The sequence below is a fragment of the Melanotaenia boesemani genome, chromosome 14 (genome assembly GCF_017639745.1).
Source record: "Melanotaenia boesemani isolate fMelBoe1 chromosome 14, fMelBoe1.pri, whole genome shotgun sequence".
Taxonomy (NCBI): Eukaryota; Metazoa; Chordata; class Actinopteri; order Atheriniformes; family Melanotaeniidae; genus Melanotaenia; species Melanotaenia boesemani.
The window spans coordinates 23,141,881-23,213,969 of NC_055695.1; the positions used below are offsets into that span (position 1 = coordinate 23,141,881).

Sequence of the window (72,089 nt, forward strand, 5' to 3'; positions counted from 1 at the left end):
TAGTCATTTTTTTAAAAAAATAGAATCATCAGAGGGGTCTGAAAATTTGCTAAAAATTCACCATAATGTACCGGAAATCGAGCGCTGATAAACGTTCCATGTTGTCTGGATTAAATGTGTTAAATTTTTAATTAGTTAATATCTTTTTAATTAATTAATCAAAATTAACACGTTAAAGTCACACCCCCAAATTTTTTTTTTCTCCAGTACAGTCTCTTAGTCCATATTTAACTAGAAATGTCTTTTTTTGTCCCCCACGTGTTTCCGTACAATTCCTGCTTTTCCAGTGGAGTCACCAACAAAGAGTATACCCACTCACTAAAAGCTGAAGTGGGTGGAATTGTTAAGCATAGTGATCATCTGCCATTTTCTCTTACAGGACTTGAATGCAACACAAATCAGTCCGAGAATGGGAGAAAGAGAGAGAGCGAGAGAGAGAGAGAGAGCAGCAGCGCAGATGAGCCCCAATGAACAGCAGCCGGGTCCTCTTTCAAACAAACACACACCACCACGCTCTACATCCCTCACACACAAATGCCAGCATACTCATACACATGCAATCCAATAACCAGAGCACCATCAGCCCGAGCTGCCTGTCGCTGCCGGTGGCAGCTCTCACTGCTTCACCGAAACACAAAGCCGGGAGCCTGTTGGAAGAGGAGTTCCTGCTGCCTTCTTAGCACAAACGAGAGTAGAGGATAGAGCTGGGGACCTCATTTTGGTGGTGGTAGATAATTTATCATCAGTAAAGAGTAGAGTCAGAGGGGGGAAGGTGAGTGAATGCTTTCCAGTCCAGCTGCTGTTGCTGCTGCTGCTGGAGAAAGAGGAAGAGGAGGAGGAAGCTCTGTATCTGGAGAGGCTGGAGGAGCAGCAGCATTTTGCTGTGCAGCCAGAGCCAACGGCCACAAGTGATCAGAGCACCACCAGACTTGTAGATGTAGAAGGGGCACAGAGCAAGTTCTAGTCCTGGGTGAGTCAACTTCCCATCTCTTCCTGCACACACAAACACTCCTGTGTGCTACACTTTATGTGCTGTCTGTAACTGAGATACATGACCACAAAAAAAGAGACCATCATGCACATGCTGTTTACCTGTTGTCATCCCTCTTTTTCTGCTGTGTTTTTTGTTTTGTTTTCCTCTCCCCCAAACAGCCGACCTGATGAGCATGAGATTCAACCTGTGATTGCTGTGACTCTAGTTTATCCCCTCAGTATCTCACACCGTGATGGTGCAGTCCTGGTTGATCGATTTGCTCTCTAACTCAGATGGACATCGGCTCTCATTACCTCACGCTGGCTGTGCTTTTCTATTGTCATCCTTGAGATAGTGTGCTTGTGCAGTCATGCAAGCACAGCCATTCAGTCTCTGAATGTGTGTATGTGCGTGTGTCTTTGGTTACCAGTTCTCAGTTAGGTTTTAATGATCTAAACGGTGGGTAGGAAGGGTAAGGCAGCCGTAGATCGATCCTTGCCATCATCCTGGTGTGAGAGGCTTGATGCCTGTCCTCCACATGGCATATATAAGCCTCTTGTCTGCTCTAATCTCTTTCAGCTCTGTTCATGCTTTTTTGGTGTGCGCTAAATTCTTAGCGGAAGCACTTGAAAATCAAATGGTTTTTTTTGAGGAATGCAGATGTCTGAGCTGTTGTGGACTATGGTGTACCTCTTTCCCAGTGATTCTTCCATACACTTTACTAATGATAAACACAAATAAATAATTGCTCATTCTTGTTTTGAAGGCAATAAAGACATGGAAAAAGACCTGCTGTGTTTTTGATGATGAAAACAACCTTCCGGGGCTTTTCTCAAATATATGTGGACCACTTGTGTCTCTAAAAAAAGTTGACATAGAGATTTCAGCATGGAACAACTTAAATCAACACCTCAAGTCTGTCAGACTCTCCCATCTTTCAGCCGCAGGCAGCTGTTTTAGCGTATTGATTGATGCGATCTGCCACTGGCCCTGTCAAAGGTTTCTATACTGCAGTGTCACTGCATTCTTGCTCTTTAATTGGGCGGAGTTCAATCAATAAAGACAGCATGACGATCCACATGAATGCATTTTTTGAGGGAACTACTACATTTTGCCATCCACAGCAACCTCATTTGATCATCCAGTTAGCCATCTCAGACTTTTATTCTTTTATTTCTTTTTTTGTGAGGTGTAATAGGGACACAAAATTCATGAAGGGAAACTAGAAAATGTGTTTCTGGAGGTACAGCCTGTTGTGTTTCCTGTTGATCACCTGAACCTCAGATTGTTTGCCAGCATCGCTGTCTTTGGTGTGAGAAATTGGGTTTACGAATGGCACATTATAATTGGTCTGTACGCACACAGTGGTCCAAGTTATAAGATGCCCATGCCATCAGGGGAAAAGAAAAATCTCTTAATGGTAAAATCTGGTCATTAAGGAATCAGCTACTTTCATGCATTGGGCGCATAAAGTTTCTGACTTTAGACCTCACCAGTGGAAGCAAACCCAAATCATAACACTGTTGTGATGTGATGGGTGCAGCTCTTCACCTGCTGCTCTTCCTTCCATTCTTTCCAGGGGCCAATCTTTATTCTCTCTTACAAATTGAGTCATTCTAGATTTTCTTCTAATTACATTTCTGTGTTGAACTTGAAGGTACAACACTATCGTCTTAGATTTTAATAATGTTCTGGGCAGTCATTCACTAACTTTAGTTATTTCCTAACAACATAGTTTCCACATACTTTCCAACACGGTTGTTAAAGGAATGAGAGGCTACTCACTGCATCAGCTTGGGTTGAATGACTCACTGCCAGCTGAAACATAATAATCACTGCAGTCCTTTTCTAATAAGAAGCTATTTCCTGTTTTCTTGGTTAAATCTAGGTGGTGATGTTATTTATCCAGGTAGTGTATATAACCTTAATGGCAGAGAACCCTTTTGTGCATCCTCACATGGAATGAGCAAAAGGATAAATCTTTCCAACACCTTTTGGGGACAATGGATGGGAATTAGCCTTGGGCTACAGTCTGGCATGCTTAAATTCATATTTTATGAAATGTTCATTAACTTGGATTGTCCCATCCAAATTGATTGATTTGGATGCAGAAATGAATGAAAACCTGTTCAGTTGTGCACAGGGATAAACTGGGATGCTCTGGGATTGTTCAGTGTTAGAGGAAAGCTTGGATTCTGTTTAATATCAGCAAATTCTAGAAGAAGACACAAGGCAGTGTCTTTAAAAAAAGCAGAAAGTGGTGAAATTTCTTCTCCAACAAGATAACAGTCTAAACATAGAATATCACAGATCTGGAAGCTTTTTGCAGGGAGAGTGTGTGGATTATAACAAAAAGTGAAAACTCTTAGTTGGCTACAAAAAGGATTTACAAGCTGTGATGTTGGGGTGTTACTAATAACAACTGACCACGAGTTCAAAAATTTCTGCTTTAAGCAATTTTCCTTTTTATCATTGATTAAACTAGATGGAGATTTAATTAAAATATTAGGTGTAAGATGAAATAAAATAAAAACAAAACTATAGTCCTCTTAAAAAATATTGAAAATTCACTAAAAGTTTCAGTGTCTAAACCTTTGTAGACCACTTTATGTGTCATGTCCTGCTCCATGTGTCATCTCCTGGGTTCCTTTTGCTTACTGAGAGCAGCTACAGTGTAAAAAACAGCACTGAAGTGAAAGCAATTATGCAACAGCACTTAATGGTACCCAAGGTGCCACTTAGCTTCCTCATTTGACAGATTTATGTGCCAGTAATGAAATGTGTGCTGACAGGTCTGTGTGTCCCTCCGTGTGCATTCTTGAACCAGGCCTGTTAGTCTCGTCCGTTACTACGCCCACACTTACCTTCTCATTTTGATCCTTCCGTTGCACATAAAGCTGTCACCCGTGTTTAGTGGTGACATTACCTTAGTTTAACGCTGCCGATGCCCGGACCAGCTCATTGTTTTCGACTTTGGAGTATTTATGGGAACAATAAAGCAGCGATGCATCGATTGTCAGCAGGATGAGGGCATTGCTGCTCTTGTGGGAAGGATAGTACGGAAGCAGGGGAAAGACCTGGAGGGATACAGTGGTGAAGGAGGGATGAGGAGAGAGGCAGAGGGCTCCTGGTGAATGACTGTCCGCTACCTGCAGGCACTCTGGCATGTCAGCTGTTGCTGTTAAGATGTCCAGCTGGAACGATGGTGGACCTGTGTGTGTGCTGGCCGTCCTCCCACACACAGACTAGTGTAATGCTATTATAGATGGGCATGCAACCCAATGCAGAGCTTAGAGAGCATCTGGGCTTTACAAATTATTCTTTTTTTGTTTTTGTTTTCATTTTTAAATTTCCAAACATGATTGTTTCGTTGGACATTTGTAGTAACGACTGAGACTAACTGACCTTGTTACCTGAAGGAAGAGGTTCACAGCAGAAGTAATACCATAAGTAGTACCAGTGTTTTAGACAATTTATTAGGATAGGATGTTTAAGTGTTTTTTTTTATTTATTTTTTTATTTAATTTTTTTTTTAATAGGGAACTAAAGCTGCCTAAAAAAAACCACAACCATTTTCTTAACTGTTTTAAACATTTCTAAACGGCTTTATATTGCTTCATGTACAGAAACGGCTGCACAGTATGTGAGCAATCCTGGCTGGAAATCAGCCAGGATCACTGAGTCATACATGCTCAAGTATGACTTTATTAAGTGACCGCAGGAAATTTTACCTACAGCACATCTCAAAATGACATTTAGTCAAGTAGGCCTGATGTGTGTTTGGCATTTGAGGCCAATTAAGAATAAAAATTAAGAATAAGAATAAGACTAAATAAAAGTTTAGTTTTTATTTAAAATTCTGCTGTTTGAAACGGTTTAATTATTTTCAACTTTCTACTATAAGCTATTCTAGCAAAGAGGTGCAACTGACTCAGAATTCAATTAACACAATATGTTATCCTGTTAAAGGGAAAGAGGAAGACTGGTGTAAGTGGGAAACCGACTGAATGGAGTCACAAGACGCTGCAGAGCTTTTCCAGTCAGAAATGATGTCAGTTATAAAGTCTGCAATTAAGTCAGTAATAAACTGACAGACAATGCTTTTTTTAAACTAACGTATCCTACAATCTTTTTATTATATTGCTTGTTTAACCTACCAGTTTCCCCTCCAGGAAACTGGTAGGTACTTGCTTTTTAACCTTGTAATTAATAACATAGTTGCTTGCGAACTACGCTTGGTTCTGAAGGATTCCAATATGGGGTACATTAGAGAACTCAGACCAGATAGTTGTCAAATTTGTAGGATATAAACAAAATTATAGTGATTGCGACAATAGAGAAGGTTAGCGTTTGGTTAATTTTAAGATTAATAACTGCAGCAGTATAGTATGTGGTATGTAAGGCCCCTTAACCAAGCATGGCATGTTTACTTTGAATGTTTTTGTCATTTTTACTGCTGTGGACTCTGTGACATAATAGCTGGTCAAATTGGTCTCTACACTGCCCCCTACTGGTTCCTCAAATATTGCTTCTGAACACATTAAGTTACTAAGACATGCACACAGAGGCGCTGCCAAGAGTTTTGGGCCCCATGAAAGACAATGGCATTGCTGCTCCCCATAAATATTTGCTGCCAGATGTAGGGCTGCCATAAAGATGTACTGAAAACCATTATTTTCAGTTTCAATGTCTTTTTTTTCTTGTATGATTCCAATATTGGAAAATTCTCTGAACATTAAAGAAAGTTAAATATACAATATTTACTTACTTTATTGCAAACATTACAGTAGATATATGTTTTTGGTGCAGTTGCTTCCAGCTGCTTATATAAACTGCCTTTCATGGGAATAATGAAGATCTATAGACGCGTTTAATGGCTGTAATTCAATCTCAGTGTACACATCTAACTGAACTATTTAATACAGGCTGCTGGAGGCTATTCAGTGTTTCCAATCAACTGTCCAGTATCCAGTACAAACAGTTACAGGGGTTTTCATATGATAAAGGGGCAAGGACAATTCATTTAATATAAATATCTTGCTAAACATTTACTAGCACTCATGAAATGTTGGTTAATGCTAGAACTCACAGAGCTATGAAAATTTTCACTCTTGATCAGGTGATCAGCATCTCATCTTATGAGAACTTACGTGTTCTCATAAGTGTACCTCACTTATTTCTCTGAACAACAGGTTCATTTCAACAACTCACAAACTATAGAGGCTACACACCTTTCTTGGAGAAAAACTGGGTAACATATGGGCACTCGTTCTTTTGTATCTCATCCGTCTCCTTTCTCTCCATCCTTGTTTGAAAACCAGATTTTCTTTGATGGCTGCGCTGCATTTTTTTAAATAGCTGATAGGTTTTAATAAACGGCTCAGGTTCTTGCAAACCGTTGCTGAGGAGGGAACTAATGCACTAAGTCAGATCCAAACCATGAGGTGCACTCTCATGCACTTTCACCGGGGTGATTTGGGCAAAATCAATATAAAATTTTTGGTTAGCAGTTTAAAAACAAGTGAGAACATAGGTAAATTATTTTGCTGCTATATATATATATATATATATATATATATATATATATATATATATATATATATATATATCAGCTCTAGGATGGACTAGAGTGAGAGAAAGGGTTTTCACACTGTGTTTACTGAATACTTAATTTTAAGGTCTGTTAGATTGCTCCAGTATTACATACATCCTTGAAAGGGAAGGATCTTCCCAATTGCTCTGAGGAGGAATTTGGAGATGAAACATCCTTTCATTGGCTAAGTGTTTTAACTTTTGAACCCTTCACATTATGGCAGCTTAAAGTATAGATGGAAACATCAAACAGCTTACGATTAAAATATTGTAGATTTTTAATACTTTGTCATGTGAATTAAATCTTCTGCTATGTGCCTCCAACATCAGCTGCGCTATGGGATAAAGAGCGGGGTATCAGGGGGAGTTTATATATACTTGTCAAACTCTCTCCTTCATTTAGTTTTATCTATTACTATGGCTGCTGGCAGCTTGAAGTGCAGCAACTGGACAGCCGTGAAGCAATGTTTTTCAATATGGATCAACTATCAAGACAGAGATAGTATATTACTGGAAAAGGTGGAGTTTAGAGCTCTTACCAGGGCCTTTTTCAGGAAAGTAACATCCATATCAGCTTAAGGACAAAATTTATGGAAGTACAAGAACTGCATGCTGCATGACCTTGTTATTGCTGAAACATCTACAATATGAATTAGTTTCTTCCTTAATCAAGAACAGTAATAATATGATCTCATCAGGCTAAGATTCAGATAATATTCATGTGCAAAAGACAAGAAAAACAAAAACAGAGCAGAGGACAATCATATTGCAGTATTTGTCCTATTTTTCTATATCAACCTGCATCTTCCACACCAAAACAAACCAAAAAACCAATACCACAATGGTGCTCAATCCATAACAAAGTTGCTCTCAGTCATAGCAGTGCAGTTGCATTTAAATTGCTGCAGAAGCTATAACTATACCTCCACTCAGTGCGTTTTCTTATTGTAGAGTCCGAGCACTGAAAGGCAGTTGGTTGTTTTTGTCCTCACAATAAAATCCAACCATTCTGAGAATTTATTTGATTCTTCAAATAAAAAAGCCACCTGACTTGACCGTGAGACATGACCTCAGCTGTTTGATCCCAAAATGCATTGATGTTTTGTTCATATTTTATGAACCACTTTCATAGTTTTCAAAATCTATCTACGAAAACTTGTGGAAGAAAAATGTAACTTTACAGTTTCTGCTTCTGCTTTGCCAGATTCCAGAGATCTTATTACTATATGTTTGAAGTGGTATCAGTCCGTTCAGCTTGGTTATTAAGCACATTTGCAGCAGCTGAGCCACGCAGTCATGCCTTACTGTACCGTATCAAGCCAGCTGTGTCCTGTGGGTTTACTCAGATTACACACTTCTTTCATACAATGTGCTCTGCACATGAGAAGGCTTTGTAATCAGCTCTCTTAAATTATGCAACTACAATAAGGGCAAGACAGACTCTTGACATGCATAATGTTTTTGGAGTTAAATTTCTTCCAAGAAAATGCTTAGCAGTCTCACAATGTTCAGTTTTAAATATCATGTTGTTCTTTGTTGCATTTATAAAACGTATAATTGGCTAGATGAAACAAAAAAATCCAGATTCCTGTTTCTCTTTTAGATTTTTAAGTGCTGAAAGATCCCTTTTTTTCTTTTTCTCTGTGCCTCCTTAGTCCTGAACCATTTAATGAATAGCATGTTCTGGTCAGATGTTATCAACACTGTGGAAAGATATTAAGCACTAGATTAATTAATCATTCCTCAAACGGATCCTGTCACCCACAACAGTCAACTGTGTGTTCAGATCATCTGATCCCTGCTCAGCCAGCCGTTTCTGGGTTGATGATAATGCATTAAGATAAAGTTCTGCACATTAGATCTACATCTGCTTAGGTTTGCGGAGCTCTTTTAAACATTTCTTATCCCTTACTTTTCCTCCAGTCCTCCTCATTAGGAAATTGGTCTTTGAACCAACTAAACCTATTAAAATATCCCAGTGAACTGTCTGTATGAATGAAGATTAAAGACCTATGGCTGTCTGCCCCTTCAAACACTTCATAACCCCAAATGCTCCTCTCTGTCTGCTCTGTGGATCACACCATCAGACCTAAAGTCAACTTTTGTCTCCTTTTCAGCTGCTGAAAATAAATCAGATAATCAGTTGATCACATCACTTTCTCAGAGTGGAGAGCAGTAGAGCAGGATGATGAGATTGAACTGTGCAGTCACTTTGCTCTATCTGTTTATCTTAGCTTTAATTGCTATCTGTGCTTTTTTCTATTATTTGTTGCTCCACAACAGACGAGAAATGATTGATCAAACACACATTTATTTGCTGTTTGTGCCAAGATATTTTCTCATTACTATGCTTTACTCCTAGAAAGACAGGAAATAGAAGAATTTAGACTGGGATTTAAGTGTTATCCAGATCAAGAGTCTTGGACCTTCTCTGTTCATTTTGCGGCCCAATTGTACTCAAATACTGTGAGTAGACCGATACAGCTGGTCTGGTTCAATCCAAAAGTAATTCGCTTGTGAAACTTAAATTGATATTTTCATATCAAATCTTTTGACAAGAAACAGAAGCTTTTTTTTTATTCAGATAAAACGGAACTCATTTACAGCATTGCACAGTGATGCAAATTTAACATGATGCCTCTATCGTTTAGATTCCAGCAAGCTTTATCATTACCAGTCTGCTCTAAATTGGGACTGGGTATCAAAATATCATGACAAGCTCATAAAAGAAGCCGAATATATATTTTTGTTGCATGCACAGTGTGAGCAGCAAATCATACAGCACTGGAGAGAAGGAAGGATGAGGGGCACAACATATTTTATAGGCAATAGATTTTTTTTCAGCCTGTCATTTGACAAACCATCAAAGCACATAAGAGCATTTCTCCTTTGTTTTGTTTCTGCCCGATTTTAACCAATAAATCTGCAGCTGTGTGCGACTGTGTGTAACCAGGACAGATGGGCGTAATCAGATTGCACATCCCGGGCTGTGTTTCCTCTTCCTGTTTCACTGTCACCCTCTCGTTTCATTTCCTCTCCTTGTAGGAGCTTACAGATCAGGTTTGGCTGTCAGAAAGATTTGACCAGATGTAGTCTTTGTTATGAAAGTCTGGTGAGTTTTTTTTATGTTGTTTGGGACAGAACTGTATAGATGCATTTCATGTAACAGCTGGAACCAAGCTTGTTTTTGCTACATTTATTTCACAGGTGGTGGAAGATGCTTCATGCTCAGAAGAATATGGTCATGTTTGCTAGTATAGATCCCAACTTTTAGCTCTGTGTGGCTTTAAATATCACTGTTTTCATGCATATGTACACAAACATTTAGCCCCTTCCTCTTACATTTTCTGAATTTGACAGATGCACTTTCTTATCTGTGGTGTTTGCCACACTTTGGGGTGAAGAGGACAAACTGCTTCTGGACATGGGGAGATGTTATGAATTTATAATATGACCTGGAGAAGTCTTACAGAGAGTGTTGCATGAGGCTAATGTTTTAACTAACCTGTCAATGGAAATCTGCTTTTATCTTAAAAACACAAGCAAACAAACAAACAAACAAAAAAAAAGCATTGATCACACACTCTGGGATAAACCAGCCTGGGTGACAGTGCACTGCTATCTTTTTCAAACACAACCCTGCATGCTTTCCTCTCATACTATCTTTTTCCACCCAATACACACATCCAGAAGCTTTCTTTCAAAGAATTTTCTTTTCACCCTCCCTCTGCATCTCGCTTTTGTCTCCCAATGAAACGCCATCATCAGAACCACTTTCAGCAGATCTCTCGGCTGTCTCAGCTTGAAGAAGGCAGCGCCTGCATGTCAGAGTAAACACTTTCAACAGAGCCTGTGAATAATTTGTAAACCAGACCCTTTCTGTGGTTGTGTCTTTTTGTGTGGACGAGGCTTTTTTGTTAGATTTTTTTTTTATTTATTTTTGGTTTAGCTCCATCTCACTTTATCTGACATGCTGTTTCATCCCATCACATCCAATGTTGAGGTCTTGTGTGATGTCAGGACATATCTATGTTTAATACACTGGCATGACACAGTTATTTTGCACCCATAGCTGTACCTAGAAACTTTAAAGAACCAGCAAACGGGCCTTGATGTTATAATTTGACTCAGACTGTGCTGTTGCGATGGCATGGCATAGTGATCCTCTTAAAGGGCTCTGATTTCTCATCCTTCATGCTTGCTTCATGAACATTTGTTTGCTCCTTTGGGCTGAATTTTTTTCCCAGAAGAGTTATCCAAGGTCCCAGTTTTCTTTTACTCAGCCTGAAGATTTGAGATGACTGTCAAGAGCAGGGGAAGCACACGCACCCCTCCTCTTTGTGACTCTTCATCCCTCTTTCAGTCTCTTCCTCCCGGAGGCCTTTAGAAAGAGCAGCTGAGTCACACTCTCCTCCCCCTCTTCATCCTCAATCTGCTCTTGCTCCTCTATCCTCCACCTTCCTTCTGTTTTCTCTCACTAAGCCCTCATAACGGAAGCTGACAACCTGTGTCATTTGCCAAGATTCACCGTTAACTCCCTGCAGGGCTTCAACTCAAAGCAGAGTTTTTCTTCTTTTTTTTTCTCCTACCACATTAAACAAAATTTCTATGTGCATGTTTACGATTTCACTGTCACTGTGCATGTGCTCTTTTAGGCACTCCTGTTAGTCAGGGTTGCTGCAGCACACTCAATGATAGAATCTCTATTGTGTTGAGATTTACGCAGTAGAGATAAGAGTGCGGCTGTCAGCCACTCGGCCGATCTCTTACACGTTACAGTCCGTGTTCCTCTGAAGTGCCTCATTTTAGACAAATCCATTGCTAAAGCTTTACTTTCTTCTTTCACACTGCAGGGCGAATGATGCCTCATCACCTTCCCTCAACCATCTCTCATTACTGCTATCATTCTGTAACTTCCATTCATTTCATTTTGCATACTCTGCTGCTTTCTTGTGACTGAGAACTAGTTGGAGGCATTCCTGTTTTCTATCCTTTAGCTTCTTTGTTCTTTTTAACATGGTCAGCATCTTTATGTGGGCTTTTTTCTTTTCTTTCCCACATTTTCCTGTCTTCAAACACTTGATTGTTGCCTCCTTTTAACAAGATGCTTGCTGTTACATTAGCAAATCTCTCAGAAGACATGGCACAGATACAGATCCTGCTACTTTTCTGCTTCAGCTTGAAGCTATAAACTGGAGCTGCTTTCCAGACAAAACATCTATTTGCTGTTTAAGAATCACAAATGAAGAATAAGGGGTAAATGAATAAATGTATGAATTAAGAAATTAATGATCTCTGCAGATTTTTTGAAGTTGTTTGCGAATGTAGAGCCATGAATGTAGCATTGAAATTTAAACATTTTAATCAACAATTATTTGCTCTGAGACTTTGTGTGTGTGCGTCTGTGCTCTGAGAGAAATAGTTTCAGTGCCAACGTTGCTGCTTGAGATCATATAATTGCCTCTGAAATCTTCCTGTAATTAACACTGTTGAATAATTACAGCACAATCCCAAACATCGCCACTCTCACATTATTAGGCTCAGTGTGTGACTCCAATTGTATGTAGCAAAATTAGCCTTTGTATGTTATTAACAAACAAAGATATTTTTTTAGCTTTTTTTTCTTCTAATTGTTGTTACAACTGTCAGAGCTCGCTGCATGTTGCTGTCTTGGCTGCAGCGAGATTAAAGCTGGGAGAGAGACAGGAAGTGGACCTGCTAGTGTGGCAGCTCCCAAAGGCATGTTTCGAAAAGCACAGGATTAGAGGGTGGGACATTGAAGTAGGCCATTCAAACAGGCTCAGCTGAAGTATGGACAACAGACTATAACATAGACAGAGCCGGATTGCCCAGTACATTTCATCAGCGTGTCATTATGCTGTAATCCCAGGCCAGCCACTATGCTTGCTGCATGTATGTCAGACAGGGATAATTACTTGTCAGGGACACTTGTGGATATTGCTATTTTCAACGTGATGCACAAGAATTGATGTCAGATGTGCCCTATTTTTCTTTTTTTTTTTTTAAATCATTGACTGTGTTTCTGTTCGGATTGTTTTGCTTGCTGTTAAGTGCCTGAGTGTCAGAACGAAGATGGAAAAATCAGCTGCATTTGTAAAAAACAAAAACAAAACAAAAAAACAAACAAACAAACAAGGATTTGGAACATAAATGGTGTGAAACTGTTCTACATCTAAACAGCATCTCTTCATAATTTATTTTTTAAATTGTTGAAATGCTAAAATGGCTGCAGTGAGACATGCATGCTGGTGTGTATTTATTCCAACTTTATAATTATTATTTTTTGTTTAAAAGCACATAAAAGACTGAGGACAGATAGATAGACAGATGATAGAAAAGTCGGAATTAATGCGCACATCCCAAACTTTCTTACTTTGTTCGCATTTGATGGCCGTTTAAAATGAAGGAGACAGGAAAATATTCAGAGCACTACCTCAGTTTCTGCATGCTTGCTTTTTAAATATTCAGGAGATCATCCACAATTTATACTGTGAAAACCTGGCTATAATCAAATTTTCACAAACACAGATTGAAAGCACTTATTTTCAAGTAGATGTTAATTATGAGCAGCTGAGATGAATGTGGCAAGGCTTTCATATGAGGATATAATGAGAGTTACAACACAAAGTGACATGGTATAAAAGAACAATTTTCATTTCCTTTTTGGTGAAAATGAAGAGTCCATGTGGTTCAGAGTCAGCGAGGGGGAGAAGACAATTAGAAGTGAGGAAGAGGTCAAGAATGTCTGCCAGAATTAGAATGCAGTAGAGAGACAAAAACAAGGCATGCCACATGTTTATGCTCATGAAGGTCTTAAATGTCTTATTTTACATAAATTTAATGATCTTGTATCACATATTAGCTTTCTAGTCTTTTGACATAAAATGTAATAAATATATCTGCAAGGAAATAACAAAGCATGGTGTGCACTGTATGTACGGTGTGTATTACATGGCTTAGCACAAACACAAGTAGAAACAACTTGGTTTTATGAAAAATTAACAATGAGTGAATAATATAATAATAGACCTTCCATAATTTTCAAATGTTGTTAGTTTCTTCTTTTACATTTAATAAACATTGAATAGACAACCTTAGACTTAATAGTTAGCTTCAAAGGAGGGGTTATACTAAATATTAAGGGCTTTCCCCAGTTTTTGGTCTGTAAATTTTTCCTTTTTTCTGCCACTGACTACACAAAGCAAATGAAATTATTGCAAATTATTTCGGATGAAGAGTAGCTAAACAAGCTAGATATTATCATACTTTAATTTACATAATTACAGACTCATCATATTGCATTTGCATTCAGCTTTGTGCTAATCATGGTCATCTGTTTGCTCATTCTCTGTCCTCACATATTGCTTATTGATGCAGCTGAATTCCAAAATAAAATACAAAATTAGTCTGAAGTTATGACTGAAAAACATCTTTTTATTACTATTTATTAATTTGCCATCAGTATAAGCACTTTGAGACATAGTGTCTTTTGACCAACTTGAAACCCATGTTCATTGATGTTTTGGAAAGAAAGATGGACACTACTAAATGTCCTCACAGTCCTCAGCTTCCTAATGCATAACAGCAACAACTCTGGACAATTGTGTGCAGCTCACAAGTGCTGGGGTTGTTTTCCAAGAAGTTTTAAAATTTTTGTTTATTTTAAAAGAAAAAAAAATTGTGGGTAAGCCTAAAAATCTGACGACAAAGTCACCAAGAAAATGGAGAATGCTTTGCTTTTATTCTGAAGAACTGTTGGCTCTAAATCAACTTTTTTTGATCACCTCTGTAGTCATTTTGTATTAAATGTCCTCTTTCATTGCCTCCTTTTTTGTTGTTGACATTCTCCCCTGCCTCCCTTTTCTTGTAACCAACCTTGTCCTTTATACCATCCAACTACTGCCACATTTTTTTTTTCACTTCATTTAAACTTTGCTCCTCATTCAGCTGCACTTCGTTCAGGCAGACAGTAGCGTGGTAACAATACTATAAATGCTGAAGTGAACGTACAGCCAGTCGCTGTATGATCACTTGCCAAACTTGCCAGTAAATTTACATTTACACTCATCTGCTAAATGAACTTGTATTGAACGGATCAAACTAAATTTAGCAGCTGGCTGGTGTTAATTCAGGGTTAATTCAGGGATGTGGCTGAAAGCTGTAAGGCATTGCCTTACATTTTTCAAAGTTATATTCAGAAAAAAGGCAGCTGGTAGATGTTTGGGTGTTTATTGGGGTGTTTCTTAAATAGAATGTTTAAAGCATGGGCCTATAATTAGCACCTCATGGCTGTTGGTTCGGCAGCAGCAAACAGAAGAATGGTGCCAGTCTTCTCATGCAGTGACAAAGTAAAGTTTTACCTTCTTCCACTTTGCTCCTCTGCACTTGTACTGTTGGCTCCTCAGCTTTAGGTCAGTTTGGTGTCACAACTCCAAGTGACCAGTCTGTTTCAGGACTAGCCAACACCTCTGACAACCAAAGTCACCTCCATAGTACACAGTGTGGTGTCACGAGACAAGCTGTGCATGCCTCTGCATTAGGACATCCTGTGCCTTCAAGGTGAAGCTGCCATAGACTCACCTTAAATGCCTAAAAAAGGAGGAATATCTTTTTGGGAGGTGATATTTTTCTTCTCTTGTCTTTTTAAACTTTTTTTCTTTTTCAAGTCACTTTTGTCTGTTTCAGTTAAACAGCATCGACTATCAAAAGGTCTGTCAGTGTCAGTCATTTTATATTGTTGCTCTCTCTTAACAATGTCAGTATCAGCCCGCTGAAGGGCTTCTGCTTCATGCATCCTATGAGTGAGTTGCCTTTTATGCTCCAGTTATGCTCACCCTTCTAATTTTGAATATGACGAGCAAACCAATTTGTTTCATAGTGCAGCTCCAGGAGAAATGACATATTTTAGATTTTATTGAGATCGAGTCGATGAAAGCGGTGAAGTGGAGATTGACTTATGTTTTTTTTCAATAATAAGGGACCAAATGATCCATGAAAACGTAAAAAGTGGCCTCTCAGAGAATGAAAGCATTAATCCCTGTGCTGTCTGATCCTGACAAAGTTTCTTATTACAGCACCAAACAACAATTTTACAGTATTGCATTTGAAAATGATAATATCAGTTCAGTGAGTATGAAGCGTGTTTTTAAAGCTTGTGTAGTCTCCAAGAGACCTGAAAGGGTACTCCTCAAAGTTGCCGGACTTCCCTGACAAGTAATGTAATTTTACCTTGAAGAGCATTGTATTATATAATATTGCTTCAACAAATTAAGTTAATAAATGAAAACACTGAAGCTAAACAATGAAACAACCTAACCAGTAGTGGTAGAGGAATACCAACAATTCCCATGTTCTGTGAGGTGAAAATAGTATTTTGTCAGAATTTTCAGAGGAGCCTGATAGCTTTGAAGAAAATGATGCAACTTCTTCTGTTCCTCATGAAAAACGTCTGCCTTATGGCAAGACAGAACAGTGAAAATGTTATCATTTTTAAGGTCTCCACCTAAACTGATTTAATGTTTTTTCCCTCTCTCTTTTGTTGTCCAAAACAACAAGGGCGGACCAGATACCTAAAAATCTGACTATTCTTGGTACAACCCAAGAACAGATCATCAAATTCTAACAAATAATAAGCATAAACTGACCTTTTCCTGGGTTAACCTCAGATGCCCATGTGCATGCATTGTACTTCTATATGTTGTGTTGCATCAACTCTGACATGCTGCATTTATACAGAACCCTCAACTGCGTTAATATTTGTCTGTCCAAACCTTTTACTAAGAAGAGGAAATCATTAAACCATCAGATGTGAATCAGTGAAGTATAAGTGTAGTTTACAGAAGTGATTTTTTTTATTTGCTTTACTTTTTGTATTAGACGACCACTTAGAGTATAATAATCAATTGAATAATTATTTAGTAAAATCTAGAGCTTTTTAAAAAATTTTCTACCTTTTTTCTGCCTGCATAATATCTAAATATTCCTATATTTTGTGCTTGTTCTGTTTTAAAGAAATCTTTAAACTGCAGGACTACTGACCACCATCAGCTGAAAGCAAAAGACTGCATCAAAGAGACAGAGACCAAATCTCCTTGTTAAGTTTAAGTGCTTACTCCTGTCTCTTCCATTTGGTTTCATGCACAAAATCACTAGTTTGACTTTCTTGTAGACATGCCAGTCAAGGCTTAAATGGCTCCAATCGGGGGAAAACTGGTGTCTGGGTTTGAAAAATCTTTGTGAGCGATGCTTGGAAGCTTCCTAATTAAGCTTTTGACAGCTCATGTCAGACTGACCATGGCTCAGTCAGCTAATCTCTCATTGAACGTTTAGTGTGTAAAGTTGTAGGATCTAATATGAGCTATCTTCTTGTTCAGTCTCTGAACTTTTAACAAGTGTCATTCTCACCTTGGACCTTGAGCAGCACAGCAGCTGATTTGCCTGTTTCCATCTGACGTCTCTTCTTGTTTTATTACACAGACAGAACTTTCTCTATCTCACTGCTGTTGAGTGATGAATTATGAATATATGTGAATTCAACAGCAGTGCCGGCCAGGGATGAGGATTACTTTCAATTTGCACAGTGCTCCAATAGCTCCCTCGCTGATTTGCACTGCTTGTCAGACTTGTTTCTCAAGGGACTTCTATGGCAGTATTAGATTTCCACCTGAAACTCTAACCATTCCAGCCATGTAAAAAGTTTAAGAAATGAGGCCCCTATGGATGCCCAGCATGCTACATAGCAGTAGTTACCCAATGTGCACTCTTTCTTCGACATTAATTGTATTGCCTCCTATACATGGATACCATTTCTCACTTTTCCTCTTGAAATAAAGGACTGCAGAGTGCATGTGACCCCTGCTCTTGTTGACTCCTGATAACTGCTTGTAATTGGCCCAGCAAGTAGCAGGCAGAGAAATGGAAGTTGAAGGACAGGAATGTTCTTAATGAAGCCGATGAGACACACATCGGAGCCTGCAGGCTTTAAGAAGGATTACATCAGACTTCCACAAGTCTCCTAAACTGGAGCCCTTTTTTTTCTACAAATCAGAGGAGAAAATGACAGGTTACATCTTTTATAATATTTTATAGCGTTAGATATTTTCACATCTCTGCTCATTAGTTTCTATTCAGATGCAGTAAAAAGAAGGATTTTTCTAAAGGTCAGTGTCCCCAAGATATTCACACAGATATCCCCTTCAGACTGAAGACAGCATATCAATTTGTGTGGCTGTCTGGGTCTTTATTTCCATGTATTTGTCAATTTTCATGAGTGAATTGGAACACATAAATCTTTTTATGTGCATGTTTTTTTATGTAACGACGTGAAGTGCAAAGTGCTATAAGGGTGTGATGTGAGATACAGTACTAGCCTCTTATGCCCCCTCTCTGCCTCTTCCCTCTGGATGTGGCAGGGAGTGTGAGAGCGACAAAGAGGCGAGCCAACTGGCACGGAAAAGAGCCTGGATTGAAGTGATGGCTGGTGACAGGGCAGACAGGCCAGCCAGGCAGGACATGGATGCCAGAGATGCAGATCACACTCACCTCCTCTTCTTGATGACTTCGTCTTTCTGGCCCCAGTCTGTTTGCTTTCTGTTCAGGTGTAAATAGCAAAGAAATATGCAGCTTTAATTGTGAATTTAGAGGAGAAATTACTGACAGGTCAAAGACAGAGGTAACCTTGTGTTACATGGGGTTTTTAGTCATATATCTCACTTTACCCTCACATACATGGATTCCTCCTTAAATTTCTCGTTACTTGTTTGTTTAACTGAAAACAATGAGGCCAGCTGATAAATTATCATAGTTTTTGCAAAGATTAAACCACAACAGTCTGCTTCGATTAGGATGGAAAACAGCAATGGAGTCCAGAGTTTTTTTGTTTTTTTTTGTCCCAGCTCTCTATTACACCGTATAATGGAAATAGAAGAGAGCGTTGTACAGTAATAAGTTGAACAGGTGCCATGCATACTGTCAAAGTGGAGGAAATGGCAACCAGCCATTGTGCTGAGGGAGGTATAAAGAATCATAAAGTAATGGATGTTTCTAAGTCATTATATTTGGATTTAATCAGGGGTTTCAAGAGCATGAATCTTATGGTTAAACAGCCTTTTAACATCTTCATTCTTTATTGTCTTATTCTATCAGACGACTAGTTCATGCTGAACAGAGTTGTGGATGAACAAAGGGTATTATTTTCCTTTTTTAAATAAATTGCTATGAAAGAAGTTGGCAGAAAAAGTTCTTCTTATTTTTTTTAACCTCAGTAAACAGTTCCCCAATTATGTTTTCTCTTTCTGAGTGGTCTGTCGGTCACATTTCATCCCTCCAGAAGTTATACAAGTAGCCTGAGAAGAGGCTCAAGGAAAGAGAATGCTGTTACATTCTGAGGGTGGGGCTTACAAAGATGGTGGTCATTTAATGGACAAGCTGCCAGTAGCAGCCAATCCTCGTGGCAAGCTGGCTGAATGACGGATGGGGGATTGAGGAATATACAGACATGTTTAAAATGGGCCACAAGTAGAGAAAGCTGTTCTTTAAAGGAACATAATTTAAGGATTAGTTGGACTTACTGAACAATGCACTCATTGGTGCTTGCTTGATACTACACTGACGCCCATTTGATGAGTATAAAGCTGATTAAATGTGGAACATATATCTGTCAGGCTACTTATGGAAAACCAAAAAAGTTACAATAAGAAAGAAATAATAACTGAACTTAAAAATAATTAAATCATAGTCATGCATTGTTTTCACAATTATTTATTTTTACACTTATTTTTGTGTTTCTTTGCCATTTGGTAATAAGGTAGGAGAGCTGCAGTCACCAGATTGCCAACCTGATTACCATACAGCACAAAAATGAATAAATGTGGAAATGAGTGAATGAATGAGTGAATGAATGAATGAATGAATGATTAATGTGGAAATAAATGTAGAGCTACGTAAATAAATGTTGAAAAAAAATTGGAATAGAATTTTTTATTTGAATTAATTAATTCAAAACATATTTATTACATTTTTACAACATTTTTAGTCCTCCATAATTTCTTATCTTTTCAATCAGTATAGAAAGATTTTATACTGACATATCCGGTGAAATTGTAGCTGGATCTGTTGTCATTATGAATCCATTCACTGCAAGCTTTCAAGTCTCATAAGGCCATGAAATAAACAGGCAAATGATAAATAAGTCTGCCACCCTTATTATAGGCTGAACCTAATGGAGCATGGTAATGAATTACTGTTACAGAACATTGCTAATGAAAGTGTGTTGATAAAGTAACACTGTTGATTGTTCTACAAGCCTCAGCAGCCACAGAGTGTGTATGTGATCTTGGGAGGACGTTTCACCCTCCATTACAGAGACGGCCTGTGGCCCCTCAGACTGTGGCATCAAATTCAATATTCTTGGGAGCCACAGATCACTTTGTGTTAACTCAAACTGAGTACGCTTCAAGGGCTCAGATTGCGTGGGAGTGTTTGTGTAGGAACCACAACGGTTTTTTTTTGTTTGTTTTAACCTTCAGCAGTGAACATGCCGCAGTGCAAATTGGTAAAAACAAAAACCAGGTCAGACTTTGTCACAATACTTGGTTATTAAGGAATTGCAGCTCCACCCACTTGCCTGTACAAGATGAATTCAAGGAGCAGAAGCTCAGTGAGCACAATGAAGTTAGTTATTATAAGACCAAATAAAGAGAGCAGTCATATGCGCCCACCGTAGTTATTTTCATTTGCAAAGCGAAGAGCTAAAAATAGGACAGTATTTCTGTGTATGTGTGTTTACTATATCCATATGAGTCATCTTATTGATCTTTTTAGCTACCTGAAAAGGGAAAACATATCAAAGATACACTATGGTCTTTTTTGATCTCCTCAACAACTGGAACTTAAAACTCAGTTTAGAATTTAGTGGAGCAAATCTAATGCTTCCAATGTCAAATCAAATCTTTCTCAAGCAGATGGTGTAAATACAGTTTTTGTAATGGTGTTAAATTTCACTCAGCAGTCAACAACACAGCAAATTTCTCTGAGCATCCTCACTTATCATGAAAGAGCAGTGCAGACGTCTTTAGGGAGGGTGCACAGGCTTAATTGCTCTAATTGGTGTAATTGGCTGCACCTGTGAAGGTATGAATAAAGCATGCCAGGTGTATCTTGCAGGCAGATTACTGCTCTTTCTGTTCCTGAATGTATTGTTGCCATAGTTTGTCTGTTTTTTCTTCCCTCCCTATTTTTCCTTCCTAAATGATAAACCTCATTATTCTTGTAAACCTTTGAATTCAGTTTCCATTTTAGGTTGCCGCTCAATGAGCCAGATTAAAATAAACTACATCTGAGTGTATGTAAACATGCTCATGTTATGAGTTGTTTTCTTCCCACTTTTCCATTTTTTGCCCTATACAGAAAAGAAAATCTAACTTAATACATTATAATAATATTTTTTCCAGATTTCATACTTAAGGTTTATTTATAGTATTTAAAATTTAAAGCAGAGCCGCATTTGTGTGATTAAATAGTAGTGTAATGAGGCTTTTACCAGAGAGCACAAATGTTCTCCGCCTGCATTCACTGCATATTATCTGCACTTGTGCTCTTGTGTTATGATGTGAGCATGCTCAGTTGTCTCTGTGTTAATGTAGTATTGACAAGCTGTGCATATATATGAACAAATCTGACATAGCATTTGTAATATCATCAGCCCTCTACCTTCATGATGTGGCTTAAAGGCTGAAAGACGAATAATATTTAAGATTAGCACCAGAACTCCAATGATAATGGAAAAGAAGCATCCTGAGTATTTTAGCTGGCATCAGTACTATTAGAACCATGCAGGAGACTTGTTGACCACAAGGACACAAATATGAGATGTTGGTGGCCTGGGTCCACGGCCTTTCTCTGTTCTTGGCAAATGGACAAAGTATCCTCTGGATACTGAACGTTGTCCATCTATGATGAAAGGTTGGTGACCTTAACTGAGCAGGAGCTCTGTGCCATCTCTGTTTAAGATCTTGGCTCTGTCAGATGTTGAGGACAGCAATGCTTTCTGCCCTTTAGCTGCAAATGCACCTCTGTGAGGATGTTGTTCTATATTTAGTTAATTACATTAACTCTTCTTTACAGTAACTAACATCATATAGTAGATTATATCTCCTATTATTTGTTAGTAGAGCTGGAGAACTCTGTCTTACCTCCATCTGCCATAGAAATCCTGGGAACAAGGTCTGGACTGTATTTTTAAAACTGAATCTTTATTTCTTTTGATTTTATCAATAATTCAATATTAATGTCAGTCACAACTTTGCTAGAACAATTCATCTCCAAGAAGTAAAGCTTAAACCAATAGGAACCAGTGAGCAGTCACATTGCCAGTGGTGCTGCAGGTGGGTGGAGAGTTGCAATAAAAACCAAATAAATAAATAAATAAAAAAAAAAAAAAAAAAAAAAAAAAAATATATATATATATATATATATATATATATATATATATTATTTTTTTCTTTTTTTTTTAGACTGAAGCTCCTGTTAAGGTCAAACTCTTCAAGTCAGTGGGTCATGACCATGTAGCAAAACGTCATCAATTATTTAGTTTATGTTCGTTGAAGCCTTTAGGTCCATAAGCCCTGAAACAGTTCTCTTTCATTAAAGATTCATTTCACATGGCAAGACACATTCTTAATCACCCCTTTGTGTCCTTTGGTTTCACTGTTCATGCTCCACATAGGACACAAATGCTAAATTCCATTATTATAATGAGAATCCCACTTGACGCCTTTTAAACTGGTGTTTCATAGCAATCTGCATGTCATAGAATGGAAATTTCTGATGTATATGATCAGTTAACTGCAGCAGCTTTATTAAGCAGCGGCTAAGGATGAAATCATTTTAAATGACTGGACTGTTTTGCAGATTATGTTCCTCATCCATCTTGTCCTGACTTCTGCTGTCACTGTGCGGTCAAACAGCTATGCTTTAGCATACACTCATGGAAAGCCTTGTTACCTTGTAACTGCTCATATTCGCATATGCACACTACATAGGGGTGGGATTCTCTGGACACACAATCAAAAATTGATGTGGTGCCATCTTAAATATTTATTGATTCTTTTTATGCGTCTTTTATTTATGTTTACATATTTTTGTTTTTGTCTTTTGCTCACTGTGTGATTATTTTCTAACACTTCATAGTCTATTCATGTAACAATATGTATACTAATGATAACCATCGTCCTGTTAAAGAGCAATAATCACTTATTTGCTCCTATTAATTGGAGATCTCACCAATCATCTGTTATAAAAGTTGTGATCATTTGCTTACTTGCAGCACCTGGATGTTTTTCATTTTTAATCTGCTTCTCCTTTTGTCATGTTTCCAAAAGATTTTAGTTGAAGTTGAAGCACTTCCACATTCTAGCTTTTGATGAAAACGGACCAATTTTCCCTCAGTTATCTTGAATGAATGCTTCTGCTTTTCAAATTTCTCTTTTTGCATTTTACCAATGTAATTTCCTCAATTAACACATGGAAAAATAATTTTCGATATTTGTGAATCAATTCCGAATCTTCCACATCTGCATCTCAATGGATGTTTTTTTTTTTTTTTTTTTTGCTTGACAAGGTGCCAAGTCAAACTATCCAGTTTGGTTAAACTTGGCACAGCTCCTCCATGCTTTATTTCCCATTACAGGCAGTATCCCCTCACAGTGGGTGGGATCAGCTGTTTATCAACAGTGCGTGAGCCTGCAGCGACAGAGATGAGACACAACATCACTTTGTTACATTACATTGTTTTAGCAGACACTTTTATCCAAAGCAAATTACAAATGAGGCAAATAGAAAAGTTAAAAAGCAGTTATTGTACTGAATGAATGTCTCAGAGGCTTTTGGTTCTGTAAGGGTTCATATCATCATTACAAAATGATCATGATAACTGAGTGGAGCTCAGCTCTTGTCTTCAGATAAGCAAAGATCAATCTGTGAATCAGTGCTTGCAGTGAATAATGCAATCTGTGCGCACAAATGAAATATTATGTAATTTACAATGTTAATTGTCTTCCAGACTGTCAAACCACTTCATACAACTAGAAAATGTGATGATGTGCATACTGCTGTAGAGAATTGTTTGCCCGAATAAGTTATTATTGTTTTGGCCAAATTAGCTTTTTCCAGTTTCCAGGACTAGCTTAGATCTTTTGGAATGCCAAGCTAACGTAGCATCAGTAGCATAAAAAGATCAGATAGCTTCAGTTACTTGGTAACAACCTAAAGCTAAAACAAATGTTTTTGTGAAAAAACGAGCTATAAAGTGCAGAATGATTAGGCACTACGTCATAGAAAAACACCACGAGATGCAATCATCTTCCCCACCGCTACAACATAGGGGGTTGTTTTCCACCCTTCCACCTCTAACTTTCTCCTCTTCATCCAGTAAATGAGTGTCCTTGCCTGTGGTGGGTGGCATGACCCTGCCAGAAACAATGATCCATCACAACACTGCAAGGTGGAAGGGACATAAAAGGGAACAAGCAACTCACTTTTACCCGTGGGTACTCTCTCTCTCTTGCGCTCTCTCTCTCTTTCTCTCACCCTCACCCTCACCCTCGCCCTCACCAAGTGAGTGTGAGTTTGTGTAATTGGCTGTGTGTATGTTTTTTGCTGCCTGGAACATGCACTGCCATGGGCTTCAAGGTTTCCCTGTGGACACCGACAATGGCTTCCCTCAGTGTAAATGACTAATTTGCTTTCTCAGGGGGACACTTCAACACACCGCAAACACACACCCACACACCAACAGGTACGAGCGCACGCGTGCACACACACAGAGTTATGCTTATATAAAGTATAATGAGTGGGCAGGGTAGAAATCAGTGAGTGCAGCCTTTTGATGGGCTTTGTAGATGTTGTACCTCAGCAATGTGTAATTTTGTGTCTACACCTACACACTTTCCAATAACCTCCCTGCTCATTTGTCACTTGTGTCCTACACCTGCAGCATGATTATCAGTCTGGCAGTCTCATTTTTTCCCCACTGCTGCAGATTCTTATTTAGGTCCCTGCTATAGGCAACACAAACACAAATAGAATGAAATATATAGTTTATTTATAATCAATTCCATAATAGCTTCCAGAAACACTACTAAGCCGGAGCGGAAACTAGTCCCTGACAAATCCAGCCTTTATATCAGTAATCCTACAGCAACAAATCTTCTTTTCTCAGCTATTGTACAATGAAAACTATTCATTATTTGTTTTTAAGGTTTTATATTTTCAGTAGAAGTGCTTAACTCTCTGGTATCTCCACTTACTTACACAGATGTTATATTTTGCATTTTAACAGGAGATTTGGAGATGAACTAATTTTAAATGAGTAGTAGTGTCTGAAATTTTGACTATGTCTGTACAAAATGTCTCTCTCATTAGGTTACTTTAATAATAACGTCTATGAATGTGAATATGTCTTTACACAACCACACACGCACACACACACACACTTTTTTAGATCATTAAAGAAGCTCTATGTGGGCTGTGTGCATATTTAATAAGATCCAGATTTCCAGTGCCCTCTGTTTGATCTCTTCTTGATGTCTTGATGTTGAAACATTTGACGGTCATGTAATCTGCTACTTTGAGCTCACAAAAGGACATCGTGTTTACATGTGACTTTAATTTGGTGTTGTTCGAGCTCTAGTTGCTTTCGTTTCAGCAAAAAGAGGTTAGGGAAGAGGCAGTCAGTGAAGGTAGTCACAGAAATAAAGGGGATAACATCTCACTGAACCCCCTGCTGCTGCAGCTTCACAGCCATCACCACTTTCTAAATCTGGCTCTCTTGCTATCTAACCTTCATTTGGCTTTTATAGCTTAAAAGCCACTCTACTCCAACACCATCCCTTTCTCAATGGGTATCTGCTGTGTTTGGATGGTAATTGGGCTGTAGTCAATAAGCACAAGAATACCAGCTCACCTACTCCACCATCTGTACTTAAGGGACTGAGGAGGACCCACACTTACTTTAGCTGCACAAAGGGGATGCCAGAGAGAGCTTTACATACTTATACCATAATTGATTATGCAGCACAAACATCATGAATAAATTCAAAGCATAAACTGTTAAAATCAGCCAGATAAACAAGACTGATGCATCATTTTAACATAGATTGGTCTGGGAAACAAGCAGCAGTTCATCCGCTCCTGTGTTAATCCCCATGACGTATGTGTGGGTAAAACTGACCCTTCCACTTCCACTTTTATAGTGCAGAAATAAACTCAAGCATGTTGATTGTCTTTTTTGTTCTTTTACTTTTTTAGCTTATTGTGATGAAAGCCAAACCAATTACAACCTGCATTTTTAAATAACAGGTTCACAAGCTATTTTGTAAGTTTATTTGAATTGACAATAAGTAATAGTGCAGGTATAGTTATGCATTATTAGTCCTGTTTTTGTGTGGAAGTGCTCCATGCACAAATTCAGTAAAACTGAACATGATAATGGCTGGGTTAATGCTTCCAAATCTATCCGCTGGGGGGGAAAAAAACATAAAATATGGTTGCTACAGCTGAATAGAGATGCAATTTGTATAATACATACTAAGCTGTGTGAAATGAGGTGCCATCATGTAAATCGTTTTGTTATATTCAGTATGTAAAAGATTATTATAACTCTGGACTGAGATGTAAGTCAATGAGGAAGTGCTTTAAAATCCAGTAATTTTCTTAATGTGGACCTTACTCTGGATGAGACACTTACATGTAAATAGCATTCTAGATAACTTTAACCCAAACAAGGTTATACTTGGAGTAAACAATAATTAAATCAAACTATTTGTTGTATGTCCATCGCTGTATGTAGACGTGTATACAGTAGGATAATGTTTAAACCTTGTTTTAATGGATGTGAATTTGTGCAGACACTGCAGTTGCTTGGGAGGGTTAATGTGGACAGCTGTCTGTGCTTAATTTTCAAGATTGATCGAAAAAGTGGACCCAGAGGGTTCATTTATCTACACTGCCTCATGTTAGCTGCATGTGTACTCTGAGGTGAACACTGAAATCTTGTGCTTTATTTAGAAATTAGTGAATATGTTGTAGGTTGTAGGTTGGGGCCATGATCTGCCCTCACGAGAGAAATGACCTTGTGAAAGATATGAAGTACCAAAGAGGAAACAATGCTCAGTACGGAGGACTGAAACAAAGAGAAGATTTCATACGATCCGCTGATTTCCTTAGCTGGCTACTTGTACTGTATGTATTGATGTAATAAATTAATTGGACTAATGGAAATTTCAGTTAATTTAGTCTCATTGGATTATAATTGGATGAAAGTGAATTGGATTGAAATAAATTATAACTGGACTGAATTGGACTGTATCTTTAAAGCTGTCTTGAGACTAAATCAATTGAACTGAATTAAACAGACTTGAAGTCTGCCTTTCACTCCCATGGCACCCCATTCTGGCTCATCCACTCTCCTCCCCTCTCATCCAGTGCAGAATCAGAGCCCTGCAATATAAAGTATCACAAGTTATCAATGTAATTAAAAAAGAACAAAATCACTAATTAATCTTGCACTTAATCACTTTTTATTTGACTGTATGAGCTCAGGAAATGTATTAGTTGACTTAGACACAATAAAAAGTACAGCTGTGGGGAATATTTGCTCATAGGCAAAATCAAAGTACAATAATTTAATGTGCCACAATAGACTAAAGAGAGAGAGAATGAAAATGAAAAGACCTTAACTGCTCCAGTTTGTTGCATGTGGAGTCACTGTTGCACTTGAATTCAAGAGAGCCATTTTTGTCCTCCGTAGAAGCCACTGCTAGGAAAAATGGCTAATGGAAAATACGTCTACAGCTCACATCTTAGTAACATCTAATTCTGCTGTTGAAGAAAAAAAGTTTTATTTCCATGCTATTGAAGGCCAAAACAAAAATTTTAATGTCATCTTGCATATATATATAGATATATAAATATATCTATTAATATATATATTTATATACTTTTTTTTAAAAAATTTTGCAGTCTGTTAGTAGTTTAACATGCTGATGACTAACAGCATAACAAAGAGGAACTGAAGCACCTCCAGAATAGAACATCACTTCAGGCAGTAAAGAAGAAAAAAGCATGTTCCAGATGAGTACACGTTGCCTGGCAACAGAAAATAGTGAAATAACTGACCGCTACTCTAATATTGTTTGATATTTTTACAGGATGTATTTACAATACTTTCATGGATGGTTAAACTCTTTGACAGTGACTGGCGACTACCATCTGTCTTTTGTCAGTATGTAACAGGAAGTAGGACTTATATTCTGTCACAAAGCTCTGAATATATAAGCGATGAGAGAAAGGAAATTCTACACATGCAAGGGGCAGAGAGAATGTCTAATACCGCCACAAGTAGGCAATATGCTTTATCAGTTATAAGTAAATGAGGAGCCTCTGTACAGGAGCTGACTAGAGTCGAAATTGATGCATCTCAGCTTGTTATTAGAAATAAGAGATTAGAAAGCATTTGAATCATGAGCTGAGGGGTCAAAGAAGATGGCACAGGTATATGTAACCATGACAACTTGAAAAACCTTCAATTTTTTCCAATCACAGCTTTGCAGTTCATATCAGAATTAGGAAGTCTATTCTGTTTGTGAGGCAGTAGTTAATTTTTTTCTGACTTCACAGTTGAGTTTTACATGGTATCTAAACTTATTGCATTAATTTAATTCTTGCAACCTCATTAAAACATCCGTGCAAGCCAGTTTAGAGCCTTTGCTCAAGATCATTATGCAATTATTATTATTTTCTTTGGTTGTGTTTTCCTCAAAGGTTTTTTTTAATCTTCTCACTGGTATCCACAGGTTACCACCAGTATGATACATATTATGATGCCTTTTTGACTAGGTGTGAAACCATAAAAATTTAATGCTTTAGGAAAAAGAAAAGAGTGCAAATGAAATATAAGCACCAATAGTAGTTGTCAGTCAGGAGGTTGGGAGGTCAGTTTTACCCTTCAGTGGTGTCTCAGCATTGGCCTCCATCAGCAAAAATTCAGTGGGGCACTGTTGTACTGTAACTGGGAAGTCAAACACATTCCCTCACACACATACATTAATTAGTTATTTTTGACTTCTGCCCCCTACCTGGTGAGCAGCTCAGTGTGGCTCTGTCTGGTGCTTACTTGTTGATCATGCACACTATCCATCTGCTGTTGACCTGCAGTGCATTCACTGGCTGGTCTTATTACTGACTCACTGCTATCAGATATGGGTTTGGAAAGCCATGTGGCTGACAGGAAATTAGAGACATTGTAAAAATGGCTACGGGCAGTGGGTTGGTCGAGAGGACGCTTGTGGTTAATGCTCTTTCAGATACTACATATCCTGAACTTCTCCAGGTATAGGTGAGTTGCTGCTGTTTTAAATGGAGGTTGCATGCCCCAAAGTCATGCTGATGAGGACAAGAAGTCAGACCAACAAAGAAACTTTGAAAACAACAAACATGCCAAGGTAAACGATTAAAGCTTTAGAAATGATACAGACAGCAATTTAACTAGTATTAAAAATTAATGATCTACCTTTCAGATTTGACCTAATATTGGTATTCTTAGCAAATTTATCATTGTAGGTCAAGCTCAAGATAAAAAAAAATATAATAAGTATCTGAGACCTCGTCACCTCCCACATAATCATTGCTTGAACATCATTATGCAATTTTAGTGCAACTTTAAAACAAGAGATCATCTGAGGGCACATTGCACAAAGAAGAGCTTAACATTTCCCTCCTAAGCAGGCACTTGATGTCCATGTGAAGAATAAAACAACTTATTATAGTACTTCTCAAAGGTTTGGAGATACAAATGTGTCATCATTGGGAAGGAGTGGACATATATTGGTGGGATACTATTGAATCTCTCCCAAAGTGTCAGAAAAATCAACCTGATGTGAAATGCTACTAGTAGACCAACAGAAAAGAGAACAAAAGCAAACTGAACGGTGCAAAAATCACTTTATTTGCACAAGCACCTGTTTGCAATATTACCAAATGAAGTGGAAATTACTCGCCTTCTGGTAACTATAAAAAAATGAAAAAGGGAAGTAGTAAACATTTGCAGAGAATGCTACTAAACCTATAAACAAATTATCCTGTGAGCACAATTTCCACAAAGGGCTACTGGTTTTAAAAGTTTACTGTTTATATTTGGAAGCTGGAGCTGTGCTTGAAGTAAACAGATTGTTGTACTGAGCAATGCTGTATTATTTCTGGTTGGACTCATGAACAAGTAAGATATGGAAGCAGGTCACCATGTTCTACCCAGCGAAGTTTATTCCCACTAAGATCCAGGATCTTGGTGTCCAATAATATCTGTACAGGTGAGTTATTGAATCATTTGTAATAGTAGAGGGTGACACTTTAAAGTAAATATATATATATACACTACCGTTCAAAAGTTTGGGGTCACTTCCCTATTAAATCCCATGGCAAAGTGACCCCAAACTTTTGAACGGTAGTGTGTATATATATATATATATATATATATATATATTAGTGGTAATCAAGAGTGTCTTTGAGGCTAATTTATAAGTGATGACTTCTAGCTGTAAAGGGATTCTATTTCTGGAGGGTTTTTTTTATTTAATAAATCCATTAATGAGCCTAATGTGAGAGAAGAAAGATGTGATTATTCATTATCTTTAAACACTGTCACCATTCAGTTAACCAATTATAGTATGTTTCTGGTTGTTCCTCTTTATTTCATTAGTGGGCATTTGATTATAGGTTTATGAGGAGATTATGGGAAAGAGGAATTGTGCATTTGTGTATATGACCATGTGTGTCATATGAAACCCATTGGCAGGTCAGACCAAGCATGTCCTCTCACGATAAGCCTTATGCCTCAGAGACTCATTTACATGATGCAATGGACTGAATTATCGTGCTTTGTAGCCCTATGCTGTGGTGAGTGACCTTGCAATAATGTGATAGTGGCTGGATGTTCTGCGCTGTAAGTCTCTTGATTGTTGAGTATCACTCTGACGTGCTTTTTTTTAAGTCTGTTTACACCACCAGTCAAAAGTCTGGACACATTTCCCCAATGGATTAAATGGGAAAATGTGTCAGAACATTTGACTGGTACTGTACATGCTAGTATTCTTTTCCACTGGGCACTGTGCACATACAAGTCTGTTTGTAATATGTTCTCCACAGTACTGTATATAAATGGGCCAATTTAGTACATGTTCAGGGCTATTTGCTGTTTAAGACCCCACAACTGTTTTAGTTTTTCATGCATTTTAAGCTGTGTTACATGAGGTCCTATAAATGCAACTGGTTCTCAGATTTTCTGGTTCCATTTACAGTACATGAGCTAGAGGGAGATCAGCAAAAGAGCAGTGCTTCCATTAGATAAAAAAACTGACTCATAGCTGTTAAGGATGTCAGTCCATAGCTATTAGAATTTGTGTGTAACTGGCAAATTACTTTTAATGCATAGCATCTTGCAGTGAGGCATAGTCCACCACTAACCAAACCATTTCATCTGTACACACCCTTTGAGGATTATCTATGAGCTCTAGCTTTAATTTCACTGCTTTGTCGGGTCTATTAGAGATTGAATTTGTTAATCTGCCCATTCACAGTGTTTGATTACCACTGTTTAAGTGAAATTGAGTTTAATTAATTTGTCTTGCTTTTCTTTTTGTCTCCCCCTCTTTTCTTTCTCTCCTTCTCCCTTCTTTTTTAATTTGCAACCCTTTCTCTCTGTCCCTCTTACTCTTTTCTCAGGTGTCTGGCCCAGTGATTTAACCCCAGACAGGAGACAGAGAAAGAGGCAAAAAAAAAAAAGAAAAGAAAAAAGCCATGGGGGTTAGCTTCTACCAGAATTCAGGCTGGCTCCTGCCTTTCCTGTTCTTGCTGCTGATGATCACAGTGTCGTCCACCCAAAGCCAAGGATGCCCCCAGCGTTGTGATTGCATTGCCAAGCCGAAGACAGTGTCCTGCTTCGGTAAACGTCTGTCCACACTGCCAGATGGAATTCCATTGGACACCAAGATCCTGGATCTTAGTGGGAATAAACTTCGCTGGGTAGAACATGGTGACCTGCTTCCATATCTACGCCTTGAGAAGCTGGATCTGAGTGATAACATGATAAGTGTCCTGGAACCTAATTCTTTCTCTAGTCTCCAAAACTTGCAGTCACTTTCACTGAAGGGTAACCAGTTGAAACTTGTTCCCATGGGGGCTTTCTCACGTCTCTCCAATTTAACTTCATTGGACCTTAGCGGAAATAAGATCGTAATTCTTCTGGATTTCACTTTTCAAGACTTAAAAAGCTTGAAGAATCTTGATGTTGGAGACAATGATCTGGTTTACATATCAAATAAAGCCTTTCTGGGTCTAGTAGGACTGAGGGAGCTGACGATTGAGAGATGCAACCTGACTTCGGTTTCCAGCCAATCTTTGTCTTACCTGCATAACCTAGTGACTCTACGGCTTCGCTACCTCAGTATCACTGCCTTAGAGGACCAAAACTTCCGAAAGCTGGGAAACCTAAGAGGCTTAGAGATCGACCACTGGCCCTTTCTGGAATACATTTCCCCCCACAGCCTGCAGGGTCTTAATTTGTCTTGGCTGTCTATCACTCACACTAACATCACCTCTGTGCCCACCTCTGCCCTTCGCAGTCTGGCTCACCTCACCAACCTCAACCTCTCCTACAACCCAATCTCTGTGCTGGAGTCCTGGGCTCTCCGTGATCTTGTCAGGCTGAAAGAGCTTCATCTAGTCAACACTAACCTGGCAGTAGTGCAGCCTTATGCACTAGGTGGTCTGCGGCAAATCCGCCTTCTTAACTTTTCCACTAACAACTTGGTGACCCTGGAAGATGGAGCCTTTCAGTCTGTTAACACTCTGGACACACTGCGTTTGGATGGAAACCCTCTGGCCTGCGACTGCCGCTTGCTCTGGATCCTTCAGCGCAGGAAGACCTTAAATTTTGATGGTGCCTCTCCTGTATGTATGACACCTGTTGAGGTGCAAGGACGGGCTCTCAACGCTTTCTCTGACTCAGCTCTATTTGACCATTTTACCTGTCAGAAGCCCAAAATCCGCAACAGGAAACTGCAGCAGGTATCGGCCCGTGAAGGGCAGGTAGTGTCATTCATTTGCAGGGCAGAAGGTGAGCCGACTCCCGTGATATTCTGGATTTCTCCTCAGCGCCGCCGCATAACCACAAAGAGCAGCGGCCGTCTAACTGTGTTGCCAGAGGGCACACTAGAAATACGGTATGCCCAGGTAACAGACAGTGGAACATACATTTGCATCGCTAGCAACGCTGGTGGGAATGACACCTATTTTGCCACACTTACAGTAAATGGGCTCCCACTAGATACAGCCCTCCTGGCCAACCGTACCTATTATGCTGGGGACCTTAATGACACAAACTTGAACGATACCAGAGTCTTCCTGAAATTCACCCTTGACCTCAAGACCATCCTCATATCAACAGCTATGGGCTGTATCATGTTTCTGGGAGTGGTTCTGTTCTGTTTCATTCTTCTGTTTGTGTGGAGTCGAGGGAGAGGACAGCACAAGAACAATTTCTCAGTAGAATATTCTTTCAGAAAAGTGGATGGACCCGCAGCCAGTGGAGGACAGGGTGGAGCACGCAAGTTCAACATGAAAATGATTTGATTGTTCAGACCTCATCACCTTCCTAGTATTCTTTCTGGAATACTGTTTAGAAGCAGTCACATACTAAGACTGAGAAAGAAAGGAACACAGCAGACATTTAAATGAACCTTTCTGTCAGGAAATCTTCTTATTCGATCATTTACAACACATTTTATTGAGGCAAGATTTATTATTGGAAAAATACTGTATGCATGCAAAAAAACAAACAAAAAAAAAAACAAAAACAAAAAACACACACACCATGTGACGCTTTGATATCGAGTATTTTTACTGCTATTTTGTTGTGTGTTCATATCTTAATTATTCTTAAGTGTGTATCAGAATCTTGAACAGACTGTTCAAAGACCAAGTAACAGAAGTACCCAGAATCCCATCAGTCTGTAAAATCTCCATTAACTCATGCCAACTCCATCTTTCTTCCTGGAGGAGCTCTGTCCTCCTCAGCTTCAGAAGACGTCACCTCTCAGCTCCATATGAGGTGATTCCAGTTCTCTGTGTCATTACTGATGGATACCTAATTACTGGGTGGTGCTCAGATTGCCAAGGACTTGCCAATATATATTTGGACAGTTCCAGCTATTTACTGCATATTTAGATTAATCTACTGTCACAACAGTCCTTCTTGAAGGTACTTTACTGACTGGGGGTCCCAACAATAGATCGCGTCCGGAGACCTCAATCTGCAACACTGCCAATTTGACTATAAAGCACTATGTAATATCACTGTCTATCCAACTGTGTGATTGAGAGAGAAGTTACTTCTCACTGGAAAGCACTAAAATTTGCTTAGATATGTTTAAAGCAACCATAATAAGTTTACATATTAAGATAAAGGGGACCCAACTGCAAAGCTGTGCAGTGACAAATCGCAAAGACACATATTTTCTAGTTTGATTTCCACTATTATTGTCTTACCCTCTTAAACAGAAAAATCTCTTAAAATGAATGCATGTACAGACTTTGCTTACTTTAAATAATGATTTGTAAATTCAACAGCTGTAAGGGTGCATTTATCCCAAATGTATTATATATTTTGTATTTACTGACCATGAAATCCTTGTTGTTGTTTATAGTACTGTTGACTGATAATTGGATTTTACTGATATACTGTAATTACATTGCTCAAAAGTCTCTTGTTTTTTTAACATCGGTGATATTCAGTTTGGCTGTAAACAGAATTTTAATGATGTCACTTATGTCAACACATACTTATAGCTATGAAATATGTGTGTGCTCTCTCCAAGACCACACAACAAGTCATGAAGGACATGTACTGTACAGCAGATTTTCAGTCCACTCGCCTATTTTTGGCTGTGTAAGTGTCAGTGGGGAGGCTCGGCTGTGCAGCGGGTGAAGGGCATAAGTGGGATCTCATCAGGACCTCAACAGAGACATGCAAGGGAAATGCAAATTTATTAAAGACCTTCCACAGAAGGTCATTATGAAACTGAGCTAGAAAGGAGGAGGAGGAGGAGAAAGAGTTCAGATGCACTCAGAAGACGGAAACAGCTAACTATGAATAGCATTAGTCTTAAAATAGGTGTTACTAGTGTATCGGTCTAAGCAGAAGTGATTCTGAAGGGGATTTCAGTCTTCAACATTAAGTTGTAAACAGTCATTTTTAAGACACATATAACATCGATTAAAATCTGTTGTTTGGCTTAAACCACTGTATTTTCAACAATGTTGTTCTACTGCCCTCTGTTGGCTTAAAACGGTGCTGAATTTTCCACAATTATTAAGAGTTAAAAAGTATTTTGACCTCCACAACCTACAGACCCAACCTATACAAACTATTTACTAAAAGAAAAGGAGAAATGTAAAATTCATAGATAGTTATCATGGATCTAGTATAACAGGAAATAAATATTTAATTTTCCTGGTACATAAAACACCTCATTTTCTCCAGCTAAGTTAAAACTATAGATTGTACAGAGTGTCTTCTGTTGCCTCATTTTGCATATCCACACACAATAGTTTTCACTAACAAAATCATGAACAATAAACTGTGATTATGTTCCTGGGCCGATTTAACATCAGCTAATTTTCCTATTTGTATTTTAAATATGTAAGCAAATCATTTTCAGTTATTTCTTCTCTCTTCTGCTAAATTAATCTTGAATCTACTGAAAGCACTGTGTCTGCAAATTGTGTAATACTATTTTGTATTGTATTATTTTATATTTAAAAAAAGAAAAAAAAAAAGAAGTACACAGTTTTTAAAGCACGTTGTATTATCTGCTATGATATAAAGTAATGTCCCTGCTTTCATGGTTTCAGTAGTTATCTGGTCTAGTTTTTATGGTGGCAATCTAAGGAGTAGATTGGTCACTGCATCTGCAAAAGACCTACGATCTGCCCACCCTCACTGTAAAACCAAATTCTGTTTTCATTTTTACATGTCTCCCCATAGGATTGTAGTATTGAAAACCTAAACATGAATTAGATTAGAAGGATGGATGTGCTGTCTGAACTACACACATATGCTGCAAAGAAGAAAACATCTGCATCATGTGACCTTAAAAATAGTTATACAAGTATGATATACAATATGAGGAGGGTTACTATGGTTATATTTCTATGCATTCATCAAAAGTTACAAAAAAATAAAAATATAAAGAAGCCTTGTAAGCAGATAAAAGCAGCAGCATTCACACTTCAGTCTGTTGTTTGTTTATATTTGGCTTTCTAGATATTAAATATTGAGCCCAAGTAAATTATTAAATCCTATTATTGTTCCCGGTATAAGATTATTGATTCCTCAAAGATATCAGCGACCAATACATACAGCATACAGCTTTACTGTCCTTAAAACCACCAAACACTAAAGAAGAATTGCTTTGATAAATTGAGCTTTAGATTTTAAATCAAGAAAATAGTTGTTACATTCATCTTCTGAGGAGTAAAATTCAGTCTGTCCTTAAATGCGACATCAACACTTGAACATACACTGATTATTTTAAAAATGTAGAAGATTTAGTGACCTGTAGCAGCATTTGCACATTTCAACCAAATGAGTAACCTTCACTTCACTCCCACTTGCAAATATATAAAGCATTGGTGGCTAAAAAGCAAAAGGCCTCCACTAAAAACAACACTGGTTTGACCTTTGGCCAGCTGAAGTTAAATGGCACTGCAACTGGGTGAAGAGGTCATCAGGAGGACTTGCAGTATTTTTATATAAAAATGACTCCTGTGTAAAACTCAGCAGTTTGCGTATATATTGTTATAAGTTATACATGCCATTTCTATAAACAGATCAACTTATTTTTACCACCATTTGGGGCAGACATTACTACATCTTTCACCTGTTTGAAATAGTTTTAACATTACTGAAACTTTCTAAATTCAGTGATAGAAGTAATTAAATTAAACAGATTTATTTATTACAGTAAACTCTCTGCAATTCACTGCTGACTGCAGTGTTGTTTACCTCAGGATATAAATAAAAACTAACAAATAACTTACATTTTTCATTAACCATAGCTTCAGTTGCTATGAGGAGGATGTTCAGATGCTGTGGGGTTCATAACTAACAAGAGTCAAGACAATGTTCCATCTGTAACTCAGGGAGTCATGCACCTTTTTCTGCTATAAAACCTTTTGCAGCTCTTCGTTTTTGTTTTTTTTGTTTTTTTAAATAATTTCTTTAATTCCTGATTGTTTTGTTTTAATGGACATACCCTAAATTCTGTAGCTGGGTTGTGATCATACATTATTTCACTGCCATTGTCCTTGATTTCAGGGGAAAATGGCATCACCAAAAGGCCCAGGAGGCTGTGATTCACCAGCAGGTTTCTGGTCACATACCTTAATTTTCTGGAATGATACCTGTTCACAATATCCCAGTGAGATTTTAAATTCACCTTGGGAGTGAGTGTAATTGTAGGTGGTTGTTTGTCTCTCTGTGTTGGCCCTGCGATGGATTGGCAACCTGTCCAGGGTGTACCCTGCTTCTCGACTGATAACATTGGATGGATGGATGGATGGATGGATGGATGGATGGATGGATGGATGGATGGATGGATGGATGGATGGATGGATGGATGGATGGAAAGTGTGCTAATGCTTTTCATTAATGCAACATAATGAAAAGCATTAGCAACAACAAAAACAGCACCACCTTTATTTTCACATTTGCTCATAGATTCTAATCTATCTCATAATCTGAGGTGATCTCAAAAGATAATCGTGAAAAACTGCTTTTAAACAGTTGTTGCATATCTGAGGTGAAAACAGCTTCAGTGCCTGTTGGTTAATACGACTAATGTTACCAGGAAGCAGATAGTCATTCTCTCATTTATCATTCTTCTAATATATGAAATAGAATCAGTTCCTTTTAAAAGAACTGCTTTAAACAAAAACAAACTAAAAATCATATTTTCTAAAAATATTGGCCCATATCTCCCATAATGTTCATTTGATCAGTTAGCACAATTAAACAAGGTTAGCTTATGACATGTGTTGATGCTGTTATGATTTAATTTGTAGGTCAGTTTAAAGTAACCCTAACATGCATGTTTTGTGACTGTAAGTGTTACAGTCACTCAGCCACTCCTCCAGCACTCCCCTGTCCTGCCACTCCTCCAGCACTCCCCTGATTCTTCACACCAGTTCCTGATCCACTCATCAGTGTTAACCCAACCTGTCACACTCCTGTCATACTCCACCATTTCAGTTACTCCTTGTCGGACCTTAAACCTCACACCTAATGGACTCACTCCCTCGCCGTTCCCAGATTCCCCACCCTGTATCGGTAACTGCATGTTTCTCTTCAGAATACCAGTCACTGAATAAACCTTGTTAACGTTCCCTTGTCTCCCCGGAGTTCTTGTGTAACAGTAGGAAGTGACTGAACAGGATGCATATACATTGGGAGAAAATGTAAACACAGAAAAGGTCCCCAGCCAAGGTTCAGACTGGGAGCCTCCTCCTGGAGAGGCCATCGTACTGATCACAACACCACCAGTCACCAAAAGATAATCTCAGACCATCTCACAGACTGATACTGAGTGGTTATTTTCTATCAAGACAGCTCTAGATCCAAATAAGGAAAAAAAAAAAGAAAGAACTCATGTGTGTAAAATGGAAACCGACCCCCCTCACTATGGGATCAAACTTTAACACATACACACACACCCTTCCCACCTCAAGAATATGGTAAAGACTGACTCATCTCATAATATATTCACACCAATCACACTTGAGCAGAATGTGTGAACGACTTTTACACCTTTAAAAACTCAAAAATAAGTTTGACTTTTTGATGTGTGGTGTACATCTTTGCTTCTTGTTGCAGTGATCCAAAGCCACCTGGACCATCTCAACATTTTTATGAAAATGATGAGCTTCATAATTTTGCTATAAACTAAATTATCTGTTATGATTCTCAAGTATCACATCTGTATCGCCATTGTTATCCATACCAAAGACAGTGGCTATTTGTTTGGCACCTTCATTCTGAAAGCAGGGGGACGATCTGAGAAAACAATAGTGGCTTCAGCAAAATTTTCAGTGGAAGACTTGACAAATATTTTTAGTCAGTTAACCAGAATTAAATTGCCCACAGATTATCCTGTCACGATCTGCAATGATTCAACTTTTCTGGTTATACTGGCAGTGCATGGGCTTTGTGTGAGGCAATAAATGAGTTTCAGATAAAAAACAATTTGTAATCATGCCGTTTATAATGCACAATACACATTAAACTGTTACATAATGTACATTTTACCATTACTACCATGCAAATTCAACTTAACTGTGACACAAATGTCTTTTTTTTTGTTAAAAATATAACTTTTTTTCATTAGTATCTTCAAAGTATCTGAAACTCCCTCCCCCTTTGGTAAATGTTGACTGTGGTTACCGCTGCAGAGGAGGGGATCTCTGAGTGAAGAGGGAGCCAACAACATTTCATTCGTGCAACGGAAAGATGTGTCACCAGGAAAGCGGTCAACAACATCGATATGTGAAATTATGTCATTGGCCAACTAAGTCTCATACAAATTAGGTTCCTTTATTAATGAATTCACTCAGACAAGCTAATTTATGGAAAAATTTATAATGTGCTGCAACCTTTTCAGGTGCCTCTCTTATCTGGTTAAGAGAGGGAATTATGTTTGAATGCACTCTGACACAGAAACGTTCAACTTCTGCTTTACCAGTTATTTTCTGCTCTATGCTGAGAACATTGATTGGGTGATATAATCCTGTGTGTGTGTACATGTACAGGTGCGTATGTCTGTGTGGGTAGTAATCACACTTTTTGTGTTACCATTGTGTTGAAATGCGGTGGCCTAAATTGGATTGTTGTGGTTAGCAGCTGTGGAACAAACAACTCACCTGCAGCGTCTGAGTTCCTTTTATGTGATTGCAAGATAGTTGAAAAGCTTAATTCTTATGAAAATTCAATAATTTAGGCAAAGATAAATAGTCAAAGTTCTGTGAAAAGTTGTTTTTATGCATGATTTACAAAGATGAACTTTTTATTAATATTCAACCCCTACAGCTCAACAAACATTAAGTTCAATGTTACATCATATAAGACCTGATAACCCTGCAGCCCAGATCTGACTCAGTCTCATTTTGACTTGAGTTTCATTCAGTGCATCACTTGTATTTGCAGTTTAAACCCACAATCTGAATATTAGTTCTGATTTCTTACTTTGTGAGCAATTTCAGACGAGGAGGCTGAAAAGCAGTGCATCACATTAGCTTGTTGTTGATGGAAATGTTACATAAGATTAGATTAAATATTGTACCATGTATGTAGGTAATAAATCCAGAACAAAGTGAAGTGTAAGTATGGGAAGGACAAGAGATTATGGTGGCATAATGGAGCAGAAAACTACATTCTGTACATCAAACTTTGCAACAGAGATGTTCTTTCCTCAGTGCAAACAAAGCCTTGTGCTTGGCAGTGTTCATTTAAGTAAGAGATTGGCCTATTAGCATAGACTTATTGACAAAGTTAGTGACAAAAATATGTGATTACATTATATATTTCGATAGATTTTTGAGCTTACAGATGAACTTTCAGACACAATATTCCAAAATAACAATGTATTTGTTTATTTCTCTGTGTTTTTTATTACCTTTAATCTAATCACATTCATTATCTAATCAAAGCTGAAAAGTTACCTACTCCTATCCTATAAAGGAACTACTTTAAAGGCAGGCTTACCTTAGTAGCACAAGACAGCCTCAACAAGAGCAAGAGTGAATTTTTATACTTTAAAATTTAATTAACAAAAAAAGTTTCAAGACTAAGATTAAACTGCAGCTAAAAAGGGAACTGTGTTTCAAGACTGAGTTTGCTCCCTTTCTTTAAAGCTAGAAAATCCTGGAGCTTTTAAACTAATGAATTTGTTTATGCTCTAGGCCGCCAGGGTTATCACACACAAAAGTTGGCTTATTGTAAATTTTGAGGATAGTATCTGCTTGTCAAAATGTCCTCTAATTTCTCTCATGCTTTTAATCCTATTCAGACTGCACCTTTATGCCAGAAGTTTAATAAAATAGATATGGATGTCTTCGCAATGGCCTTGTTTATTGACTACCTGACTAACAGACCACAAATTATGAAACTGAGGTGTTATGTTTCTGAGAAGGTGTTCAGTAGAGCAAGATATCCACAGGTGATCATACATCTTTTTCTCTTCACTCTGTTCTCTTCAGACTTCCAGTACAACACTGAGTCATCTTCAGAAATACTTAGATGACTTTCAGTTGCAGGGTGCATCAGTGATTGACCACCACTTTATCAACCTGTGATCACGGTCAAAGGTAAATGTATTTATATAGCATATTTTCCACAAGTCATGTGACCAAAGTGCTTTCCAATCTAATATATATATATATATAATATTGTGGTTTTTTTATATAAAAAAATCAAATACATGACAGTCATGCAATAAACCAATTAAAACAATATAATAATACATATTAAAAAACTGGACTAGAAACAATAAAACAAATTAACACAAATGCATGTTTCAGTCAACTTGTGCTAAACGCCAGTCCATAAAAGTGCTTCTTCAGCAGATTTAAAATGATCCAGTGTTTGTGCCAATCTGATATTTATTGATTTATTTTATGTTTTTACTTATTTGATAAAAAACAAATCGGATATTTAGGTGCGGATTATTCCAGAGTCTGAGAGCATAAATATGCAGCAGTTCAGAAAGATAAGGAGCTAGGCTACTGAGTGACTTGAAAACAAAAAGTTAAATTTTAAATCGGGCCCTGTATGTAACAGGAAGCCAGTGAAGAGATGTTAAAGCTGAAGTTATATGCTCCTTCTATTTAGCACCAGTCAGCAGACGAGCAGCTGCATTTTCACCAACTGGAGCAGACGAACAGAGGACTGGTCCAAACCAAAGCACAGAGTGTTGCAGTAGTCCAATCTGCAGGTGAATAATGTTTTCAGATGCATTAGCAGGAAGGTATAGCTTTACCTTAGCTAACTGTCTGAGATGGAAGTAGCTAAATTTGGGAGCTAAATAAAGTTTGGGAACCACTGAATAAGTAGATAAAGGGCTCAGAGCACTGTCAATATTTGGAATGACAGAATACCAAAAATGTCCCTTTTTCGATTTTATTTTCCCTTAAAAAACCTTTTAGAGACATCTACTGTTTAATGTCACTGTGATGATGTGAAAACAATGAACGCATCTTGAATATAAACAAGACAAAGGAAATTATTGTGGAATTTAGGAAGACCAGGAACAAGAATAACTGTTTAGGTCCAGGGAGAAGAGGGGGACAACAGATTCAGGGTTCACCTGGACAACAGATTGAACTGGAAATGCAGACGTCCATGGCATCCACTGCAACCATGATACTTATGGAGCCAGTTAAGCATTAAGTCTCTTCTAGTCACATTTGTTTCAAAGGTTCTTGCTGGTTAAATAAACGTTTTCCACAGTTTCAGTCTGTTCTGATTTAAACTAACACACAATCAAAATCATGTTGTTTTGATGATTATAAACCCACATGTCAGCAAAGTGAATATGACATCACAAGGAAGCCCATCAGTTATTACATACTGACTGCAACAAAACTCTGTGTTTCTGTCATTGTCTTCTTCTCCAAAATCTGATCTAATATTTTTTCTTGTTATTTGTTTTTCTCCATTGTCTTGGTCTCTTCACCCCATTCTGCTTAACACCTGTGGTGCTCTTCTTTTTCTGTTCATCCTTTCTTCCTTTATTAGAAACTTTAAGCCTGGTATGAAAACCAAAGCTGAAACTATGATATCTCACCTCTTGGGTCCTCCAGGGCAGTTTCAGACCTGGATGAATATCAAAGGTTGGTGTACTTGACAATGAGTCAGAAGTATAAATTTTTAAAGCCTACACACTCAAACAGAAGTTGCATTAAGAAAAGTTTATCTAAAGACTGTTCAAAGTCTTGCTGAGATGCAAATAAATGATTAATTCCTTCAGATAACTCAGAGCCCTCTTAGCTAGTTGTCAAATTTTTAAAAATTATTTCAATTGTTGATTTTCTCTAATTAAATAAAGCTGTAGCTTTTTACCAACTTCACATAAAACGTAAAAAGCTTCTCAGGACAATCCTGAACAGTTTCGCTTAGATCCATTAATGGGCTAAGTACCTACTGTTAACTGCCTCATAAATCATGTTTATGCAACCGTAACCACTTGAATTTCTGTGCATATACAAAAATAGGGTGGTGTTACACAGATATGTTAGTCAGTGGTAAGCTGTGCTTCTTGTTGGCACTGACTTTCATTGTAAATGAGCCAGTGGGACTCACTGCTCGGGCCAGCAACAATGCTTTTCTCAGCACTGTTAGGCTCTGAGCCAGAAACCTGCCGCTATGACTCAAAAATACACAGAAACAACTGAGGCCAACTAGAGAAGATTTTACAGCTACTGTAGCAGTTTTACTTGTGGTCTCTGTGAGGTTAGACTGATATTATTTTTAAGCCCGCAATCCTCAAGTCTCTTTAAGACAGCATTGTGATTGTGGCCAATGTTATTACGTCCCTTGTTGGCAGAAATGAATGATTATTTAAATATAAAATTATTGGACAAACTAAAAGTAGAACAGATTTGTTTAAAAAAATATACTCAATACTCCTAGTATTCAACAGTTTAAGTATTCCTTTATTATTTGAATGTGGAAAAATTCAAACACAGGATGGCCCAACAATATGCTAACAAAGCAAACAAACAAATAAAAAAAACAAAAAAACAAAACAAAAAAGAAAAAACCCAAAGCAATCAATCATCATGCTGAAATTTTTTAAGCTGTTTGAAGCAGGAATATAGCTTAAAGATAATTTTGTCAAACCCTGATTGCAGGACAAACAAACTTGATTCTACATTAAGTCAAGACAATAACTAGCTGCAGGTAAACCACTTACACAGTCACTTATTTAAAAGAATAAATAACTGTGGTTTTCTGCTCTGTGCTATTCAGCAGTGTTTCCCTTAAAACAATGTGCACTGTGTCATTAATTCACAGAAGTAGAGCTCTGATTCTTCTTAGAAATATTTGTCAGAATTGAAACTGAAATGAAAAAAAACTGGCTTCTTGGTATCGCAGTCGAACAGCTGCACTGTAAATTCACCCCTCAATTAATTAGTCAGATATATATTGTTTTTGTGAAGAGCGGTTTTTGCCTTCTCTTGTTGTGACTTTGTGAGATGGAGCAGAGCAGGACAGTATTCCTGGTACCTGCTGCTCCTCTTCCTCATCTGAAGCAGATCTAGTGGGAATGGGCTTCGGAATGGGATCTCCAGGACGCAATGAATAGGTTGGCAGGAAGTTTTGAGGAAGGACAAGTGGAGTAAAGACACCAGACCCAGTTGTGGAAGATGAATTTAGGTATGAATAACCTCTTGTGGAATGGAAGGCATATGCAGGAATTAGATATGGCTGAGTAGATTGGTGACTAGGTATGATGGAAGAATCTCTGCCACCCCAGTAGTAGTTCCTCGGAAGGTATTGGTGGTTGGCGCTGGTGGTTGTCAAAGTTTGGGTTCTACCGTGGGAATGATGTTGCAGTTGGTTGCTTTGGTGTCCTGTATAGGCTGCAGGGTGGACCAGGCCAAAGCGAAGCTTGATGGCCATTAATTCAGTGCTAAGCCTGGCATTTTCTTCTTTCAGAGCTGTGAGATGAGTTTCAAGCACATAATCATTTATCCTTCTCTTCTCCCGTGACCGTTTGGCTGCCTCGTTGTTCTTACGACGTTTCTCCCAATAGTGGGCATCCTTTCTCTCTTCAGGTATGAACTCCCTTTTGCGACGAGGTCCTTTGTGTACCAGATCATTTTCCCTATGTAAAATATTGCTGTCTTGGTCTCTACACAAAGGTAATGACAGGGACTCCATGCTAAATGGAAAGAAAAAAAAAGTTAAATCATATTTATCGTATATCTCTTTATATAAGAGTAACTTTGTATTTTACCTCACGTGGCTGTTGGTTTGCCTTAGTTGAAGAATTTCTGGATGCACTAATAATTAGTCTGAAGCTATCCAAAGACCAGTCCTGCAAACTGTGATAAAAAAAAGACAGAAAGTCAACAATGAGTCATTTTAATGTCCATAGGATTATTACTGTTTAATTTCTTTGAAAATGTACTAAAGAGGTGTTCTGTTTATTAAAGTCAATGGTTGTTTACGCCAGTAAGTTTAGTAATTATATCTTCTATTATCTGTGTTAACCCTGTAAACCAGCACTCTTGTGCAAACTGAACACAAAGTTAGAGAGTTCTGAAAACCTGCAGAGGTTACCACAATGCATTCAGTGTAAATAAACTCATGTCTACTGCCTGTTCACTACCTAATCTCACCTCCTACCTGTCTTGACCACATGACAGATGTGATGGGAAACTGTCAGTTATCTCTCTCTCTCATGCACACAAAGAGTGTGAACAGATGTGTGTCATTTATTTGTATAATTATTTTCAAGTTTCATATTGTAGACTGCTGATACTTTCAGGTTCATGTGTTCATTTGCTGGCAGGCAGGCAGGCGGGTTTAGATAGTTTGTACTAGAAACCTTACATAAAAGTATTTTCTAAATTGAATGTACATAGAAAACCAAGGATAACCTGAACTAGGGCCTGTTTACATGACATTTCCACACAAAGTGCAAAACTTTATTCTTTGCATTTTTGGAAAAAAAAAAAAGCATTTACACAATAGCTGAACGAAAACTATGCAGAAGAAAACGCAGATAGGACCAGAAGCAATGTAATGCGCATGCCAGGCCTCTACTGGGAAGTGAAACTTTTGCAGCAACACACCCAGATGTGTGCCACATCCTTATAAAGCTGGATTTATACTTGCGCTGCATCTGCATACAGTAGGGCCGGTGTTTTGTCAGTTTAGCATACATTGTTAGATCAGCATACGCATAGTGCAAACTGACAACAGCACCTAACCCTAACCCTAACCTTAACCCGCATGCGCATTAACGTAATGTATGCTACTCTGATGCGTATGCTAGACTGACAGAATACAGGCACAGCTGGTGAAATGTAGGCGTACAGCGTAGGGTTGTGGCGTCATGTTACAGTTACAGTTTCTCTTCTGTGTTAGCCTCACAAATTCAGCAAGAATCTCCAGAAATCCTGTAACATGTAATCACAAACCAACCAATCATAAGGGAGTACTTCTGCATAACTGAGGGGCAAGCAGAGGTGCATGTGGGGTCTGGAAGAGGTGGGTGTCAAGCCTCTGCGGACTTTCAAAGAGCATACAGCGCTGATGCCGTTACCGACTTTAAGCTGGAGTTATAGAACAGATTTATACTCGTGCTGTATCTGCGTGCAGTTGGTTACAGCTTAGCTGACGCTGGTGAGTTTGCTCTCACACTCGAGCATGGAGGGTGCTCGTTGTATTGGTGTCATGTTGCAGTTTCTCCTCCTAATCTAAAGGTGGCAGCAGGGGTGGTATCGACCAGTAAAATCACCAGGTTGAAGTTCTTTAGATGGTTTACTTAAGTTTTAGTGCTATTTTCTGTTTTAAAACAACAATGGCATCCAGTACAGTTCAGTGTCTTTATGAGCTTGTGGAAGAAAACAAAGAAATAATTCGATCAGCCTCTCATCAACTTGATCCATTGGGTGTTGTTTTTAAAAATGGCGGTCACTACACAAATTCAACGAGAAGATCCAGCAATCCGGAAACTCGTAATCCCAAACTGACCATCATAAGGGAGTTCTTCTGTGTAACCGTCTGTGTAGCAGGGGTGTACGTCAGGCCTTGAAGAGGTGCACATCGGGCTTCCAGAGCTACAAAGCGCCTACGGCGGTGATGCAGACACCACTTGAGTATAAATCTGCCTATACTCGTGCAGTGTCTGCGTCAGATCATGTTCGCATAGCTGATGCAGATGAAATATGCGTATATACTCGAACACAGGGTAACTGCATCATGTTGCAGTTTCTTTTCTGGATCTGTAGGTGGCAGTAGGGCTGGTATCAGCTGGTAAATCCACAGTTAGCTTCAGTTCTGGCAAGTATTTCCTGTTTTAAAACAGCAATGACGGCCAACATGGTGCAGTGTCTTCAAGAAAACGTGGAGCGGACGACAAAATTATCCATCTGTTGAACAATTTACAGCACTAACAAATGAGAAGAAGGAGGGGATGTTGTTCTGCAGTCGTTTAGCGAGAAGATCCAAAAATCCAGAAACACGCAATCATTATTAGTATTACTTCCACATCGCTGTGATCGCCAAGTCAGACTGCATGTCTGATTGGGAGAGAACCTCTGCTGACCTACACAGAGCCTATGGCAGTGAATGCGAAAGCGACCTGATTCATACACCACGCAAGCATAAGTGAGCCTATGCGCAAGTATAAATCCAGTATAAGACTGGAAAACACAACACATCAACAGAAGGATGCCGGTTGTATGCCAACCTCCATGCCGGCTAGTCAACAATGCCATTCTTGAAGTTGTTCCACTAGCACAGTGTTTCCCAATCCAGGTCCTCAGGACCCCCTGCCCTGTATGTTTTAGATGTAACCCTACTTTAACAACTGAATTAAATGAATGGCTCGTTAACAGGCTGCTTGATGAGGAATCAGGTGTGTTGGAGTAGGAACACGTCTAAGACATGCAGGGCAGGGGGTCCCGAGGACCTGGATTGGGAAACACTACACTAGCAACATGTCCTCACAGTTCTTAATTAGAGGCATCTTTTAGTAACCCTCAATGTTGACAGAGGTGCACTGATTATAAGGCACATGTAACCTATGCATCTTCGGCATAAATACTCTAACAGAAGCAGGTTTTGGTCTCAACAGACCAAATAAATTAAAAAGAAGCCATAGCACAAACATGACACAGAGTTCTGTTTGTGCTACTGCTTGTGCAGAGTTCCCAAGTGCAAGGTGACGTGAAAGACGTCATCATCGCCAAAAGATTCCAGCTCCAGTTTATACTGATATGACTCGCCTTGTATTGTTATCAAATCTTTTTTTTGTTTTTGCTTTTTCATCCACCCAAAACTCTGTTACTGTGGCCAGAACCCAACAAGACCTTTGCATTTTACTGTCTCAGCATCGTGGTGTAAACAGGGCCTAAAAGTGATGTTTCCTGCCCCTATTTTTTTTCTTTTACAGTGAATTCAAACATATTTGTGGAACTGAATAAAGCCTTGCTTGTTGCTGTATAGCTGCATTTTAATGATGGTTTTTGTGGCTGCAAAGTTGCAGTTGTAACCAGAATAGGATCATTTAAGCTTGTCATATACACATATACAGGCTACTTTTAACCATCAGAGTTGACACCGTTCAGATTTTCAAAAGAGCTTGCTCTTTGAGCTGACAATGTTTTGTGTTTCTCACCCCATCTCCCCCAACTTCCTCTGAAGGCTTTGTCCACCATCTCTACTTTATAAACCTACTTGCCTCACCTCATTACAGAGACAAAGAGCTAGTGAGGGTTTAGCCTGTGTTTTCTTTTTTTCCTTGCATAAAGACAGTTTTATTATTCAGTCTGGAAGGATTGATGGTATCTTTTAATAATTTTCTTTCATTTGCATGGGTTTGTGGGTAGTTTTATGGGAAGCTCTGCAAGTTGAGTGAACACAAACCACAGCCAGCCTCCGCTATGAGTGATCATACATAAAAATGTACACAGGCTCTTGTGCACAATAAGCTTACACTTGTGTCTTTTCACTCACTGATGTGGCCTTCACACTTCAATCTTTCACCTACCAACTCATGAGCCCATTTTCAATTAGACTTCACGTTGTACTTTATTCTCTTTGCCAAATGTGGCATCTGTAAATATCACTCAGGATATCTCACAAATAGCATTCCCTTTAGCACAAACTTTAAGTTCACAGTTTTTAACTTCGAATATTAAAATGAAGGATCTCATTTATATGTAAACTTTTTTTAAAATCTTTGTTGAAGGCCCTTCTTAGTCTATTTGGCCCTCTAGCTATGTGCAAGTATCATCAAAAGAGAAGGTATAGAGGTTATGTGCCCTGTGTGCAGAGGTGAAACTACAGATCAGATTAAAAATATTCAAACCCATACCCAGCAAGTATGTGTATGTATGTGTGAGATCATGCACACCTGCGTGCTAGTATGAGATGTGAAGAGTAAGTGTTGTGAATTCAAAAAAAGCAACAGCAGGAAGGCAGAGAGAGAACAATAATCTCTAAGGGAGACACAGATGAAGAGATCATAAAAAAAAAAGACGGGGTTCCTGAGTGAAATCTCTCTTGAGGCCAAGCCTGCTCACAACTCTGCTGCACATTTGCACCTGTTTCTTTTGGACTAATTATAGACAGCCTGCTTTTTAGTAAGGAGCTCTTTAACTTCTTCTTTTGGCATTTATCCGTTTTCTCACGCTACCATCTGTTGTTGTGTTGCTGTGTGCCCTGCCAGTCTTTGTTAAAATAACTATACCAAAGGCAGGAATTGTTCAATATTCTGTGGCTTATTTTCATCTCAATATATTGTATTCACAAATGTCATAAACTGCCATTGGGGAAATTAGAATGAGTAATATTCCCATTTGGGAGAATACAGAATTTACCTCCACTCTTGGCTGAATTGTTCATTTAAGTATTTCTTGAGGAGCTTATCTGGGTCTCAGTTCTGTAAGTGATCCTTGATGTCTACCTGTACATAACTAAGTTAAATAAAAATGTACTGTATGAAGGACAGACTATTATATACTTTATATGAACTCATGGTTCATGGGTAATTTCAGAATAAAAAACAAGTTGAGACAAATGTCAACAGACATCACGTAAAGGCACAGGTCTGGACATGATCAGAGGAAAACCTCTGCAGTTTTCTGCACCATTAAGATGTGAGGAAAAGCACCCAGAAGTGGAAGAAAAGACAGTAAGTGTAATCTTATTGTACAAAAAAAACCAAAAAAAAAAAACACTATATCCATCAATCTCAAACTGTCAAGAAACTTAGCAGTGGCTACAGAAAAACTCTGGAAAGTCCTGGTGATGAACCCTAAACCCAGCAGACTCCATCCAACCTTGTTGAGTTGAAAAAGTTTGTCAAAAAGAATGTGCAAACCTGCCCAAAAAAACGCTCAGTGAGGACTGCGCTCAAGAAGACATGAATTTACTTTTTGTGCAAAATGTTCCTTAAAAGGATTTGTTTTTCAAACGGGGCTGTGTGTTCAGAGTTTTGCGGAGGACAGTGATGAGATTGGTCTAAGTTTAGAGACTCAAACAATCGCTGGTATGCAAACAGTTACCAAGAGTTTAGCAACAGAGAAGGAAGTTTTTTGCCACAAAAACCAACTCGAACCCTGAAAAGTTCAAAGTAGTTCAAACAAATTGTGATTTTTTTTTTTTTTTTAACACCAGTGTCACTTTTGCGTCAGTCAGTTGTTGTCCAACACTCTTTTCTCAGCCAGAGGACATTGTGTTGCTCTGCATCATTGAATGTGTGATAGCTGAGCGATGTCCTGCTGGTGATTGGTTCCTACTAAGAATTTGGTTGGTTTCCTCTTAAAACACCAACAGAGACAATAAAATGGAAATGCCTGCATACTTAATATCTTTCACATCTTTGCAAAAGTAATAGTAAGCTTTCCAATAAGTCAATTTTAGGACACTCAACAAAATGTAGTTCCGGCCTTGCATCAAACCACATCTGACTCCCGAATCGCAGCCACGTGGTGCATCGCAGACAGCGGTGTGCACTGGATATGCATATGTTAATTTTTCTGTGAACGCTGAACTGAACGCACATTTATAAATAAAGAAGATGAAGATGAACTCTCACTGCCTACATTTTCACCTGTGCTACACTGACTTCACACTACATTACCCACCATGCATTGTGCACTCTAGCTTAACAAACTGGGTGCAGTCCTGCTCTGAAATGGGAAGTGGAGGTAAAAGGAGAGGAGTGTGTGCATGACATGCTTCGTGTGATTGCTGAGGGGAATCTTTTTCTGGAGAAGACTCAATAAAAATCTAACATTTCTATGCACGTTATGTCTAAGCAAGTTAGAACATCAGCTTCTTCGACTTCTAATTTGAAGAAACGTGACGTTGAAGCATCCATCCACTTTAAGAGGATATCTGCAAGTCCTTGCCATTAAAATACAAACAAACAAACAAACAAAAACCATTCAAAAAGGACAAGACCCCCTGCCAACAGCCCCAAACAACCCAGATCACACTGCCTGCAGCCTTTAGAGGTTTGACTTCCCAGCAACAGCCAGTCTTACGTTAAACAACTGAAATAAACCATGTTTTTAATTAAAATGGTGAACCATGAGCGTGAACTATTTATTTTTAACTAAATGAACTGAACTTTGAACTAGTTCATAAGAAGCATGAACTTGCACAACAGACATGTAGGAGACAGTCTGTGGAGCAACTGAACCGCCCACCCGGCAAACAGGTGATGCTCTACCACTCAAAGTTGAAGTTAAATTAATTGTTTAATGAACAGAACGTCTGCTGAAGGCGACGGATGGTCAAGGTTTGATACGTCCGTTAATCGTGTGCTATCACTCACGTGTGATTTGTTGGAACTTATTTCCCTAGTTAGTTAGTTTTGATTCTAGTAAACAGGAGAGCAGTTCATGAAGAACTTAAATATGAAAGAAAGTTTGGAGAGTCAGGGGCTAAAGCTTCAGAGAGACAGCAGTGAGACTGATTTATTAAACTAGATTACATCCTCTCTGTGAGATGGGAAAATAATAATAATAACAACAACAACAACAACAACAACAATAATAATAATAATAATAATAAAATAATAATAATAATAATAATAAACAGGCTTTGCTAAAAGTAGTCTAAATAGATCCGTCCTTATTCCAGCTGAACCACAAAAGTGAAGCTTTACTAATGTAGAAAATTTATCTACAGTGATTCTAATAAAACTGAATATGATGCAAGTCCTACACATAGAAACACTGTTAAACTCTATTAGATAATTCTGATTGTCACTATATTTTTTAGATATCAAACAACAATTACTATCATCTGAGCAGTCTTTCCTCAGTGTTGCAGAAGCTCTAAATTTGGATGTTTGTGAGATGTTTTGCTGCACAGCACCATAACTGTTCAGTTCTCCTAAAAGAGACTTCTGATATTCATCCTGTATTTTAATTGCTTTTTCTGGACTTATTTGAGGCATCTTTTGTAAATGTAAGTCTGAATATTGTCTTTGTTTACTTAGAAGGACAACAATAAAGTTAATTATTTTTCTGTTTTTGTGAATCTTGCTTCAATTCCATTTACATATAGGAGATTTTCCCATACTGCACTGGGGACGATCAGTAACTAAGTATATATGGACTAAATTTCTTCTATCCAGCTGAAATCAATCTGTTCAGACATTCTAGGCGACATGTTTACATGGATCAGTTGTGTGTTAACATGATGGAAATATTTAATACACTTTAAACTCTCCCCATATGTACTGATTTGGAAGAAGAAAAGGACAACAAAAAGATTTGATCAAATATCTGTTCGAACAACTCACTGTTTTGAGTCTCTCTGCCATTAAGATGCTTAATAAGCTGTTAATCTTTCAGAGTTTCCAACTTAAATGTGTTTCCTCATGTCATCCAAGCCTCACATGGTTCAAGCATGAGCAGAAACAACATACATTACAGAAACTATAAGAAAGAGTGTAGACATGCTTATTTTTTCCTGTTTTAATCAGATCATGGAAAGGTTCTCTTGAACCAATAAATATTAATTCTGATGGAGAATATTAATTCTGATTGGATAAACTGATTAGTTTAAATGACACATTTTATGCTGATTGGATCAAAGCTGCAACTAATGCCACCCTGTCTAAACCTCATGTGCATCCTTTGCTGCTCTATGTAAAATTTTCTACATCTGTCACTGTTTTTTAAGCATTACAAAAGAGGTACACAGTTTGCAAATACAAGGAGCCTGTATGATCATATGATCATCGGGGTATTCAAAAATGTTAATTTTAAAATGTAAGTTTAAGATTTAAGAAATTTGAAATTTTGTTTCACCTAAAATCCAACAGCCAGCATCAAACTAAAGAAGAACAACGCTGTCTTCTTTTTAATCAAATATAAGAAGCAAGTGGGAAAACCTCTCTAGAGTTAAATCCGTTCATTTATATTATTAAAATATAAATTAATTAAAATGTTGGGGTAATTATTTCAGATTTAGCCAACTTATAAAAAGATATCATTATTTTACAGGTGATTTGTTTACAACTGGATAAACACCATGCTCCAAAGTAATTGTAGTGACATATGTTTTCAAAGTTGAAACACTTCCTCTTCCTTAAACACCTATCTCCAATTAATAAAGTAGTGTTTTTTTTATATAATTCATTCTAAATAAATTAATTGTTTTTAATGAGGACATGTAAAATTAAGAAAAACATGACAAACTGGTCTTATTTGTGCTAACATACAAAGAAGAATTTCAGCTCAAATGTTAGCTGAGCTCAATCTCACAGCATGCATATTCATATCATGTAGTGTTCAGCAAAAGAAAATGGTCACGAATGAATAAAAAGCGACTCTTTGATCACTAATACCTCTACCTTTTTGTTCACTGACTCCAACTTATGTTAGCATGTGAGGTTCAGACCACTTTAAAGTGAGAAAAAAGAAAGGGGGTCTCACCGTTAACTGACGTGCATACAAAATCCAGTGATGCCGCACAGCCGAGGAGCTCTTTCAGAGAATTGTGCTCTCATACAGCGCTAATGTCCAATTCAAAGCTCTAAACTTCCCTTCTAGACTGTGGCAGGTAATCTATGCCCATACGAGCTGAGGAGGGGAATCAGAGTAGCTTGCTGCTCTTCATCTTACCCGCTCATCTCTATCTTTCTTTGCTTTCTTTTACTCTTTATGTGTTGTTTTCCTGTGTTTGACTCTGACTGTCCACCTCGGTTGTCGAATGAAAAGTGTCTTCCTGCCCCCACTGATCACGATCATGATAACACTGTGGTGTCAGTGGGTTGCCAATGCAGGGGCCTTTCTTTTATGACACTGTTACTAAATTCTGTCACATTTTTTTTGTGTTGCATGGTAAAACTGCATGAGTTCAACAAGTAACAGGCTTATATAACTCTTGAAATAAATGCCTTTAAATTGTCTTTGCAGTATTTGCTTTTAAGTAGTTAGCTTTAATGATGTTTTATCTTTTGTAAAGCACTTTGGTCACTTGAGAGTTGTTGGAAAGGGCTTTACAAATAAAGCATTATTATTAAGCATAATTATTTTGCTTTATTGTTTAAAATACTCTAGCTGCATTATGATGTCTTGTTTAGTTTTCATTTGTCTAACTGAACAGACAAGTATAAAGAAACTTAGCCTGAGGAGTCACAGTGTTATTGCAAGTAGCAACACTGGCAGTGTTGTAGGCAACAGCACCCATGCAAAGATGTGACCAAGTAAAGCACATGTGAGAAAAGTAAAGTGAAGTGATATTTCTGAGTGTGTTATAAATAGCTCTTGGTTACTTCAGATTTAAAGAAAATACAAATTTGTTTGGCACTTATTACTGTAGATGACAAAGTTGCACTACATGTCAACACATTTGTTACTTTTTTTGGTACAACCTTGCTTCAACTACAAAAATATAATTACAAGTGGAAATAAAACTTATTCTTATGTCATGCCATGACTTCAAATTTATTTCGTCTATTGGAGTCTTGTTTCTAACTGCTGGATTAAACTGCTTTTCAGTCTGTCTCTCTGTGTATGTAAGTGTTAAAGATGGATGTGAAAGAGTCAACAAAACCAGGAGGAATGTACATAAATATTCAAATATGATATCATCTGACAGTAAAGCAAGTGCAGTGTATGTGTGAGGTTTATGAGTGGTGAGGATCATATTTGGCATCAGTTACTTCAAACATTGCAAATATTGTTTTACTTCTTGAGTCCCTGTTCAACTTTTTTTTTAAAAAAAAAAACAGGATTGTGTGCAGAAAATAAATAAACAAAATGTGCACAAATTAAACTTTATAGGAAAATTTCTGTCTTTAAAGTCTAAAGGTGTGAGCTCCTTATTTTAGAAAGGGAAAAAAGTATTTTTTCAACTGGTTTGCTGTTTTCTTATTCAAAATCTAAGCTTTATTAATTTTAAAGTGAATATATTTATTCTTTCATACTTACATGTATGTCAGATATATACTAAGGGGCCGTTAATGATTTAACACTACTCTTGTTGGTAACTTGTTTGACCCAGATCGCCATTTTTTATGTCGTTGCGCCCTCTGCTGGTGTATTCAGGAATTTGCGGTTTTGATGCCACTACAGACTTGTCGAATGATATAATGACCAGTAACGAACCAGCTCGCTATAAATTAATATATTTAGGAGTTTATATAATTTATGCAAATTATAATAATTTATTTAATCCATATGTTTTTATTATAAGAACCAAATGAATTTGAAAAACATGGATTCTCCGTGCACTGGATTACAATGTTTTTTTTTTTACCTTCGCTAAAAGTTGGTAAATGTACGTCTATGTGAAAACAAGTCTTAATCAACTCAATCTTAAAAAATGACTAATAAATATGTTGTAGTTTATTTAAATGTGTCCCGCATTCACCGATGAAACAGAAAAGTTTAGAAATGTTTTTTGTTTGATGCGATTTTCTTAATTATTTCCTAACAAAAAAACATTTTGGGAACTAATTAATAGACTTCAGACATGTTTGGTGGTTGAAAGTAAACCCCTTTTGTTGTTTTTATTCTAATTATTAGAATTCAGAACAAATTGCCTACTACAGTCCCGTATTCTTTTTGTTATTTTTTTTTAATGATTATTTATTTAGAATACAATTTAAACCATGTACAAAATGGTGTTATGATATAACCAGATGTAGTGGAAATAATTAGGCCTACTAATAAACGGTACGGCCTTTGATTTTTCCATTGAATCGAAAAGTGTGTTAGGAAATAACGCAGTAGGGGATAAAAGGGGATTACCAACCAACAGTCAACAAATAACTTGTTTCGTTGGCGGAGTCGCTGATGTTTCACAAAGGGAAAAAATGCATCCTCACAGCGTCGCAAGCCCAGAATTTAACAAAATCATGACCAAGAAAATCCTAAATTATGTAGTTTCTTATGTTTTACTACATTGTAGAATAATTATGGCATAGCAAAACAATAGCAGGCGAGTTTATCAATTCAGTTGTATAAAAATATTTATTGGATTGCACCAGACGTGCGCAGTGTTAATAGAATTACAGTCTAGCAAAAACACAAAACCACAGAAAGACAGTGTGTTGGCTGCAGTAAATGATATTTAATTAAATGTTATGTTAAATGCATAGCATAGCCCACTTAAAGTTTGAAAATATTCAGATCACAGAGCAAATGTTGATATGTTTCATTTAAACAATTCCATGTACTAATGTACTTTATATAGCACATGTAAAGGGGGCCTGCAGCTAAGCACTGATTGTCGTTTTGTTTTCTTCTTGTAGTAATAACCTTCAGTCAAACTTTTATCGTCCATCAGGACTGCATTTTTTTTTCTCTGGTAGAGACGGTCCTCAGGGTGCACTGCTGAACCGGTTCTTGAATCCTCTCTGAATGAGCTCCTCCACACCCACTCCCTGGTTTTGCCTGCCCTGTATGTGTAAAGGTATCCCGGGATAGACGGCTGGTGTATCCAGGTAGGAAGACCGCCAAGGTAGCAGATTATTATACACAGCCGAGTGATTCAGATGGGGTACCACCCAGTTATGAGCTGGGTATGAGACGGTGGGAACATGACGGATGGTGTCAAGTATTGGCAAAAATGTTGGGGGGGGGAAAAGTGGCTTGGAGGGTCCATCTGCTCGGATGGGGATGTCATCGCTGGAGGACACCTGTCGCTGGGAATCCACATCTGCATCCGGTGACCTTCCGCCACCAAGCTCTCCTCTGTGAGTGTGGACGCAAGTCCCGGTCAGGGGAACGGTGCCTTGCTGTGTTATACAGCTGTGGTGAGCTAGGGGGTTAAAAACTCCTCTAGTTGAGCTCAAACATGGGGTCTTAGGGTGCACGGTTGTTTCTTGTTGTCTCATATTAACAACCGCAGCTGAGCTGCTCCCTCTTGTACCCCAAAGCCCCGCCTGGAAGAAAGCAGGGGTATGAGACGGTATAGATGATAAGGACAAAGTAGAGGCCAGAACAGATGCAGGTGTTGCCAAGCTGGGAGAAGCAACTTTGCTTTTTTCTGTGTTCAGGCTGGCATGAAAGTGCAGGTTCAGCACCTGAGCTCGCAGCTGGGCGTTCTCATCGCTTAGAGCCATCAGCTGGCCCTCCAGAAGCAGGTCGTTGAACTTTCTTTTCTCCCGGGATCGCTTAGCTGCCTCGTTGTTCTTGCGCCGTTTATCCCAGTATGTGGCATCTTTCTTGTCAGCGGGGATCATTTCCCTCTTGCGGCGTGTAACGGAGTTTAAGTGTCTGTTGCAGGCTCTTAAACGCACAAAACGTCGTGCCAGCACGGAGGACCGTGTCACGGGGTGGAGTTCTCGGTCTGGACTCCGCTCCCTGTATCCTCTGCTCTCCACAGAGGAGGAGGATGGTTGGCATGGAGTGACCGACCCTTTACCGCCGGGGCTTCTCATGACTGACATGACCTTAAAGTGGAGGGAAGACAAGTGTTAATCAAACATATTTAGATATGACTAACCGTGATAACAGTTCCAGTGCTTAACTCATTGGGATGGTTATTTGATGAAAACTTTGAGCCATTTGACAGCTGTGGGTTCAAATGGTGACATACAATGATGTTTATACGATTAGAAAAGACAAAACAAGTGACCAGCGATTAACTACAATAGTAAAATGCTTCACACATTTAATCAGTCTGTTACAAATAAATTATTATGCAAATCAAATGAGTGCTTCTGCTTAAATGACACCCCTTAAAACATGTAGGCTACTTTTGCAAACTGGAAGTGCATGTAAATTTTAAAGAAGGCTAAATTGATTTTGGGGTTGGATTTTTACACGCAGTCTTTAGGCCAATTTAATGCATTGTGCATTGAGGTGGGCTATTTCACTTATTCCCTCAAGGAAAAATACGTTATTTTAGCAAACCAGCAAAGACTACCTGAGCCTGACTAGACAGTATGTTGAACACGTTGCACTGACCTGAGTGGAAGACGATGGCACTTGTTGGATGATTTGGATGAAAATTCAGTAACACGAATAGCTACACTCAACGGTATCCACATATGCTTGCTTAGACAAATGACTCAATTGTATTCACAAGTCTGTGGGTGCGTGCCCCGAATGGGTTGTACCTACCTTTGCAGAGAAGACAAAAGCGGGCGGTGCGCACCAAGTGTAAATGCAGCCAATCGGGGTTTTGATGCTGTCTGTTCTTTCCTGTGTGGAAATTCATCCGGTAACTTCACTTGGAGATCAAGGGTGCAGCCACAATTAAACAAGAGGTGATACTGAAATTAGTCAATTTGGACTCACTGTTGTACTTATTGTGTTGTTTAACTTACTGTAATAGCCGGCTTTTTCTGCGCAACTGTGACTTGCGCATATTTAAACGTCTTTAGACGCTTATGATAGGCATAAATGATCGTATATTCACTTACAAATTAAAAAATTGAGCAAAACCAGAAATTGTGTATGTATTATAATAAATGTGAACATTAAAATTACATAAATTCAAGCTTGTTGTGATTTTGTTGCTCAAACATTACACCTCTAACATTGTTTTTTTTTTTTTTTACCAAATTTGTTGTTGTTGTTAGATTTGTAGTTATTGATCTCGGCTGGGTAACAAAATTTAAGAAACAGTTTGCATACATGTTGCCATCTCTCAGATTAGATTAAAGAAAATATTTTTAGTTTGGAAAATAGATAATTTATGTGAAAACTACAACAGAAAGCTAATCTTTTAATTTGTGCTACAGTAGTTTTATAGACTGTAGTTATGTGCAGAGTTACATAAGGTATTTTCCCAGGCTAACTTAAAGTGAATTTTAAAAAATTCTAAGCGTTGCACAGGTTGTGAAAAATAATACACTTCCTGCCCTTCAATTGACCCATCCATAAATTTTTCTAGGTCACATCTTGAAACCAATGATAGTGACATCCATATCGATTTTTAAAGTGACAGACACACACATAATTATAATATGCCAGAGTACTAGCTTTGTTGACATATACCCTTTAAAGGGTACAGTAAGCTTTTGCATGAGTCCTGCAGTGATTTCTAGCCATTTTCTCAAAGTCACAAAAGCTACAAAGCTTAGCACAGTCATAAACTAAAAAGCTAATATAATCTCCCAAATAAACTCAACCAACATGCTTAAATTTGAGTTCTGCTTCACCTCCGCCACAAAGGTAACCCCCCCCCCCCCCCCCCCCCCCTGTTCATAGAGGGGGCTGTCCACATTAGTGGGTGTCCTATCAGGTCTGTGTTTGTAGAAAACTCCAGGAGATTTTTCTGTCTGACTCATTGTAACCACACAAGCCACACTCAGCCATGTTCCAACAGTCGTTCTTTTGCGAAGAAAATGGTCCCCAGATTAAGAGATAATCACATAGCAGTTTTTTTTTTTGTTGTTTTTTGTTTTTTTTTTCTGGAATCGTTATGATGAGTTTGTAGTCTTATAGAAAAGGCAAACAAGTGAATGAATAAACACATACTCACAGAGAAATTCTACTGAGTCAAAACAAACTTAAAACAGAAATGTGAGTTTTATGAATTCTGACATCCAAAAAATAGTTTGGCTTTGAAATGCAGGGCTGATATATTTAGGGATAAAAGTTGTTCAAACGTCTGATTGTATTACACAATGATGACTGAATCTGCAGTTTTAAATGATATTTTAACAACAGTGTTCATTATAGAAAGCCTTGTGGTATCATCGTGGGCCTGCATAAAACAAGACACTGCCACTTTCTCATTATGTGGCATCACCCACATCCTGACTGCATGTTGCAGATGATTTTTCATGTGGATGACTTATCTCCAGCAGTATCTGTTCAGGTAGATTTATAAAGATACAGCTTAGATGGAGAAGAATATACACTTGCTTTTATTTAGAAGGTTTTCTTTATCAGTACAATACTGTAGAAAACAACCAATCCTTTCCAGGCCCTAAATAAGATAAATACAATCTCAGATGAACAGTGTATGCTACTGTTCATCTGATGGGGCCTTTCTGTGTAGAATTAACATGTTTTCCTTGTGCATGTGTGTGTTCTCCAGATGCTCTGGCTTCTTCAGTCCCAAGCATGTATGCCAGATTAACTGACATAGGGATAAGTGTGAGGAACAGGGTCACGATAGTATGGAAAATCAATTAACCCTCTAATGGCAAAGTTTTTTAAAAAAAATGTTAAATTTTGATATCAAGAATTCAAAAGGCTGTAGCTTGGACATTGTTTAAAATCAAGGCATACTATAAACCAGAAAAATGTTGAATATGAGCCAGAGTTTATGATGGGAGTAAATCTATTAATCTAATTTGCATATTAAATTGGAGTCAGCAATTAGCTAAAAATGAGTTTTGACATGTTGCGTGCTTTCTCTGTAATCTGGGCGTTTTGAGCTCTTCCTCATCAGCTTATCACCATCAAACTCGATTTCTTCAAATACTGGAAATAGATTTGTTTTTAATTAACGCTTTAAGGATAAACCAAATTTTAATTAAATTCAACTCTGGTTGCAATACTGTATGTTGACACTGAAACAAAAGTTAATTGGAGCTTTTTATTGACTTTTGTTTCCTCCCAGTTGTTTTAATTAATTTTATTAAAAGATGTTAAAGATGTGCATAGAATAGGGGGTTAATGGCAGTATCCAATACCGAGGAGAGTAGTTATTTCGCTTAGTGAGGTCACAAAGGGAAAGATATCAGACTTACCCGTTTAAGCACACATTTGCTAAAAAGTGGAGCAAGCAAGTGAGAGAGTTGACAGAATTTTCTCATTTTTGGGCCTCATATACAGGCTATGAGGACACATGTGACTGTTAGAAAACCTTTAGAAATTAAATTTAGAAATTATGTATAATATGGGACCTTTAAATATGGGACCTTTAATACAAATGTGACATTCAAGTAGGAAAGTGCTTTGGTTCTGGCAAGTCCCATTCAGGAAGATTTGACACAAACAGCTCCAGTTATAGTAAAAGAAATAATAATAATAATAAAAAAAAACTAAAAAGAAAGTGTCATAACATTGTCTACAGTACATCTTTTTTAATTCTGCCCACAGGGTTAAGTACTTGTAACAACACCCTCATGACCACACTTGACTCATTACAAACACGTTTCTGTACTCCCACACATTTCACTGAAGACAGTTACACCGCCAGGTGACTCATCACAGGGATCTGATCATTTTTTTTTTTCCTTTAAACTTTTGTGTTGTTGACTTTAACATTCAGGTAGATGTTGGAGATAAAAACCAACATTTTATTTTTTATTAGACTTTTCTTTCTTTTCTTTTCTTAAAATGTACACAGACCTACTTATTCCCCTAATCATCATTTTAGTATGTGTCTATCGGTGAACACTGTCACCGCATTTAAAAGTTAAATTATTATTTTTCACAATGCCATGTGCCACCACAAATAGAGGCGAGCTACCTGATCATCATATTTACAGAATAACAGCTTCAGTGTGTACAATAATAAATAATATTACTCCTTTGAAAAAGCAGATAATCAGCCAACAGGTTTGAGTCACAGCTGTGTGCTTTAAAACAGACTTCAAAGAAGGATTTAATTTAGTCTGGATAGAAGGTTTAATAGCATATCAGACAGCCCCTCACAGAGTTAGGAGAGCATATTATTCATCATTAATACTGGAGAACAAGAACAAAGTTTCTTTCAGTTCTGTAGCCAGGCTGAGTCATAGTTCTACTGAACCATCGTTTCCTTTAACTAACAACTGTGATGACTTCATGAGGTTTTTAAAAAACAAAAGTTTCTATTAGAGATTAAATCTATGACATCTGTTTCACTACTGAAATATCTCATCAAGGGCAGCAGCTTTAGAGTCACCTGATTTATGTTTGGACTGATTCTGTCCCGTTGCACTCTCTGAGCTAACAAGAGCTACACTTAATCTAAACCATCAACTTGTGTTTTAGAACCCTCCACCCTATGTATACATAGCCTGTTATAACAGTCTGTTATAACACACACCGATAAGGTTGCTGTAATTAAACTTTTACTTATAAAACCTAATTTTAATCAAGGACTTAGAGGATGACAGACCTTTAGCCAATCTCTACTTTCATTCTACAGTTCTTGAAACTTAACTGTGTGCCCATTTGCAGACAAATAATCTGAAGGGTACGTCACATCACAACTTGTGAAAGTTACCAATGATCTTCTCATGGTCTCAGATGAAGGATCAACAGCACTGAGATCCACAGGACCTCAGTGCTGTTGATCCCAACAATCTATTAGAGAGACTTAAATATGTAAGTGGGATAAAATAATATGCATTAGGCTGGTTTAAGTCATATTAATCTGATAGACTCTAGTGTGTTTTTGTAATCGACGTGTAATCGTAAGTCACAGAGTTCCTCAGGGTTTAGTGCTTGGGACGATACTTTTCATGTCCATCCATCGTCTTTACCCGCTTGCTCTAATGGCCTGGACCCTATCCCAGTAGTTACTAGATAACAGGCAGGGTACACCTTGAACAGGTTGCCAGTCTGTCACAGGGCCAACACAGATAGGCACACAATCACTCATGTGCACATTCAGAATTTAGACACCAATTTGTAGGACTGTGGGAGGAAGCCAGAGTATCCCAAGAGGCACCATGCATCCATGAAGAGAATATACAAACTCCACACAGAAATGCCCTAGCCTAGAGGAATCTTCTTGTTGCAAGGTTACAGTGCTAACCACCAAATAATTGTGCATGCCCCCACATGTTTCTATGAAGTGCTATTACTGGACAGCATGGCATGAATTTCTATTGCTGCTTAGGTGATACTCAGCTATGATGAAACCACTCAGTTGCTCAAATTAAAAGGATGTCAAGACAAAAAGGACTGGATGACTGTGAATTTTCTGTTTCTGCTGTCTCTGTACCTGAGCACCTCAGGAAGTCATTGTCTAGGTTTGTAATTACTCTAAATGACATTGGCTTGTGTTCTGACTCACATAAGATAGGTTTCTAGGACCGCCTTCTTTCCTCATGTAATATTGCCAAAATTAGGAACATACAGTGTCAGAATAATGCTGAAAATCCAGTCTGTGCACTTTTTATATCAAGACTGAACTATTGCAATTCCTTATTGTTTGGAATGTAACAAAAACCCTTTAAAAAGCCTGCAGTTAATCCGACGTGCTGCAGCGAGGTTTCTGATGAGAATTAGCAGGATCTTATTTTTTTAATTAAAATGTATCCTCCTTGTTAATGCTAAATCCATAATTGAATCTAAAACTATTGTACTTATTTGTAAATATTTTAATAACCAAATTCAATTGTATATGAAAAAGCTCATTAACTTCACAACAGAGCACTTTTCTCTTAGACTGCAGGTTTTCTTGTGGTTCCTAGAGTTTATAAAATTAGACAAGAAGACAGAGCCTTCAGTTATCAGACCCCTCTATTATGGAAGCAGTGCCCAGTTTAAGCCCAGAAAGTGGAGACCATTCTGCCTTTAAGATTTGGCTTAAAATTTTCCTTTTGAAAAAGATTACAGTTTAGGCTAGCTTGGGTGAGCCATAACTATACCTTTAGGCCTAGTCTCTCTTCCTCTATTTACACTTTACTCTCCATGCATAAATATGAACTGAATTATCCCCCTCTCCGAGCTAAGCCCCATTCATCATATACAAACCCCCACCTAACCACTTCACCCCTTGTTCTACTTTCTACAAGCTGCTGTCCTGAGTTGTCAGCTTTGCTTTGGTTTTATCTTGACCTAGTTAACATCTGTTTGTGTGTCACATCAAACCCATTTCTTCTGCAACCCATTTAAAGAGGTCATTTGCATGATTGTTGAGGTTGCTGTGTGCTGGCCTGATTCCTGCTCCATAACTCACAGCTGAGTTGTAGACCACTTTACAGGAAGTTGAGCTTCAGCTAGCATGGAGGATATTGCCTCTTTATTGAAGTGAGACTTTTGTACTCTATCACATGACAACCTTACAGTAGCAACTGGCCACTGCTGAAGGAACAGCATTGTGTAGCTTCCTATTAACCAGAGCTTTTTCGCACTCACCATACTGAAGACATGAGTAGTGTGAGGATCATGTAGTGCTGAGATCCTGTGAGATATGATATAAGATGAGAATATACATCTTGACATCAGGCGTGTTGTGGAAATGTGGTCTTTATTTTTAACAGTGTGATAAACTGCAGAGATGATGAATGTGTTCACTCTGCCAGTTGTGGTTTCTATTGTCAATGCAAGACTTGTACAAGGTAGTCATAGTATTATGCTGAAGCAATGGTGCATGCAGAAGTTTTCTGCAAAGTTTTCACCATTATGATTTAGATTCATCTTAAAATGATAATCTGCTTTTGTTTTGTTGTTGTTTTTTTCCCCCCACCTGAATTGTTCTTGCTCTACCAGACAGAATAAAGAACACCAGTCCACAGCTATTTTTCATGTCTCTCTGCTGGGTTCTGGTCCAGAATCTGGCTAAAGACATTTTGGGGTTCTGTATATTTCTGGGAGTGATCTACAGGTTGTTGAGCACCTTTTCACTGAGGATTGTGCCATATTTTTCTAGCTCTATCTTCAATCTTTTATTAAGGCCTTATTGGTGGAGTGCTGAACTGGTGGTTCTTCATCAATAATGCTCCCCTGCCTTAATAAAGAAACTCTGGATCTTAGATAACTGGTTTGCTGATTATCTGTCTAACCCATACTTTCTGTTTCTCACAAGTCACAGCTGTCCTTTAACTTCTCTTGATGAACTGTATCACTCTCGCTGCCTCAGAAAGGCACAAAATATAATCTGAGACACCCTCCCACCCTGGACATCATCTGTTTGAATTTCTGCCATCAGGTACAGAGTAATGAAAATAAAAACAAACAGATTCAGCAACAATTTCTATGCAAATGCTATTTATACATTAAACTCTAGTGTTTGATGGGTTTTATTTAATGGTTTTATGACTTTTGTTGTTCTCATACAGTGATAATAAAGATATTCTGATAGTGATTCTGAATCAACCACATGTAAATCCCAGCTGTAAAACTAATGTTACAGAAACAGCTTTGTTCACGCTGCCATTATTAAACTGAACAAGTGTGAGCATTATTTTGCATATACATTTGTAGACCTTGCACAGGCATTATTTCTTTCTTTCTTTATTCATTCATTTACTTAGTTTTTCTTTAGACAATGGTTGTTTATTTGGTGTGTTTTGGGTATTTTTGCACGTTTTTCTTTTGATTTTGGATTCATTATGTTGTTTATGCTTCTTTTCTTTTTAGAGTTTGTATATATATATATATATATATATATATATATATATATATATATATATATATATATATATATATATATTTATATATATATATATATATATTATTTTATTTTATTTTATTTATTTTATTTATTTATTTATTTATTTATTTATTTATTTATTTATTTATTTATTTATTTATTTTTTTTTTTTTGCTGGTTTGTGGTTTAGGTAGTAGAGCTCCTATTCAAATACCAGATGTCTGGCAGCCTGATCCCAGCTCCTTCATGTTTCAAAGTGTTTTTTGTGGTCATTGGTGTGAATGTGTGCACTGTAGAGAACAAGTGAAATACATAAAAAATAAGATTTTGAATCTGTGTGTAAATTGGTAATTATTGTACACAATTTTTGAATTGCAAACCACTTTACAGGGTTAAAAAGTACAATATGATTTAGGATTGCAATTTGGGAAAATGTTTGTAAGCTGATGACAAAATTCTTTAAGTATTTTATGCCTTAAAGATGAGTCTGAAATTTTCTGCCCATGGCTGACTGTAATCATTAACTCTTCATTGTGTAGGAATGAATAATAGCTTTCCTGAAGACAAGGAACTTACAATTAATTACAGCACACTGACTGACTTAAAATAAGAATTAAGATGCATATTAACTGCTTGTATCTTGTTATGGCAGGGGTGCCCAGCTCCAGTCCTCTAGGGATACAATCCTGCAAGTTTACAATGTTTAAATACACCCGACTCAAATTAATGAGTCATTGTGCAGAACTCCATAGGCCATTGGATCCATTTAATTTGAGTCAGTTGTGCTGAAACAGAGAAACATTGAAAACCGGTAGGACAGCGGCCCTCGAGAACAGACTTTGGACACCCCTGTATAATGGTATATTCCAGCATGTAGCTTTCTGGTTAATGTGGTAGACGCCGAAGTGTTACAATCACTTTATGTTTAGCTGTGTGTTTTCCATGTTGTAATTACAAAGTATGAGGAAGTTAAATTTTTAATCCCCTCTTGTGTTTCTTACTAATTGCTAGATGTTTGTGTGATGCTAGATGTTAAAATGTTTGATTATGCATATATGTGCTCTCCTGCTGGTCAGTTTGAAGAATAAGTAATATCTTAAAATAAATATGAGGTGTCTATAATGTTTGCGGCTGCTCCATAGACTGGTTAGCAGTGTAAGACTACATAAATAAGCTAGCTGTTTTGACTTCCTATTTGACTGTATTTTCCTTTGATATCTCTAATTGTTATGGATAGGCGATATTACAATTATGCCAATCAGGTGCCTAAAGTCTAATTTCTCCATAATGATCATGCATCCAGCTATCCAGATCTCAGATATCTCACAATCTTGTGTTCTCAGCTGTTGATTTGTTTGTTTGTTTCTTGCTTTGTTTTGAGAAGGATACTGTCAGGCTTGGATTTTCTTGAATTAAGATTTTGTAGTTTGCAGTTTGTAACAATATACTTGAGATCATCATTGAGTCAAGTTCTCCGGCTTGAAGTGACAAATTTCCTTTGTATTTATGGTTGGGATGTAGGCAGCCGTGTTGGCCAACGGTTGAACTGTGAGGTTGGGGAGCTTGGCGTTTTGACTTCTGAATGTTTGTGGAGCCCTAAGAGCAGCCATGCCACACCAGTGGTGCATCACCCTAACCACTCTGCTGCAGCACCCAGCTGTAAAAATAGATAGGAAAGATTGCCCTAGATATGCATGCACATTCACGTGTAGACACATATAAGGTATAAGATATACACACCGTCAGGTGCTGATGTGTGGCCTTTGTGGGCCCACCTCACTAAAGGAAGAGAAATGAGACAAAGAGATATGAAACCACATAGTACATTTAACTGTCATCGAGTGAACATCAATTCAGTAAACTGCCTTTTGCACAAAGTTGCCATTGCTCACAAACCCTTTCAGAGGAAACTTGCCCTTCCTCTGATTCTTGAATGTAGTGGACGCTCACCTCCACCAGGTGGCATTAGATTCATGAAGATGGCCAGATGCTTATTATAAAGGCCTTACATAAATAAGATTGACTTTTATTTAATGTCATAGATTGAATCAGACATATGTGTCATTCTTACATTTGTTTTTCTCTGAACTCTAACAAGTGATTTATGGAAGTGCACTATTAAGTAATGAAGAGGAGCTTATCCCATTGAAACAATGTTCTCTAACCCAATGTTTATAGAAAGGAAAAAAACTTGGCATACATAACATGACTAGTGGTAAGGTGAAATTTATATTTTGTAGATGATTTTCCTTTTTTTTTTGTATAAACAGAAAGCAATAATAACATTAAGGCATCATGACTAAATATAAATAATATTGTTTGAGAAACAAGCTGTAAACACAAATGTAGTAGTAGAGTGTAGTGTAAGCTTTACATGGCTTGTCTGATAAAAACTTTCCCACCGTTGTAAACTAATAGTCCCACTGCTGCTACTAAACAAGAGCAGCATTATCATACTGTTACAAAGACTTTCTAGGACAAGAATTTTGGTTAAAAATTCGTCAGTATGCCTGGAAACATGACACTCCTAAACTTGTGGTTTAGACCCATTGACTAAAACATGACTATTTTTTAAATGTGTAATAGATTCTCAACTGTAAGTCTACTGTAAGTCCCATAAATGAACAGTGATCTGATATATGATAAGCTTTTAGTCTTGCTGTTCCTCCTCAGTCACTGTTTCTCTCCCCAGGTAAGGTGTATTGGGAGTATAGACTGTAATACTGGAGTATGCACCTGGGAGAAAAGGAAAGGTGTGGCAGGATCATGTTACCTCATCATAAAGAGGAGGGGGAAATGTACTGGAAATGATTTGTATTATGGAAAGCAGCAGCAGAATAGTTACAGAAACATATATGTTCATCTCTGGCTGTGGTCAGAGTTTTGTGATTCATGGATCAGCTGTGTGACTTGGTTGCGAGCACTTCACAAGGACTTGCAACGAACAGTCGAGGTAAGGGCAAAACTCTGAATAGTGGCTTATTTTAATCACACTACTCATAATTAATTTGTTCCTCTAAGCAGCAGTTAACACCTTCAACAGACTGGTTTAATGTAATCTTTGGTATTTCTGTCTTTGTAAATTGGTTGACAAATATGACCTGGCTATTTATTAATTAATAAAGGGTCAATTTTAGCATCACAACTCTAAATTAAACTTTTTTTTTTTTTTTCATCTGTTTAGACTATTTTGGAAACCCTGCAGGTTTGATGAAAATGCTTGGCTCTGAGCAGCCTTTAATCTCTCTCGCCCCAGCTTCCAGGAAAGATTAAGAGAGAGTAGAGAGTTGGCTCTTTTTTCTTTTGTTGTTTTTCATGACAGAGAAGAGGAGCACAGTGGCCGCAGTTAACCATAGTAACTTTTTGTTTATGTTTGAAACTAGTCACTCTGCAGAATGACAGCTGGCAGTGACTTATAATCTTCTGTCTGTTAAACTGTGTGCAGGTAAGTGTGGCAACACTGTGTAATGAGTTACAAAACTGATAAAGGGTGTCTCAGCTGGGGGACATGAACACCCACACCACTGTTTTCTACTTGATGTAACATAACCGGAGTCCGTGTCTGCGCAGAATCATGGAAAAAAAAGCTGTTGAGTCTGGTAAGTATTTAACTTACTTATATAATTATCTTTTTAAATGTCTTACTTTGTTAAATAAGATTTATTCAGAGGGAAGTCATTGCAAGTGTCATATATTGCTGCTATCCATTAAAATGCATTTTAGTTGTGCACACTGATATGCACAACTAAAATTGTACACTTCAAGGGATTTATCTATTTAGCAGCTCTTTTTCACACCAGCCATTTTGGTGATTAAACACACATTTTACACAGAAATTAAACAAGTAAGGGGTAATGTCCAACAAGGTGTCCATTATCATAAATTAATGTACAACGCAGAGGCAACCAAGGGCATTATCCCGCTTATACCATAGTCACTTACGAAAGAAATAAATATTAAATGAATTACTACCTAAGTTATTCACAAGAAGTGGCTAAGTGGACTATTTCTTTGTGATGTGTTGCCAAGGTAACCGGCACACAGAACCTGTGTGGAAAGGGAGGAAACAAAGGGAGATGATCGCTTAACGTTATGTTACTTGACACCAAGTATCATTTCAGAGGGCGGGTGAAGCTCTTACAATTTGTGTGTGTTTAGAGGATGATGCCATATTTTGTTTCAAACAGTCAAAGTCCACAGATAGCTTCCTAAATCATTTTTATTGCAAGGAATATTATCCACCATTCACTCTGATCATTAAATGTGTATCAAGCAAGTAAGTCTATCCTAAATCATTTTATAATATTATCCACCATTCACTCTGTATCAAGCTAGTAAGTATGGTAATCAAGAAAGAAAGACAGGCGACGACCTTTTTAAAATTAAATGCAACATTGCTAGTGATCGTGACATTACATAAAGATACTAGCATGTCCATAGTGGCATTTGAAGGACGAAGATTTAAGGTTTGTGGACCGTGTCGACTGCTGGTTGAGACGTTGCGGGACGACAAAATGTTGCTCTATTCTCGTCTCTCCTGGACTGACAGAGCCCAATAAGCCTGCAAGGTGCTTTCACAGCGATGTGCCGTCACAGACATGATCTGGCGCGTCTGCAGCCCAGCACCTGAGTTTCGGTTGCCACGGTTACCAACTAGCGTATAGTCTGCACAATAATTTACAATAATAAGTCTATTTGACCTGAACGTCTTTTACAGGTGTCCATTATCACTTTTTAATGGACACCCTCCAGCCAATCAGAATAGAGTGTTCACCCAGACCATGGTATAAGACTCAGTACCAGAGAAGAAAATAACCTTCATAAATGATATTTGTAACACCTGTACTTATTTATTATTTCATGTGGACAAAGATGATGCGTTTAAAGGCCAACAGATACAGTAATAGAATTGTCTTTCTGAGGCTCAGACTAGGAGGACTTTAGTCTCTTAGTTTACATATTTGCCATTTGAAACACAGTAGCATGCACCTGCATTCATCTGTTTTCTGCTGATGATTGTTATACTTGTCATACTTCATACTTGTCACTGGCATGCAAATGGTCTCTGAGAATTATGAGTCTGTCCGACAGGCCTCACGTGGGAGGTGAGGGCAAACAGCCGCCACTACCACACACACAAACAGAAGAAGTCCTTTCTGTGCTTCCGCTGGGGGCGATACGCAGTAAGTCAATGCTTCCACAAGGTATACTGACACCTGTTGGCCTGCAGATAGATTTAGACACATGTTAATAAGTTGATATGTGTTGTTATTGTGTTGCTGCTGCTTTCTGTCTCTCTGTAATCCTCTGTTATTCTTTCATTTTGGTTGCCAGGACAATATAGTGCGCAGTTACAAGTACTCCCCCCTGACTTTCTTGCCCCTGACACTGTTTGAACAGTTCCATAGAGCAGCTAATCTCTACTTCCTCCTCATGGTGGTACTGCAGGTCAGATAAAGGCTCTATATGTCATCTGTCACCCTTTTGAATCTTCAAGAAATCATATGATATTATGGGCTTTACTTTAGCCTTTAGTAGAGCAATTTGTGCAATCTGTAAGAGAAAAACAAGTCTCAGGAGTTATATTAGTAGTTATAGTTTCTCTACATGAACTGCTGAAGTTATTTATTGTATATTCCCTTTTTAATCCTTTTAGTTTTTTGCATAGGTTATAATACTTGTGATATAGAAAGACTACAGCATTTCTGATTGTTTTGTTTTCCCACCATGTCTATTTATGATTTTTATGTGGTTTTCAGTGTGTCCCTGCCATCTCATCGATACCCTGGTACATTACCATGATCCCTCTGCTACTCGTGCTTTCTGTGAGGGGGGTCAAAGATCTCGTCAATGACATGGTTAGGCAGTCAGCTGCTTCTTTGTGCTCCCTCTCAGTCTGAGCTTCATGTACCTCGTCACACACAGATGCATGAGCTCAGCCCAAACACTGTATATGACCAGCCTGATCCATGCATTTATGCTCATGGCACTTAAGCATGTATACTTTCTCTTTTCTCTCCTTCATTGTCCTCATTGACTCCTTGTCCTTTTCTCATTGACAAAACTGGTCATCCTCGTAGCATTAATTTTCTTTCCTATCATTAAAGCTTTTCCTTTTAAATGCAGGCGTGATGTTTTGCATGGAGAATTCTCTGGTTAAGTGCATCACTGAGTTATGGTCGTTAATAGCTCTGGGTGAAACGCTTGCTTGACCCTACTCTATTGACTAATCATTTAGTGGAGGGTGTAAATCTCCCAGCTGGTGTCACTGTAGAACCCCATAATGGCATCTCGCCTTTCTCCTACTCAGCCTTTCATGGCCACCATCACACTCTCTCACATGCTTCCTGTCCATCACTCTCATCCCCCCATCTTTGTCACTTGTCTCTTTTCTCTCATGCTCTTTTTCACTCTTTTCCATTTTTTTTAAATCTCTGATTCAGGCAAGAAGACGCTGTGACTCTGAGATTAACTCCCGACCCTGTGACATACTCATCTCACAGAGGTGAGGACAAAGACAGTCAGTGAGTGAGTCTCTTAGGAGTCAGTGCAGCGTCACTGTGAAACAGCTCACTAATGAATCTCTAATGAAATGTGAATGAGTGAATCCCTGGATGGTCCTTTCATGAATTAAAGCAGGGTAAAAATCGCAAAGCATATTCCATGTAAATCAGTAGGTGTTGATGGCATCTTCTTTTCAAATGTATTTTATCTTGATTTGTTTCTGAAAGTCTTAAATTTTTAGATCTCAAACACTAGAAAGGTGGACTACAGTGTACTATCATACCTGCCCCACAAAATGAGATTTTACTGAAAATCAGCATTTACAATGACTATTTTTCTTTTTGAGTTGCCTATTTTCTAAATGTTGTGATTACTGATTTGATTTTCATTGTGGAGTCTACTGTTTCACATAAA

General features: G+C 38.0%; 2 protein-coding genes and 1 long non-coding RNA gene across 5 annotated transcripts in view; 2 read left to right on the forward strand and 1 right to left on the reverse strand.

The window, feature by feature from the left end:
- The first annotated feature begins 478 nt into the window (after nucleotides 1-478).
- Nucleotides 479-33,501, forward strand: lingo3a (leucine rich repeat and Ig domain containing 3a). 2 transcript variants are annotated; one of them, XM_042007157.1, is made up of 2 exons: nucleotides 479-970; nucleotides 31,361-33,501. In XM_042007157.1, exon 2 carries the CDS (start codon nucleotides 31,436-31,438, stop codon nucleotides 33,266-33,268), a length of 1,833 nt encoding a protein of 610 aa, XP_041863091.1. In that variant the 5' UTR covers nucleotides 479-970; nucleotides 31,361-31,435; the 3' UTR covers nucleotides 33,269-33,501. The 2 variants fall into 2 exon arrangements, with proteins under 2 accessions (XP_041863091.1, XP_041863092.1); XM_042007158.1 differs by lacking the exon at nucleotides 479-970 and adding an exon at nucleotides 27,897-27,982.
- LOC121653590 lies at nucleotides 33,480-45,471 on the reverse strand. Its single transcript, XR_006012822.1, has 3 exons — nucleotides 45,459-45,471; nucleotides 36,608-36,610; nucleotides 33,480-33,563 (listed from the first exon to the last, which is right to left on the reverse strand). It is a non-coding gene; the product is annotated as an uncharacterized LOC121653590 (long non-coding RNA).
- A 22,597-nt stretch (nucleotides 45,472-68,068) lies between these two features.
- Nucleotides 68,069-72,089, forward strand: part of atp8b3 (ATPase phospholipid transporting 8B3) — a 22,174-nt gene continuing 18,153 nt past the window's right edge. The window contains exons 1-6 of one of the 2 annotated variants that reach the window (XM_042005362.1): nucleotides 68,069-68,124; nucleotides 68,617-68,770; nucleotides 70,263-70,354; nucleotides 70,506-70,619; nucleotides 70,931-71,029; nucleotides 71,615-71,676. In XM_042005362.1, the coding sequence (XP_041861296.1) occupies nucleotides 68,746-68,770; nucleotides 70,263-70,354; nucleotides 70,506-70,619; nucleotides 70,931-71,029; nucleotides 71,615-71,676 (392 nt within the window). In that variant the 5' untranslated portion in view covers nucleotides 68,069-68,124; nucleotides 68,617-68,745. Of the gene's footprint in view, nucleotides 68,125-68,616; nucleotides 68,771-70,262; nucleotides 70,355-70,505; nucleotides 70,620-70,930; nucleotides 71,030-71,614; nucleotides 71,677-72,089 lie in introns of those variants that run through there. The other variant, XM_042005361.1, reaches the window with a different exon arrangement.

What these genes read in the sequence shown, in the direction of transcription:
- lingo3a (XM_042007157.1), top strand. Translation starts at nt 31,436, where the DNA reads ATGGGGGTTAGCTTCTACCAGAATTCAGGCTGGCTCCTGCCTTTCCTG.